This window comes from Colossoma macropomum, unplaced genomic scaffold (genome assembly GCF_904425465.1).
Source record: "Colossoma macropomum unplaced genomic scaffold, Colossoma_macropomum, whole genome shotgun sequence".
In the NCBI taxonomy this organism is placed as follows: domain Eukaryota; kingdom Metazoa; phylum Chordata; class Actinopteri; order Characiformes; family Serrasalmidae; genus Colossoma; species Colossoma macropomum.
Window position 1 is genome coordinate 7,555,023 of NW_023494797.1, and position 72,089 is coordinate 7,627,111.

Consider the following 72,089-nt stretch of genomic DNA (forward strand, 5'->3'; position numbering starts at 1 on the left):
GGACCAGGAGAGGGCCGACTTAATGATGTAAGCAGAAATACTAGGGGTGTAATAATTCTCAAATTCCATAAGGCAGTTGGATGCAATACCATGGTGTCTCAGTTCGATATTTTTTTCGATACAGCAAATGATAAATTTGTTACACCCCTAGTAACAAAAGTTATTGTTAATAATTGACATAAACAAGTATTCCACCAAAAAATGTAGTATGGTATCATTGCCAAGCAACCACTAACTGCTGAATAGTGCCTTATGTAGGAATTTAAATACTGGATCCTGCACCCCAACTGTGCAAAATACAGCTAAGAAATAGTCATTTGGGACACAGCCACAACCATGCTTGACAAATCATGCACTGTTTGGCTGTAGAGGCTAGAATTTCTAAACTATCATAGCTAGCAAAGCATGTAATCCATTCAAGTGACATTTTTCAGACTTTTTATATTGCTGTTTTACAGTGAATCATATCAGAATTCAAGCCAGTGATCTTAATGATGGAGTTGTTTAGACTGTTGGCTATCTTTTAGCCTTTTAGCTAGCTGACCAGCCTAGTTATAGTTAAGAACATAAGACACCAGCCCCTCAGTTTAAACAAAAAATGGGTTCTTACTTCATCAGTATACTCGTGGTCCATGTGAACAACATGAGAGTCAAAGATTATTCCATTAACTGCACAAGGTTTTTTTGTGCTGTGGCACATAATACACAATTCAGCTGTTGTGAGGCAGTCATAGGTGTGGGTATAACGTGGATTTTACAACAGCTTTGAATGCAGCTCAGCCAATCAGATTTTAGGACCAGAACGATCCGTTTCAAAAAAACCTTACTCTACATCTCAGATGTCCAGTTTTGGTGTTCCAGTGCATGTTTCCTTCTTTTTTGTCCATTTCATTTTCTCAATAACCCACCCTTTAAATTTAGCACTGAGTTGTCTTCTCACAGTGGAAGGATGGACAGAAACACCTGTGGATTTTTTCAGATCTGAAGCAAGAGTGGAGCTTGATCTTCTCCTCTCTCTCATAGATGAAAGCTTTAAGTACTGTTTATCTGATGGTGACAGTATTGGTGGTCTACCAGGTCTTGCAGAGCTGTTGGGAGTCCCATATTCTCTAAATCTTGTAATAATTTCATCATTTTTTTTGAAATCCTGTTTTGGTAACTCTTGCTTTTTCGCTTATTGCTCTTTGACATTCCCCTGCCTTATGCAAGTAGATTATCTAATCTTCTCAGAAATATCTCCTTTTAGCCATTTTAGATGAACATGAGAAAAGAATTTGGAAGGCAACTAAGGTGTGTTTGTGTAGTCGCTTGTGTGAATGCTAGCGTCTCTTTGAAGGGGAACTATGTCAGTGAGAGCTTTGGGAACTTTTTGTTGGGGCGACACAGCTGTAACTCGGTTTTAAAATTGGAGGAGTTAAATTGGCAGAAGGTGCACAAAGAGCAGATAAATTAAATACAGATTTGATATTACACTTAGTGTTTGAGGCTTTTGTGTAATTTTTTGTTAAATATATGTTACTTGCTTTTCTCCCTGACAATGAAACATGAATAAGTTGTACTTAACTGTACTTTGACAGTAAATTAATCCTTTAATGGGCAGGAGTTACTAATGGGTCCAGGCTTTCATTCCTCAGAATGAATGGCTCAGCCATGTTATATAACAAACTTATAACAAGGCTTCAAATGTAATAAGCCTGGTATTTAAGGGATTAAATAAACAAAAGGGTCATTACTTACTGTATGAGATAGAAATTAGTAAACACACAGGACACATGCAGTACTTTAAGAAAGCTTTCTTCTCATTTATTAGCTTCACTCCTGAACACTACCCAAAGTTAACATTTGGCACAAAGACTCTTTGTCTAATTTCCATACAACACCCACTGGGCAACAGAGCAGATCCTATGAACGAACATTTAAAATGTGCTAAAAGATCTGCACGTTCTGATCTTACTCATGTGAATAAAAAAGGAAAAAGAAAATCAACTTTCAAGGGTACAAATGATGATGATAAGGATGACAGTCCAGCAAACATGGCAAGGTTAAGTGAGACAGCACAACACTGAACTCCTCTACACTGCCAGGCACGACAGATATTAACAAGGCCCCTCATATGCAGGACAATTCAGGCTCGTTCTAAAGGCACAACATATTCTATACACACAGAACTCCACAACAGAGCGAAATGATAAGTTAGCAGCTTAAACATCATCGAATTTAAGTTTTACATGGCTTTTGATCTTGAGTGCAAATTATAAGCTTTGCATAATACTACTTTACATCAACAGGCCTAAAGGGTTAGTATCTCATATGCAGAGGTTGAACTGTGAATCTATGTTTTTCTCCCATTAGGTCTCTTTGGCAGTCCTTATGCAAAGCACAATGCAGGCAGGTTTGAACTGAAGTTACAATAAAACAAAATATTTTGATCTCTTAGCATTTTGTGCATGTGTACAGTTGGGTACTACACTGAACTTATGAAATTAGATGAATTATAATTTAAGACATTGACTTTGTGCAGCACATTTGATATTTCATTAAGCATGAAATCAGCACAGTGGCTCTCCACTACACCCAAATGTAATACACAGCTTATGAAGAGTCATAAACAGACGTAAAGCAACACAGCCTCAACAGCGTAAGGCAACAAGAGACAGAGCACACGTATAGACATTCATTTTGTTTTCTCCTATAAACTTTGGTCATTGGTCATTAGGACAATTAATTGTGGATTTGACGGTTCAATATAAGGGTCATTCTACCTTTGCAGTGGCAAATGGTGTCCCACAACTTTAAAGCCAAAGGAAAGTGAGATTTAAAATATCAATAAACCACAGAAAGTGTGTGTATTCTTTGTTCTTTTCCTAATTAAACCCAAAAACTATGATATTTCTTGTTTTGGATTTTTTATTTTTGTGAGATTTAGTCTGCATGAAAAACAGCATGTCACAGCAGTAGCTTGTAGCATGTATGTATTGAAAAAATGCATTGAATTATTGCCTGTCCTATGTAAAGTTAGTAAAGTTATATATATGCATATATACAGTGGTGCCTGAAAGTTTGTGAACCCTTTAGAATTTTTATATTTCTGCATCAAGTTTAAATTTGACCTAAAACTTTATTAGATAAACAAATGACCAAGTCTAATATGTTTTGTCTTATTTGTTTAATTTGGTTCTCTTTATCTGTTTTTTAGGAAATCTGAAGTTTTGGGTCAAATTTATGTAGAAATATAGAAAATTCTAAAAGGTTCACAAACCTTCAAGCACCACTGTATTTATAATACATATACATAACATATATACATATATATAAAGCTCAGATTTTAGTGGTGGTGTTACTTTAGTGAAATGATGTCCAAAATAACAGACAATGTTATACTTTGAATTACATATCAACATCTGTACACTGTTTGTGACTGCAAAGGTAGAACGACCCATAAATAAGATGAAAATAAAATTTCACTTCAGCAGGTACAAGGAGATAAAAAGTAAAATAAATAAAACTGAAATTACATAGGACAAGACTACATGTGCTGGCTAAAACAAAGGCAAAAATTAAGCTAAAAGAAAAAAATACAAACAAGACTACATTTGCAAAGGCAAAAACGCCAGCTTAGAGAAAAGTGAGGTATCTCAAAAGAGAAATTCGATCTTGTGCACAGCAAGCCTTTCTGATTAGAAGCACAGATACTGTAACCCCCCATGACTATCATTTTGAATTGTATGTCAGCTCATAACTACTCATGTGTTAAAGAGATCATACTGCCTTAATGATGCGTATCTACGGCCGTGGCGCCTGTGAGCGTGTATGTATATCCAGAGCTGATACATGCAGTGTTGACAGCATTATTGAGCCGGCTGGCATTGTGCCTGATATTAAATGAGACAGCAGAGACTTGGAGACCGGTCACGTGGAGCGCTGGTTCCTTTTGGTCTCCGTGCAGAGCTGGGAGAGAATGGGCTGCTTTTTCAGCCAAGGCTCCCTCAGAAAATGGAATTTGGACTCTAACAGGGAGGCTTGGCCGCACTGAATGCCCCTTAGTCTCTTGCTTTTGTTTTGTTTTTGGATGGACGGACCGAGTCGAAGAATAATGTTAAGCAGTTAAGCCACTGCCATTTAGCAATTGGACATCTTGCCAGATTTTCTTTAAGTATTTTTTTTTCTTTTGTAAGGTTTAGAGGGCAGGCTGGCTGTTAAATGAAAGCCTTGTTTAACAGACACACCCAAAGGGCCCTGGTCATGTGATCTAGACAGATATATTTTAGAAGTGCTAATATCTTGATGTGCATTTACATTGGAGTATATAAAACAGGGCATTTACTTCAAACAAAAAAAGAAAAAAAAAAAATATGAAAAGTGGAATGGTTTTCCCATGTAAGAGGAACTGCCCTGTCCATACAGTTTCCAAGACTGCATCCGCTGCCAGTTTTACTTATTATAGTCCAACCTACTGAGTTTTAACTTTCCTACACACCAATGCTGACCTTTTTTAAGTATGCAATATTGTTAAGGTGTAAAAAAACATAAATTGAGTGGGAAACACCTAAGGCTATCATGTGAGCCTATAGGAACGTGTCATGAAGGCCCTGAAAAAAGAGAGAAAGGAAGAAATACAGAGAAAGAAAGCTAAAAACTTCTACAGCTGTGTTGGTCCTCTGCTATGCGGCTCGCTGCTGGATGGTGGCGTCGTTACCAGGCTCCTCAGATACACACACGGGTTCCTCCTCCTCCCAGGAGGCACTGCACCAGATGGTGGAGGAGGCGGTGGCCTCAAGGATGGCATAAGAGGCTGCATTTCCTGCTGCTGCTGAGAAAGGGCACTCTCCTCCTCTTCTTCTTTGCCCCCAGGGAACTGGAACTGGCCTGGAACAGGAGGGGGTGGCGGTGGAGGCCGCGGAGGTCCGCTCAGCCTGTAGAGGGCGCTGACCCGCGGGTGCTGAGGCTCCTGAGGAACGGGAGGAGAGGCCAGACTCTCCAGGGAGGAGATGCTCTGGTTCCAGGCCTGCTGCAGGTCTATGGGGATAATCTTAGTGGCCTCTACAGACACGCATGGAGGCAGCGTACCAATACCACCCTTCCACGGGAGGTTCTTCTCTCCGCAAGTGGGAGATGGAGGGGCCACAGACGGGCTCTGACACACCTCCAAAGCAGCAGGGACTGTAGAGGAATAAACCATAAGAAACAGTATGGAAATTCTTTGTAGTAAATCAGTTAAAACATGTCTGGTGTCTGGAATTTGATTCTTTAGTTTTGCACTGGAACTACACACCTGCCTCAAACTATGTTGCTAATGAACAATCTAATTTATGCAAATATAGTCAGCTAGAACATTTTGGGTGTCCACATTTTGCTTCTTTAGTTTTAAACCTATGAAGCTAACGTTGCTAACAAACACTAGAAGTCAATAATCACCCAAACGTTTTTTTATAAATAGATTCCCCAAACTTCCCTCAATGCGCTCAAGCTGCATCCAGATCATCATTAAGGTCACACAGACTTGCTGATGTGGTTTCGGTCACAGTATGACTTACTAAGAACTACAAAAGTGAACAAGACTTTGCTACACTGGGGGCAGCCATTCTTCACAAGTCCTGTGAAGAATTCCGCCTCTTCTTCGCATGTACAATGTCACTTAACATGTCTGCCTGATCGTAATAAAGACCTGAATGCAGTCTGAGTGCATTGAGAGAAGTATTGCAAATGTATTTATGAAAAAGATTCAGATGGCTAGTGTTTGTTAGCCTTGTAGCTTCAGTGCTAAACTAAAGAAGCAAAATTCCAACATCAAACATGTCTTGGCTGAATGGCTAAATCTAAAGTGACCTATGGTCATAGAGTATTATGGTAAACTGGGAGTGTTGGTGCTGTCGTCCCGCTGCTCTCACACGTTCACTCAAGTTTGCTGACGGTGGAGTGGAGGGGCACCGACATCTCAGGGAGCCCTCATGTCTCTGTTACCTTCTGGTTTCTCCCTTTTAGTAAAAGGCTGTAATAACTAGACCTACCGGAGTCTCTGCTGCTCTGGTAATACTGTAATCTGTGATCAGTTACTCTTTACAGAACTAACTCTCTGTGTGTTCTCCTTTCTTTGCCGAGTTGAATAGCTGCCCATCCTGATGCTGTTGCTTCTTCTGCCTTGATCGGGTGCCTACTGCTTGCCAGCCTTCTGGACCGGCTTGACCACCATTGAGCTTCTTGCTGTACAACGCTGTGCAAACCTCACCCTCATGAACTGACCCTCCCGATGCTGCTGCTGCTGTTTAAACTAAAACTAATCTAATTAACCATTGCTCCGCCTGTTTTCCCCGCTTTGTACTATAATACTTTATACTAACGCTGTTTGCTATCTGGTGTCTCAAGGTTTCTTCCTCTTGCTCTTAGGGAGTCACTGGCGACGCTCATGGGGGCTTGGACCCGGATTTTTCTGTAAATCTGCTTTGTGACAACACCTGTTGTAAAAAGTGCTATATAAATAAACTTTGCTTGCTTGCTTGATCTCAAATAATCTCAACTGTTTCTTACACTGTACAGCAGGGAAGGGAAGCTCCAGTCCTGGGGGGCCAGATTGGTGTGCTGGAGCAGTGGAAATCACCAAACTATGCTAGACTGTATCTGTATCTCTGTCCATTTTTATAGATAACAGTATGCCATAGAGTCAGTCACGTGGAAGTGTATTTGAGCTTGGTGGGTATAAACTAGCATCAGTAGCTAGCAAACCTGAAGAAGCAAAATCTGGACAACAAACATTTATCCAGGTTTTGACAGAAACCAATCAAAAAAAGAAACAAAAGGCAAAGGTTTCTTGTCAGTAAGGAGAAAAATATCCTATCCATTGTGTCTGTTTCTATGCACTACATATCATCTTTTAAAAAAGATAGAGACGCTATGAGACTATATTGCTGTTTTCAGGCCTTCCTCCTTTACCTGATTTGGGTCTCTCCTTTGGTGTTTCTGAGGCTTTGCGGGCCACGAAGGTGATCCCAACATCCTCATCTTTGTCTGGCTCTGAACGCTCTCCCTTATTCTCCTCAGACACCAGTGGGACTACTACGGGGTCTGCAGACACATACATACAAACTGCATTACCTATAATGCACCCACTTTCTATATAATCTACACTTAGTTCCCCTGATTAAAGTTACATACGTTTGCTATTCCAGAGACTCAAATCCTGAGCTAAATTATACAACAGCAATAGAGCAATGACAAAATATAAAAGTACAAATTTACCACTTTTATCACCCCTATTAGATGTAAAACAATAATAAAGCTTTCCTGTAACTTTCCTATGGCTCACCTTTGTCTTGCCAGCTGACATTCCTCCTGGGTTTGTCATTGGCATCTTGCTCTTTGGCATCGGAGCCTTTGCGCTGTAAAAGTATGAAGTGTTTGTAAATGACACAACTGTGAATAGGCATCACAAAAGAAACAAAGGACAGATCCTTTTCAAAGCTATCAATAAATACACTGCAAGGATTATGGTAGGTTTTAAAATAAGATGTACAAATGGATTGTCTGTAATTTAAATGTAAAATGTTTCACATGCAAACTACTAAACTACTAAAGGTTCCAGCAAACACAGTGTAAAAATGATTTGTATGATACTATTATTGACTATTGTATTAATTATCTAGCAAAGTTTGAAAAAATTGTGATAGTAATATAATAAAAAACTGCTTAAATACTGATCAGACCTTAAAAACAGATCAGACCTTAAACTGTCTGGATGGACATAGTCCTAATGTTACACTGAGCACACTTAATTGACATCTCTCAGTCCAAGACTCCCAGCCTGCTACACCACTCATACAAAACTAAACACAATAGTGCAAGCAGGGAGAAATTCATAAAAGGAGCTCTATGTATACAGGTGGTGTTATAGACTACTCTGCTCTGTCAGTGGCTCGCTAAAAACTTTACCCAGCTTTTATGTGGTGACATCTTAAAGAAGGTAAGGTTCTTATTCACTTTATGTTCATCCAGGGTATGCTGGCATGGCCAGTCGGACAAACTGATGGAAGACACTCAAACATACAGCTCAGTTATGCTTGCTAGGTTAGCTTTCATTTGGTTGTTAGCTTCTGCTCACTAGGTTTATCCAGCTCAAACAGAGAGAACATGGGGGAACACAGTTCTGTGAAAGCTGTGTGGACAGGACAAGCCAAATCAGCCTTCTGACTGGTAAGGATAATGCTTATGCAAGCTTTACTTAAGATTAGGACCATCCAGTTTCTACCAAAAGGGGACAAATTTGACAAAACATACTGGCCATTTAGTGAACAGTAGATAGTTGTTCAAAAGACATACTTTGTACATGCATTTTGTGCACCCACAAGCAGTAGATTAATCTAATTTAGTCAGAAAACATGAATTTAGGTTCCCTGGGACCTAAATTTACCCCAGTGTGACGTGCATATTTTGCCCAGTGATCGACATATCTTCATGTCTTTCTCTCTTTCCTGTTTAGCCTTCACAGAGACATTCCATGTGACAGAGCCACATCAATCACTCTAAATGTGACACAAAGTCATATACAGATTTGTCACACACAAAGTGTCCTTGCTCAGTTGACACACACACACACACACACACACACACACACACCCTTCCCTCTTTAACACCAGCTCAGCCTGTGTCATGCCTGACTGAGGGACCTAAGCCATGTGTTCGTGGATTTGACCCTGGAGGTTAAGGGCAGAAGCAGATGGCTGAGGCGATGCTGAGCTCTTGCCTTTTTCTGGCTGCGGTCCTTCTTGTGCCTTTTGTAGTGAGTGGATTTGAAGGACTCCAGGCGGTTGCGCATGTTTCTCTGGAACACCTCCCGCTCCTGCCTCTCCTGATCCCCCACTGTCATAAAGTGCCGGCTGTAGTGTGACTGATACTGCAAGAGGAGATGGGGGGAGAGTGATTAAACTTGGTCTATGTTGTGCTAAGTACTAGGGAAGTAAATCTGTGGTCTCTGAGCTATTCAATTTGTTTCTTTAGGAAACACAATTATTTACAAAATGCATGAAAGATGATATTTACATTTGCAAATAGGCTAATGATTATTGTATTCACCAACTTAGTATATTGCTGTTGTCAGAACGAAACCTCGCATCTCCAAAATGGTAACATTCTATCAGAAGGAAAAAACACACTTCACTTCTAATGTAAGTCAATGGAACCAGACTTTTTCCAAGCAATTCTGGGCTGTTTCTTTTGGCCCATTCATTGTGAAATTTACAGACAATGTAAAGGGCAACAGGCATATTCAAATTATGTCAAAAACTGAAAAATGTTAAAAATGGAGATATGAGGTTTTGCTCCGACAGCAGCGATATTTGTCATTGAATATTAACTACAGAATCTGTGTAAAGGCCTATGTATGGTCCAATTTTTGCAGACAAAAAGGTTATTTTGAAAACAAGCACACATATATTAAAGCCATCTTTTACATTGAGTTCACAATACAATTTTTAATTGAATGTACAATTTTTAATTGAACCCAGCGCAGCCTACATGTAGTCATAATCATCCTGACCAATCAGAGCTCTATTGTTATGGTTGCAGTCCATGCAAGTGTACCATCAAAATAGTGGCACAACAGCTCATCTTGCTCATCTTGTTTAATATTCGCTACAAGGTGACTATGTGTGAAAATGTGATTAAAGAAAATATATGGTGGACTACATCTGAAAAGCTGGGGAATGATGATGAGTACCTTATTACACCGACCAGCCACACCATTAAGTGGATCTATCTTTCCTTTAGTGTGTTATATAGCTCTTTATGCATGTAAACAGTCTGCAAAGTTACAAAGCTCAAAGTACATGCCAGAGGTAGTAACTCTCTCCCATAGAACCCACAGCTGCCTGGAACACCTCATTGGAATTCCAGCCCTTTTCCTTTGTAACAACTTTGTAACGTAATCTCATAACACAATCCTTAGCCTTAGTTTGTTCAGTTTTGTAGTCATGTTGAGAAGATGCTGACCTGACTTTCAGGATCAGACTCTGGCTCAAACTAATACGGCAGAACTGACGCCATTGGAAAAATAGCTACAACGGTGTGTACAGCCGCTCAGGAGAGAAGGGTCTGTCTGCAGACTGCAGGACGGGCAGAACATGCAGGGGTGGTTGATCAATCAGAACCGAGTGGGTGAGCTGACCTATCAGAGTACACTGGGCTCATCTCTAAGGGAGGTGGGGCTTAAAGACACAGGAGCTCTAACAGAGTGTTTCAGACGGAGGGAGAATAGAGATATACAGTAGAAATGTGCCATCAAATATCAACTCTAAACATCTGTCTGATGCAGACCTTTCAAATATTGATAAGACTCTGACATCACCGGGCTCTAAGTTTTTTCTTAATTAGTTCTTGAGAAAGGTCATAAGAAAAAGTTTACATCAGCTTCCTGATGTGTTGTTAAGCCGCAGAACTGTCTGCGCCTTTGTGCTTTTGAGCGTGTGTAGATTCTGTTCTTACCTAAGAACAAATCCCAAATAAGAAAACATTGGTGAATGTCAGAGTCTTCATGAAAACTGCATAAGTGGGTTTTAAGAAGAAATTTCTCCTGAAGAAGTTGGTGAATGAGGCCCATTGTGTATCCCTATTTGTGTGTGTCTGTGTGTGTACCCGTCTCCTAGGCTTGTAGAGGTTTCCAGCCAGCACGTGATGTGTCTCTGTCTCCTCCTCTACCTTTGCACCAGGGTTTGTGTCAATCACCTGAAGGTCCAGACACACCCCGCTGCCGTTCTCCCTTCTGTAAACACAACAAATCAATGAGGTCATTGCTTATAAACAGACGACAACCTACAGTAAATGTTGCAGACAGTTTATTTACTATCCCATCCTACAAACTCTAAAGCATATGGACACATATAAACACATTGAGTTTGTACTTACAGGTAGTTGGTAACATTGGTCGCCTCAGGGAAGGATGTTCTACTGGCCATAGAGGGCAGCGAGAGTCTAGCAGAAGTCAAAATGTTCCCACCCTGACAGACAGAGAGGAGGTAAGAAGTCACTGGCTATTTTTCATAGTGAGTGAATGCATGTTTGTGTGTGTGTGTGTGTGTGTGTGTGTGTGTGTGTGTACAGACATGCGCTTGCATGTGGCCTCCATTTAGAGTTCAAGGCTCTCAAGCCTATTCATTGTCCTTTGTAGAACTGGACTGATCTCTGTGATAATGGACCTCTCAGGCAGGCAGTAATATGGGACCTGCGTCTGCACCTTACTCATTACGAACATACACACACTCAGTTCTGGCATATGGCTGGGTAATCACTCTCGACATGGCTAATCATGGTGGTTTAAACCACTGCATATGTCTGTACTGTCTCTCGGCACTCTGCGGTCCGCAGAAATGAAACAAATTCAGAAAGCAGAAATGAAAACATCTCAGATAACAATGTCAAACAGACCAAGAACCAGTGATATTGAAGCAGAAGAAAATGCTTGCTGTAAGGCATAAATGAGTCCTACATGAGCAAACATACTAATTACATTAATCCGGTGGAAACATACATAAAGAACACATTCTTTATGATACTTCAACATGCTTTAAGAAACTGCAAGTGTAGACAGAGACTTTCCAAAAAAATGTTCAACAACAATTTTCACCAAAACCCATTAAATCCTTCCTACTTGGTCACAGAAAACATTTTGAATTCTGTTTTCTCTCTCATTCTGTGGGTGGTCAGGGAGAAAGAGGACCATCCATGTTTCTAATATTAAACTGAACAACTCCACTCAGGAAGCTGAGTGCGATGAAACTCAAGGCTAGAGGAAATGACATTCTTCAACCTCTTAAGCGCTGGGCGATAATTTCAGTGGATGCACCCGCAGAATGTTCCAGAAACCTGTTAGCCTGAGTTTGCGGTACTGTGTTTCATTTGATACATACATTATATGGCTAAAAGTATGTAGACACCTGACCATCACACCAATATGAGCTTGTTGGACATCCAAAAACCATGGCCATTAATATGAAGTTGCCCCCCAGTTTGCGACTATAATAGCCTCCACTCTTTTGGGAAGCCTTTCCACAAGATTTTGGAGTGTGTCTGTGGGAATTTGTACCCATTCAGTCAAAAGAGCATTTGTGACGGCAGGCACTGATGCTGGACAAGAAGGCCAGGCTTATAATCAAGGTTCCAGTTCATCCCAAAGGTGTTCAGTGGGGTTGAGGTCAGGCCTCTGTGCGGCCTCTGGAATTCCTACACAGCTATCTTCGAGTCCATCATCCACAACCATCTGGTTTGCTTCCTTCACCTAACAATAATGACCCAAACCCTAGTGCATAATCAGGACAGCGGAGAGGATCACTCGATGTAGTCTGCCAATGCTTCAGGACATCAACAACAGCAAGGTGATGAAGTGTGCTGGCAGCAGACCCTCTCGTCTTGGACGTCAACTCTTTCTGCCACTTCTCTCTGGTAGAAGATTCAGAGCCAGCACAACCAGACATGCTAACAGCTTTTTTTTTTTTCCTTCTTTCTTTTTTCTCTATATACATCTCTTGAACTCAGCTAACATTGGCTGTTTGTTTATTATTATTATTCATTCTATATTCTATTTATTGTATTTTATTTTTAGTTTAATACTTGTTAATAGACTAGTCTGTTTAGTTACATGTTTAATTCCCTGACCGGATGACCATGTGTGTACTCAACAAGACAAATTTCTTATGTGTGTAACATACTTTGCGAAACAGTAAATCACAGAAAAGTGATTCTGATTCAGATTTCTTCTGATTCTGTCCTCTCTGTGTGTTCCTCCCACAGTCCAAAGACATGCAGTCAGATGAATTGGAGACACTAAATTGGCCCTAGGTGTGAGTGTGTGTGACTGTGTACATCTGTGTGTCTGCACTGTGATGGACTGGCGACCTCTCCAGAGTGTTTCCTGCCTTCCACCCAATGAGCACTGGGATGGGCTCCAGCACCCCCCGCCACCCAAGAGGATAAGCGGTTTAGAAAATGTATGTATGTGTGTGACCTGTGGAGATTCAACAAAGGAGATCTCGTGGTGAACAGAGAGGAAAGAGGGAAAAACAGATCACTCACAACCATCAACCTAGCTCAGCAAAAACACAAAGTTCATCAACCGTTCATTAAAACACAGACAGTGCAGTTTACATTAGAGAGATCAAATGTTTATTAAAAAAGGTATCAGGTAAAAGAGATTGTCCAACTGTCTGAATATGAGTCCTGCCTTCTCTCTCTGTCTCATGAGTCTCCTGATGTAATTCAGTCCTCTCAGGGGATTAATACAAATCTGAATACCAGCATTCACACTGATTATCACCCTTCTGGGGCCTCAACCACTCACTCCTTCTCTCTCCCTCTCTCTCTCTCTCTCCCTCTCTCTGATGTCAGTGTGGTTGATCAGTATCTTTGGTGTGGCTGCGTTCAGGTAGCAGAGGCTTGCAGTGAGCCAGAGCTGGCAGAGACACTTCGGCGTCAGTGCGGACAACAAAGAAGGGGATTATCCTCTCTTTTATGAAGCCAGAAAGAGAGAGAGAGAGATCTCAGAGTCTCTGTTCTTCTCTTTAGAGCATGAGAGAGAGAACAGGTTCGCAGAGCCTGCTTTTGCTCCTCAAGAGAGCCAGAAAGACCAAAGAGATCTAAGTACCTGTAATTTCTCCTGTCTATGAAGCCCAAAAGCGAATGCTCAGAAGTTCCTCTACACAGACATAGAGAGAACAGGGCATCCTCTCCAGAACAAGAGCCACTTAGAGCTTCACATTCTCCTTTTTCTTGGCTCAAAGTATTTTTGTTGGAGTTAACATATTAGAAAGACACTAGTCTAGACATTACCAATTCACACAGAACACATGGCAAATGACATTCTGCTCTATTCCTAAAGCCTTCCTGAGTGAGGCAGCCTCTAGGAGAATATTGCACTTGCATATTAATCCAGAGTTTCACAAGCCATGTTAAAAAGGAGAAGGGTGAGACCAGTAACTTGAACAGACACTGGCAGAGCAGAGAGGACTGCACCTGATTTACTGAGGTGCAGCACCACCCAGTGGTCACAACCCAATGTGCAATTTTCCACATCAGTGTGCAAGTCATCATTATGAAGTCAACAGCAGAATTGCTGCCATAAGCTTTAAACAAGCACAAACACAAGTCAACAAACACAAAAAACAAATAAGCAATCACACAAACAAACAAAGTTAACAAATAACAAGTCAAACAAACCCCAAACTATTAACCTTAAACTTCCCCTGGACAGGCTTTGCACCAGAACACTTCACAAGATTCATGCATATAATTTCAGTCATATCTGGGACAAAACAGCATCCTTTTCTAATGAAAAAGACTGATAGAATCTTTACCTGATCAATAACACTAATGGCATCTCTGATGTTGATTTTCTGATAGGCCTCCCAGAGTTCGCTTTTGTGATATACAGATTTTCGCAACAGCAGCTTACTCAGATAGTTTTTGTCAAACTGCTCCCACCTGCAGAAAATACATGACAAACAAATTCAGAACAGCTATGATCACGACTACACAGGTAAACAGCCTTTTTGTGACATGAATGTGTAACATATTCACATACACACACACACACACACACACACACACACACACACACACAGTTGCAAAAGTTTGAATACTCCTTAACACGAAAATAAGCACATACGCAGTTAATTTCCTGGTAGCTAAAGAGCAAAGTTTGGTCCCACAGTTTTCCTTGAAGCGCCCAGTCATCACATGGATTCCATCATTAGCACACCTAATTTAATTTAATGGAGCACTGATTACAGAAAAAACAGCTAGTAGATGACTACAAATAACACTGGCATTCCTCGTGGAGAGGTCTGGAAATGGTTAAATGAACATACTGACACATAAAATCACTACTTGTTGTATTAACGTTATTCGTATGTATTCGAGTATTAATGTTTTTCTGACCAAATACACTCTGACTTTTAACACTACTTTTCTCAGGTACCTAAAACACTTGCCCACATATAATCTGAGGCATGTATTATGTTACAAATTTGGACTGACGAAGAACTTCATCAAGGCTGAACTTGTGTATCTGGTGAATACATTTCCTAAGATAGGTGATGCTGAGATCATATAAGGGATTAATGTACGTTCTCAAATTCAATCTCAAACTAAAACTTAGTTTCAATCTAAAACTTTTTGGTGACTTTTTTTGTTATTCATTCAAGCTCACCTATTCTTCAAGAGAGAAATTTGTTTAAACATAACTGAACACAACCTATTTAAAATACATTCAGAGTATGAAAAGTCTTATTAAAGTGAAACTGACTTGTCCCTCCAGTGATGGTATCCATTCAGACCAGCAATGTCTTCAATTGCAGCCAGAATATGGTCAAAGGCCTGAGTGAGAGAGAGAAAGAGGTAGTCCAGTAATTAAAGCTGTGATGCCTTTGCTTTTGTGTTTGTCCAAGCCTAAACTCTTATAAAAGAAAATGGTTCTATATAGAACCATGAACACTCAAAGAACGCTTTGCATGATTAAAGGGTTCTTTGCATCATAAAAAGGGTTCTTCAGATAGAGAATGTGCTGTAGATTGTTCTGCATAGAATAATTTTGAAAAACAAGCTTGACATTGTAACAATAGAAGAGCCCTTTTGGTACTATATAGAACCCTTTTCAAAAAGGTTCTAGATAGAGCCATATATAACACATTCTCCATCAATCTGAAGAACGCTTTTGAGATGCAAAGAACCCTTCAATCATGCAAAGGGTTCTTTGAGTGTTCATGGTTCTATATAGAACCATTTTCTTTACTAAAGAACCCTTGAAGAACCATCTTTTTTAAGAGTGTTGAGAATCTACAGTCTCTTCTCACTATTGATCTGAAACAGCTTTAGAGCGTCATAGTAACTTAGCGGTTTAGTCAGGTGTGAAGTCTCTATGTCTCTCTAACCACTGAAGCCTCTCTGTTCTCTGTTCATTGGTGCAGTGATGCTGAAGCCCGCTCTATCTTTAGCTGTGGTTCCAGCATGCTCAGCAGGTCTCTCTAAGCTCACACACAGGAGGATGCATGACATTCAGAGTGAGAGTGGAGGACGCAGGGCCAGCAGGGGCTTTGAGACCCCCTCCTCTGTATTTCCTACGGGACTGTCACTAGGGAGAGAAAACGGTGTCTGTCTCTCTCTGGGAATGTGTTTTGTGTGTGTGTGTGTGTGTGTGTGTGTGTGTGTGTGTGTGAGGGATAGCAGGGGGCACTCTGGCCAAAAAGAACTCTGATGATTAATTCATTGGACAGAAAGTCTAACATCAGTCCTGCACAGCTCACCTTTAACTGCAGGTGCTGGTGCTTCCACCACAGATAAGAAACAGATATCAACAACAAGGTCAAACTTACTGAGAGAGAGAGAGATAAAGAAAGAATAAGAGACAGACAGAGAATAAGAGAGAGAGAGAGAGAGAGAGGAGAGAGAGAGAGAGAGAGAGAGAGAGAGAAAGAGAGAGAGAGAGAGAGAGAGAGAGAGACAGAGGCAGAGGCAGAGAGAGAGAAAAAGAGAGAGAAATGGGTATACAGAGACAGGTAGAAAACAGACTGATAGAAAAAGAGAGAGTGAGGGAGAGAGAAAGAGAAACTACGACAGAGGCAGACAGAGAGAGGCAGAAAGAGAGAGAGACAGAAAGATAGACACAGAGAGAAAGAGAGAGAGACAGGCAGTTAGGAAGAGTGACAGTGTCACAGAAATTGATAGAGAGAGAGACAGACATGCAGAGAAACAGAAAGACAGACAGTCAGACAGAGACAGATAGAAAGAGCATAATATAAAAGTAAATAAATAAATAAACTTTGACTTGAAAGAGCAACACAAACAGACAGACTGACAGAGGGAGAAACAGACATACAGAGATGCAGAAAAACAGACAGAGAGAGAGAGAGACAGAGATAGACAGGCAGACAGAAAACACAAGACAGACAGACATCAGTGCTGCATGTATTGACTTACACGCTCGTGGATCTCCTCATTAATGGTGGGTTTTCTGTTGGTGCTGCGAGGAACCTTTAACCATTTCACCAGAGGCTTGATGGTCAGGCCCTGTGAGACAGAGATGGAAAATCACTCACACAATCAATCCTGACATTTTACTGTGGCACAACAAAATCTGTAAAATCCAGACAATTAATCCTCAATTAAATTAAACACGTCCACGTTTACTTTCACTCAGTCTGTTTGCTCATTTTTTTCTCTGAAGGTCAGAAAATTTACAGAAATTACATCTCTTCATGCTCAGATGGCTCTGCTGCATGAAACCTACCAGGCAATCCTTCGCAAGAAAAGCTGCAATGAATGAAAGCTAGCTAGCATTAGCAAACCAAATCATGCTTTTACCAGTTTTCAAGATGGCTAGATGGCTGCACGATCAATCGTCTTTGTATCATAATGGCGATACAAGTAATGGCGATTTCATGGTAAACACATCTTTAAGAGTTGTGATGACAGAACAAATTGCCTCATACACTCAGTATCAGAGAGATGTTTTTACATTGTCGGCACAAACAGTTAGAAGCCTAATGAGTGCATCTCTGCGCTGGGATTGAACCCTGCGCTCCCATGTGGGGAAATGAGCAACCCCTCATCCTGAACTACAAGCTGCAAGAACGCATCAAACATTAGGATCATTCTCACATCTAGTATTGTGTAAGTGTAACAAACATATTTAATAACTAAAAAAATAAATAAACAAAAGTTATTATCTCTTCTTGCATGTCCATATAATATATTTAGCCTTTATAGTAAAAGCTGTTGCAATAACCCTAACCCAGGATTGTCACCGGCTATGCAAGATAACGCTGGGAGTATGCACGGGTACTCGAGTATTCGGTTCAAGATGCCAGTATTCTGATACAAAAATCACTGTTTGGCTGTTCATTTTATCAGGGAAAGACGGAGAAAATATATTCAGACCAACAATTCAGTGAAACACTAACTGATTTTATGTTTTAACGGTGCTCTAAAATATGTGCGCAAGTCTGCTACTACAAAACACGAGTGTCTTAACGTAAGACTGCTGCCAAGGACATGTTGTTACAGACGTGACTAGGAGAGTGAGGCGAGGTATGGCACAGCCTTTAGGCTAAGTAGTATAACTAACTTACTGTAGGTGATGGTAGCTAGGTGCAGAAATAGTGAAAACATTTTCGTCTGACAAACTAACATGTTGGCACATCATCTACCTATAAAAAGACAACAAGTTCTTATCAGCATCCATGTTGTGCCGGTCAGCTCTGGTAGATGAAGCCTCCATCACTCACCCAACACGAAAACCTACTGATTTCCCTCAGCTATTTTAAAATATGTCCAGAGAATTTGTTGAGAGGAGAACTGTTGTGTTCCGGATTTGTCAAATGCTAGAGGGCGCTCCCGAGCGAGTGGAAGATGAGTGGGTTAGCAAAAAGACTGTTGGACTCCTGAACACTATAGCCAACTGTAGCTTTGAGTCCAACAGAGCACAGATGCCTCTCTGGGTGGTTTGGAAAGCCCTTCCTCTCCCCGTCACCCAGCACAATGCTAGCCAGCACAGGTATCTGTTAGCTGACGTGACAGAACTGGAAGTTAGTGTTCTCCTTTGAGTGTGTACAGCTGTCAAATGATGCTGCGTTAGCGGCAGTTTGAAAAGATGCAGCGGCTGGCTTTCAATGACTCAAAGGAAGTTTGTGTTTGTGTCTGCAATATATCTGGTACCATGTGATTGGTGGAGTCCTAAGTAGTGGGTGGTCGCCCGTTGCGTCTGATTACAGCTGGGTGATATGGCCAAAAATTTTATCACGATAAAAAATTTCATATCAATCGATATTGATATTTATCATGATAAATGTCAAATCATTATGAGTTTATAGGCTGATTTTCACTCCTGAGTGCAAGCTAAATAAACCAGAGGGTTAATTGTGGTTTTAAACTATTCTTTATGATCAAAACATAACAAACACTTGCCAAACAGAGGAACATTTGACAAATCTGTCATGGCACAGTTGGAGAAAGCTAGTTTCCAAGCTATTTTTTACCAGATGGTTAAAGCAGCACAGCCGCAATTTTTGTAATATTCATAATTTAAAAGAAAAACAGATTATTTTTAGCTGTCTGGAGACGAGTGCTAAGGTATCTGGATACCCTAAACTATTTAGTTTCTCAACAACATCAGCTTAGTATGAACAACAAACATTAGCTGGCTTGGTGATGGATCACACCACCTTACTCGTATCACTCATAGTATTCAAACACAAGCTAGCAGACATATGGAGTTATGTATCCTGTCATAGTAGTTTGAGGGGTGGAAGAACTGCAATATATCTGACACACTGTGTAAAAAACGGACCTCAGTGGCATTAACTGCAGTGTGATGCTGGCTACCCACATAGGTACTGCCTCTTAAAACTGTAAAACACTGGCCATTGTTTCCCACACATACACTTTATTTATATTTTAATGACCAACGAAGTATATGGCGACCCATTTTAGTCCCCACTCATTCCCTCACTGAATCATGTTGAAAAAGCCCTCTCATGGCGACAACAGAGTAGTGTTGCCTTTCTTGCAGAGGAAAATGCCACCAGGGCTGTCCCTAGAATGTGGAGGTATAAGGAGAGGTCTATTATATAGATATGTTTCTAATATTTATATCGAGGAAAGTTATATCGTAATAATTATTAATTATTGTTTTATTGCCCAGCCATGTCTAACAAACCCGAAAGATTAACGAGAGGCTGGTCTCCTCACTACAAATTCTCTGGTACACATAAGTCACAGTGGTGCACATGCATGGTGCAAATCAGGCAGAGGACACGGATTGGGTAGCGACAAATCAGCATGATTTAACGTGTTTATCTGCACACTCTTACACTGGTTCTATCGCCTAAAAAGGTAAGCCTAAGCTCTACGTTAATGTCGACTGAGGTCCTTTTTTTCTAGTTTTTTCCTTCCGTATGTTAATCGATTATCTGTTCTTTAATCCTTCCAGGTAACTGAACATCAAAATTCAACAAAAAAGTCATACCTAGATAATACTGGAATAATGTTGTTATAGGCAGGTAATTGCTTTAAAAGTAATTATTGGCATCAGACAGATGTTAGGATTTGATGGTGTATTTAGTGTATTCCGGAAGAGCAGAACATCTGGGTAACAATGGGCTGCTGCGCTAAAGTGTCTGCATTTTGATCATTTTTTGCTTTTGTAACCCTATAGAAATAGATGTTAGATTTCTCAGTAATGCAAATCCAAGTAGTCCCAATTTCTACATTTTATAAATGTTCATGTATCAGAATCAGCAGATATATACAGGAATAATATCAGATATATTGATATATCCCTAATTCTCACATTTGGCCTTGTGAACCCTAAACCTCTACATGCAGGGCTACACTTCAATTCTTCACACTAGTAACAAAGTAACTTACACAAAAGTTCACAGTAGTTACCGAATCATTTACAGTAGTTGCTTAATAATATACATCTTAAGAACATAACAATGCGCTGAGTTTAAGGGTTTAAGTTAAATGGCATCACATCATGTTCCTCTCTTGCCACTGAGTTGTGTCTGGCACACAGTGCATCTGAATAGCAGTCCTGAAGTCCTGCTTGATACAGTGATACGAGACAGTGATTGCACTGTTGACTGTCAGATATTTATGTGTCGGTTGTCCAAGGTGGTGAACGGCCTCAGGCGATAATAGGCTGTTGTTGCAGTTTGACAGGTGAGTGTGATGGTGTTTGGTTTGCCGATTCACTTCGCCTACTGGAAAAGCACAGAATGCGTTTCTTACTGACATTCAGTTTTGCTCAGTGAGACGTGGGACCAGAATAAGAAGCTTACTGCCACGGGACTGACAGCTAGTGAGAGACATGAGCATATGTGCGTGTACCGGATAGAGAAATATTTTTGTGTTGAGTGATACAAACACAAATATATATGCATGAATTTCATTAATGAATAATAAATGTACATTCATTATTGTGCAGGCCAGAGCTGCACAATAATGAATGTATATTTATTATATTTATTACACAGATACACTGACATGCAGTACTATGCAAAAGTCAGAGACCACCCTGCGTTTATTTAATATACAGTCAAATCGGTGAATAAGTACAAGTTATTAATTTAACAACATCAGGAAAAAAATGGAAAGCATATTTAACAGAAAACGAAACAGAAGCCTAAACAACTAAATATAATTTCACAATTTCAGTATTAAGTGTGTCAATCTTTTGCCGTTACTACAGCGTCCATTCTATCTAAAGTTCAGTCTTAGAAGTTGGTTGGATTTTCTGCTTCTCACAGTCCAAGTAATCCCAAACTCATATAATGATGTTGAGGTCTGGGCTCTGGGGTGGTCACTTTATCATTCTGAGAACACCAGCAGCTTCTTTGTGTGATTTGCAAAGTTTTTTCTTTTTTGTCTTTCTTTTTCTCAATAAGGGCTTCTTGACAGCTACACATCCTTTCAGACTCATAGTGTTGAGTGGTGTTGTCTTCTCACAACGGAAGGATGGACAGAAACACTTGTGGATTTTTTTCCGATCTGAAGCAAGAGTGGAGCTTGATTTTCTCCTCTCTCTCAAAGATGAAAGCTTTAAGTACTGTTTATCTGATGGGGTCAGTTTTTCTATTGTCTATATTTCTTATATAGTCTTTTCCCTTTATTTTAATTTTTGGAACTTTTGGAAAACTTCTGTTTATTCATTTATTTTCCTTTGACTTTCCTCTGTCTTTTGCTAGCGGATTGTCTAATCTCTCCTCAGAAATATCTCCTGAAAATGAATAACTGTGTGTTTTGATTTGAAATGAAGGTCTATGACTTTTGCACAGTACTGCATGCACACAAAAAAGGATGCAAAAGGACAGAATTAGACTGGGGAATATGGGCACATCAGACACTAGCATTTGCCAGAAGTATCTCTCTCTCTCACACACACACACACAAACACACACACACACAGACATATGCACAAAACATCTCCATAAATCCCTCCATTCATCATAATTATCTCAGAACGACAGTGGATATCATGACAATTTAACACTGCACAGTGGAATTATCAGTGCTACAAGGCAATTACCCACATTCATGCACACTCTCATACATATACACTACTCTGTAAATCAGCTACGTGACTAAGAACAAGACAGGCGCACATGTTTTTTCGGCTTGGTTAAAACAGGCACGTAACAGGTCATGCAAATATGTTGCATACAGATTCCCTGTTCCAAATACCGAATCTATAAAATGTGTGAAATGACTTACCTGAAACATCACTGTGAAGAAAACCACAACTATGGTGGTCGCAACAAAGTAATCCTTTGCCTTAACCTGCTCTCCATCCAGCAAGACTACCAGGGCAAACGCTACTGCCCCTCTCAGGCCACCATACGACATCACCACCTGGTCAATCTTTTCCAGAGGAACCAACCTGAACTTATTCAGAATCCAGGTCTGCCCAACTACACCTGCAAGAGCACAGAAGTAATATTTAGATCAAATACTCAACACTCAAATACTCAAATAACAGCAAAGCCCCAAAACAAGCCATAACTTTAATTTCTGTCACTGACATATTTGATAAAAGAGATGTTTGTATAAATTGTCACTATTGCGCAGAAATCTTGTATCTCCTTTTTTGTCATTTTTGATATTTTGCATAATTTGAAAACTGAAGCTACCCATTTACCCCAGTCGGTTAAATTTTCATGATGGAGAGACCAATAGAAATGGTCTAAAATTACTTGGAAAAAATATTGTTCCACTGACTACCATTATGAGCTAAGAATGTTTTTCTTCTCTTGTAAAGTCTCCATTTTGGAGTCTTTTACCAAAAAGATTTGCATTTTCTTAGCCTTTTGTCAACAATGACAATAAATTCTTCTATATACCAAAGCAGATGTAATACTATAATACTGTAAGTGCCCTGCAAAATCTGTTTAATAACATGTAACGATTCACAAAATTAATTATTTGACTTGATACAATACAGTGGCATTTTGATTTGATATATTTTCAACACAGTAAAAATAAGGAGTGGCTGAAAACGTGCCTTAGATTATACAGTAATGTTTCCGTTTTCAGTTTATTAGAGCATTCAACGCTTTTTAAAAAGATGCTGTGCTTTATACTGTCCCAATCTAATGCTGTAGCCACAAGCTGATATTTTAGCCCCAAGCTAACACATTAGCGCAAGCTAACATGCTAGTCACCATGCAATAATACAATATAATATATTAAGCTGCAATACAATGTGATACAATATGCTGCAGTGTTCCATTCCTACTGTTTTTAAATATAAGGCAACATAAAGTACTGGCTTTCCAGACACTGAACGTTTCTAAGTAAACTGATAAACAAATTGTAATTGATGGTGTACCTTCATCCATAACTAGACTTAACCCAGTCATGGAATATCCAGGAAACAGTATTTGACCCAAAAACCTTAACCCCCACTTTGAACAATAACTCACCTATAGCTCTAAAGACAAAGATGAAGATGAGGGTGCATGCGATGAGGCCAGTATCCCAGGCCCATTTGGACTTATCCACAGCCGAGATGCCAAGGAAAATGAAGATGATGGTTTCAGCGATGCTGGCCAGAGTCTTCATTGTGTACTTCACGGTCGTACGGGACTTCTGAGAAATGTTGGCCTCCACATATTTGTTGCAGCCAATTCCGCAGAAGGTCATTCTGTGGTTGCAGACAGCACATTTAGAGCTAGAAAGATGGCATAGCTCAGCCACGGGCACTTATTCAAGTGCACCAGTTAATGGAGGCATAAAACCAAAGTAATAATCTCAGCAGAGAACCTTAATGTCATCTAGACTGGCCCATATAAAATCATGACAGTTCTCCATTAAACTGGCTGAAGCTCAGTAAGACACAAAAAAAGATGTCTCACTTTCAAAGCAAGAATGCACTTATATTTACTCATATCTTTGGACAGCAACAATATATATGTGTGTGTATATATATATATATATATATATATATATATATATATATATATATATATATATATATATATATATATACAGTGAAGCCCGGAATTATTCATACCCCTGGCAAATTTTGACTTAAAGTTATTTTTATTCAACCAGCAATTTTTTATTTTTGACCAGAAATGACACAGGCATCTCCCAGAAGATAATAAGGCAAAGTACAAGAGGCATCACTGTGGAAAAAAATATTCCTCAGCTTTTACTTACATTTGAACAAAAAGTGGCATGTCCAAAATTATTCATACCCTTCTCAATAATTAATAGAAAAGCCTTTATTGTCTATTACAGCAATCAAACGCTTCCTATAATTGCTGAGCAGCTTTTTGCATGTCTCCACTGGTATTTTTGCCCATTCATCTTTAGCGATGAGCTCCAACTCTTTCAGATTGGAGGGTCTCCTTCCCATCACCCTGATCTTTAGCTCCCTCCACAGATTCTCAATTGGATTCAAGTCAGGACTCTGGCTGGGCCACTGCAAAATGTTAATGTTTTTGTCCGCTAACCATTTCTTCACCACTTTTGCTGTCTGTTTTGGGTCGTTGTCGTGCTGAAATGTCCACTGGTGCCCAAGGCCAAGCTTCTCTGCAGACTGCCTGATGTTATTGTTGAGAATCTTGATGTATTGCTCTTTGACTTATATTAAAAGTAAAGTATGTTTTTTCCTTCTCCTATAAAGATATCATTTTGGAGATATGAGGTTTTCTTCCGTCAATGCCAGGGTCAAGTGATAGAGAAAGGAGTTTAACCCCATTTTAACACCAGCATTACCCCACTGGGATTTAAACCAGCATCTTGCTGGCTCCCAGCAAGGAGCTCTTAGTCACTGATTACAGGATGAGTCAGTGACAACACAGTGCTAAATTGCTCAAACAAGCACACAATTACTGGGCAGGGCAAGGCAGCTGTTTGATGTGACTACATCTGGACTATTTTTAACCACCTCACTTAATGCTGAAGTTTATAACTCCAGGTTATAGGCCTGTTTGGACCTTGTCAATAAAGAGTGCCTATATTGCTATGTCACTCCACAGCAGTAGTGCTGTTTACTTTCCATATTATTGTCCTCCATTTACACAGTCCAGGCGTCCGTTAGTCTGTGTAAGTCTGTGTTTAGCATCTCACTCTAAAGTGCTCAGTGAGTCGGGCATAATTCCACATCGAGAACACAACGCAGCTTAACTCATTGTGGCTAAATCTGATTCCGATATCAGATAACATTTCACATCAACGTCCCACTGAGGACACATATTTAAAATATAAATACTCATTCACAGTTTGAGTGTCACACTGCTGGAAAAATATAAATGTATAAAATAGCCATAAGGGGGCACTCAAGACATTTTTGCAATGTGCTCTTTAAAGGAGTTAACAGAAAAGTGTAACTCTGCTAGATATCTGAGCTTTTAAATCACATGTGGATTAAGCTGGCAATGCTTACTCTGGTGAAATCTTTCACCAAAGCTTTACTTCAGGTCTTGTCTTCAACATGCAGATTTATTTGGGATTAATAATGTCATTCCTTCTCCCATAATCTCATTATGTGATTTATTATTGCCAGAGAAAATATGTTTGATGGGGTTTAAGCCAGAATTGAGGATATGGCCTAGGAGCTACTTGACACAGTATAATTATGTTCCAATTTGAAAGTGCAGGTCATAAATCACAATTAATTCATTTAAAAAAAAATCCCCCACATTTATTTCACTCCACATTTTTAAATCATTTGATACACTTGATTGACACACTGTCCACCAGATGATACGGCATGCTTTCTTTGTATTTCTGTAGAACGCTGTTAACCTTTTGACATTTTTTTGGCAAAAGTTACGAATAATGACAGGTCTCATGCATTTTATCCCCTTGTTGTGATGTCAGAACTCATCAGCACTCAAACATTTTAGCTGTTTGAACAGCTTTGTCCAAAGGATTTTCAATATGTGCTTTTAACAACAGCTTGGAAAAAAGAAAAGAAAACAGTCAAATTATTAATTAAGCTATTAGAGTCTAGAGTCTAACACAATTTACATTAATTTGCATTAATTTACATCATTTTTTAAATGAACAAAGTTAATGAAGACATGCTTCCTCAGTACTGCTACTCTATGTCAAACAAATGTCTTACAAACCAGACATAGCTAGGATTGTTGTGCATTTTTCTTGTATTTTATTTTCCCTGGAGCTGCACCTGTTATATTTTGTTGCATTATGTACCAAAAAGTCTAAAATATTTCATATTTAAATGACTATTTTCCCAACCGTACTTCATCTCTTAGAATTAAACAGGCTGTTTTGTAACTGCGTCTTTAAGACTGATATATTTACCTCTGATTGTCTGTCCTGTATTGTGCCTTTTTCAAAAAACAGTATAAGCTGAAACACTTCTTATAACTTCAGCATGAGTGGGCAGGGCTAAACTGCTGTAAACTGAAAAGGTAGATGAATGTAAACAGTGCGTTATGAAACTTTAAGAGTGTTTACACAGTATATTAAACTTTTTAATTTGAAAACAACACAAGGAAAAATTGTTTTTTCATAATATAGGCTGAAAAGCAATATCACAGTATGTCAATAACATGGTAAACCAGAATAGACTACATATCACTCAGCACTACAGGAACACAAAACTGAACCTTGCCGAAGAAACTCAACGTAAACAGCTGTTTTGTGTCTACAAAACCTTTACAGTGATTTTTTTTCTGACTTAATTGAAAAGTTAGTGTGAGACTCAAACATTGCTCAGAAAATTCAAAGAGAAGGCAAGTTGTACCCAAATGTTTGACAGAAAGTGTACTTGTAACCGGACATCTGTATAAGACCACTCCTTATCTGACATCAGATAAGCAAATATTTATATTTTATTTTGTGCAAATAATCTGTATAGTGCAGGTTATTGGCAAATACTCTCCTTGTGTACGGTACTGCGCTGCAGCGTCTGTGGCTCTGTGGCATCTGTGGGCCATGTGTGTGCTATCAAGGCTAATCGTCTGTCTACAGGAGCATTTCATTAAATTCATGTTTCTTTACTGTGAAATCAGACTGAATTAAAGCAACACTGCCCAGGTGCTCCGTGGCTGCATGAAATGAGGTAGCATTAAATTAGCAATTATACGATGCTGTGACTCTGAGGTAAGACAGTAAATATGGAACATCTGTAAAATCCTGAAGTTGTGGCAAAAGAAAAGAAAGATTAAGGTTAAGAAATGAGCTGACTAATATTATGGCCCACTTTCACCAACTCACTTCTATTCTACCCCTCATTCCTGACCTTGTCTCTTTCACTCCCTTTCCCCCTTCATCTGTTTTCTCCTGCTCGTTCTCTCTGTCTCACTGTCTCATAGAAACACTCTGCATTCCTTCATTCACGTCAGACTTCTCAGTCTTTCAGCTGTCAGTCACCACAAGGTTAGTGCTGAGTGTACGCATACGTTCAGTGTCTCCACAGTTCTAACGCTGTTCCTTCTTTCACAGTGTGTGTGAGGGTGTGTGTGTGTGTTCAGAATGAACTCACGAGAGGATGGCAGAGAGAGAGAAGAGCTCAGCGGTCAGGTAAGCCAGATACACCAGCAGAAAGATGAACAGTGGCTCGATGATCCGGACTTTCTTGGTGAAACGTGTGATAAAGGCCAGGATTACAGCGAAGATCAGCCCCACCATCGTCCCTCCAATACTGACGATGAGGAAGGAGGCTGAAAACACAGCACAGAAGCATAACTGAGATGTACCCTCGATAGCACAGAGGCATTTTAAAAGTTTAGCAAAAAATCTAATTTACACAAGTTTTCACTTACTCAAGATGTAGTCAATCAGCCAAGACATGATTGGTGTCCAAACTTTACTCCTTTAATTTAGAGCTGAAGCGACGAGGCTAATAGCACAACTATTTTGTAAAATCTCCACCAAAATTAGTCTCATCCTGCTCTGACCGCATCCCGTAGCTGGTTGCACCAGCTGAATGTAAGTTCTAATGTGAATGTAATGTCTAATGTTCAAGTTTCCAGCTACTAAAATTTAAATGGTTACACCAAATAACATAGTTTCACCCCCTACCAAACATGGCTGTTTGATTTGAGCAATGGGAAAGCTTAACCCCTTTTCACAGGAGCCATTAAATACAAATAAATGCAATGCATAGTTAAACTATACATGTTTTCTTCAGTAATGTTGATGGAATAAATTTCAGTGAAACTGTATAATTTATAATACGAGATGCGCAGAAACTGGATTTTCAACTGCAGAGGTGACCAAGCAAGTCAACATTTTTAGAAGTGTATTTATGGTGTTTAAATATATTTATCATGTTTAAATGCATTTTTTTATTGTGGCAATCGTATGCAATTTTTTTGATAGGTGCGCTGTTCATTTTATGAATTGTTTTCACAGCAGTTTCACACCCCTCTTATTGCTTACTTGCAGCTCAACACAGAGTCACCCGCAAAAAGCCAACAGTGTCCTAGTTAATTTAAAAATAGGTTTATGGGAAAAATATTGTAATTGATTAAATTAACTAAAAATAGCTTGCAGAAAGAATTTAACAAAAACATGAACATTAGTCACCTTACTGTGTCAAGTTCATGGCTGTAGTGAGTAACACCTCTGTCTGTCATGCTTTAGACTGAGGTTTGATCCCCCACCTGGGGAAGCAACCTATACATCACCTATAAGAGTTCTTGGGCAAGACTCCAAACACTACATTTGCCTACCTGTTTAAAACTGATCAATTTGTAAGTCGCTTTTGATAAGAGCATCTGCTAAATTTTGCAAATGTTTTATACTAAAGAAGCAAAATTTGGACTCTAAGCTTCTCTTGATTAAACAACTACATCAAAGGGAAGTGGAAAATTATGTGATTTTTTGCTGAACTGTTCCTTTAAAGGCACTTAAAATACCAAAAATCAATCTGCAGGTTGGATGTTACACATACAAAAACATCAAGGCTACAAGACCTCCTCCATTAAAACATACAACAATAATGCAGTATTATGGTGGCTGCAACCCTGTTGCTACAATGCCTGATTAGATGTGGACAAGGACTTTTCCACCCACAGCTATTTTTCCATTTATTTGGATCTGGGTGACTTGATCCCCAGGTGTTAGGCGATGAAGTCATTCCAGCTAGTGTTCATGCTTCTCACTTAGTGTCATGCCTGGGCCTTTTTGTCATCTCAAGGCAAGGACAAGTTATTGTGGTAGGACAAACATAAATATTGGCTAGAACTGTACAGTCACCTTCCAAACATGTCACTAATCAACAGAAGATCTGTAGATTAGTGACATATGGATGGAAATATGGCCATGTGGCCAAAAAAAATTGGTCATCCTTGTTAGCGTTTATAAACTATTGCATGCAGTAGTCACATTAAAGATACCATGTAGAAGCACGGCCAATTAAGGTTTATTATCTGTTGCTTTATATACTATTGATTCAGTTTCTTCAAAAAGTATTTAATCTAATTGCTATTCATCCTGATATCTTAACAGCTCATTTGACAATTAGTGCACTATACCAGTCATGATACGAAATCCATTAAGCTGGACTTGCACTTGCAAAGCCCCAGCAGGCTTTGCAGAGGAATTGATTCCGATTGCAGACCCACTCTGTGATTTTAAAACCATTTACTTTAACATGATGATGTCTTTACTTATCTTTAAGGACAATGCGTTTTAGATGCCTAAAGTGGTCAGAGCAATTTTCTTATGCCATGATGAGTCAATAAATGAACAGTTATTAAAAAAAAAAGGTCAGTCTAAAATGACACAGTTCACGTTAGTAAGACTTGACTGTCTTTTCCTGAATATAGGAAAGAAAAGAGCATGCTCTCAACTCACCAACTCCTTTAAAATAGTCTGCTGTTTGGACATTTCCAGGGCCCACCTCCACAAAGGAGATGTAAACTTTATACAGCACCTACAGAACAGAGACAGAGGAAGAAACAACATGGAATGTTAATTTCAAAGTGTTTAACATATAAACCCTCTGATTGATTCTCATCACAACAACAGCACATGAACATTACAGGATTCTTTTATCACTTATTTATGATGAGTAAACCTTTGGAAACTGAAGTCTTCTTTACAGTTGGATCCATCACTAGAAAGCAGATGTCTCTGCTTGTATAACAGCATCTGTGCCCTGAATTACAGATGGACAGAAGACTTGACAAGCCCACACACTGACCCCATTAGAAGCAGCAAGAGGAAGTGTAGGAAAGGTGGGAGGATGGCCGAATGAATGTCAAGTCAAGTCAATGTATGGACGGATACGAAAATAAACTAACAGATGAATGGACGGATTGGATGCATGGATGGGTAAATGCGTGAATGGATGAAAAAATGGATGGATGGATGATGGATAGATGGATAGATGTGTAAATGGATGGATGGATGGGTGGATGGGTGGATGAACATATGTCTGGATGGATGAGTAACTAGATGGATGGATGGATGGATGGATGGATGAAAAAACAGATGGATGATGGATGCATGAATGAGTAAGCGGATGGATGAGCACATGGATGTAATGGATGAATGTTTCTATTTGTTTCACATTGTAGATGGACAGGGAAGGTGGGAGGATGGCCGAGTGGATGTATGGATGGATGAGTAAATGGATAGATGAATGGATGGATGGACACATGGATGAGCAAGTGGATAGATGAATGGATAGAATGGATGCATGCGTGTATTTGTATACATTGTCCGTGGTCAAAGTCTGGATGGACTTGACAAGCCCACATGCCAACCCCACCTGAAGCTCAAATAGTGGGAAGGTGGAAGGATGGCCGAATGGACGTATAGATGCATAAATAAGTGGATGGATGGGTGGATGGATGAATAGATGAACAGGTTTATGGCAAAACAACAGCTTGCACTAAACTCCAGACAGACTTTATTGTCTACAACTTTCATAGGATGGATAGATCATGGAACTGTCAGCAGGTTTGGGTCAAAACAACAGCTTGCACTAAACTCTAGTCAGACTGTATTGTCAGCATGTGCAGGTATTCATACAAATACTCTATTTAATGCAGCTCCACACAGACAAGTGGAGTGTTGTAATCTTGATTAGCATGAGAGACAACTGTATCAGAATGAATGGATCATGGAAGAGTGAGCAGGTTTGAGCCAAAACAAAAGCTAGTATTAAACTCTAGACAGACCTTATTATCTGGATCAGGTGTGCTGGCATTCATACAGAGTCTGCATTCATACAGCAGTGGTCCACAAATTAACCACTTTATCCATATCGTAATGCAAATAATAATAGACAAAGAGAAAATTCCAAATCAGACATTCTACACAGCAGACAGACCTGAATAGGAGACTTAATGGACCTCTGTATGCATACACTGGCCAACTAAAATCACAAGCACCCCAGACTTTCTGAGATTCAGTCACACATTAATACTGTTCTGTAAATGAATGGGCTCTGAAGCCATTCTCCTCCTACTAGTACTTGACTAGAAAGAGCTCTTGACTAGAAAATGCTGTTTTGATGCTAAACCTACTGCTCACAGCCATGAAAGCATGTGTTCTATGCTCATCCAACGTAGTCATACTGTCGACACTGATTTGTGGGTTGTTGTGACCTTGATTACTATGAGAAGCTTTGACAAACGACAATATCTTTTCATTTCATTCTAAAGATATCAAGAGGGACCAGTAAACAGCATCTCTGATTTTGCTACTGGGCAGGGTAATATATCCATAATAATCCGGCACCCACTTAATATTCTGGAGATTCTTGCTCAGCAAAGCTACGTGGGAATCTACTAAAGAGGTCAAAAGGTCCCTGACTGTGACTACATTAACCTCGTAACTAGTCTCACAAGTGAAATAGAGGACTCATGCACAAAAGTTGCTTGTGCAACCATTTAGAAAGAGGACCACTATGGAACTTCACAAGAGTTACTCCTGAGCTGACATTTAAATAGAGATTTTTAAGTACTTGAGAAAAGATAATTTTTTTTCCTTTCAGTCTTCCACAGTCATTTACAGTAACCATGTATCATTGAGTGAGAAATGGGGCAGCCTCTTAGGCTGAGAATCCTAGGAGAATGCATGACCTTGGCTTCACCCTCCAACTTCTGCTGCTTTTGCTAAGTCAAACTATCCAAAAACTGAAACAGAGATTACTCTGTGCAACAGCAGAACAAGAAGACACGTACATATGTCTACAACTACTATTACCTGCGGTGACAAACACTGCTATGAATTAGGATCCCAGGACCGTGTTACTTGTATAACTCATAATGTTCTAAATCAGCTTTCAGTAGGGAACGCTGGCAGCGATCCTTGCCGTGGATTCGGACTGGAGTAGTGAAGTAGAGCTGTAAGAGCAGATTAAGATGGGGTAAGGCGGGCAAAGGTCAAGAATGTCAGAGATGGGTTAGAAGTCATTTAGCGTAACCCTCTGCAAAGCCATTTCATGATATGTATCAATGTTATTTTGTAACTGTAATTGTTGATAGTTTTACAGCAGCTGCATTGGTAAACCTTATTTGAAAGGAACACCAGCGGTAAAAGGTTTAGTCTTGCAAGCCAGACTATCATTAGAGAGTCTGGTAGGTTTCATCTCTCAGTGTTGCTGAAAGGGATTTCTGACTGACCACCAGAGACCACTGTTTTCGCCTGATGTGTAGGGACATGCGGTTCTAAAAACGGGCTATTATAAAAACAGACTAAAGCAAAACAAAGTAGTATGCCCTTGCAAACACAAAAGGATATCTTGGTTATTCGCTAACAAATGCTTCAAAGAAAATTCATGAATAACTTGATATAATGGTGTGAACTCCACAAACATTTTTCAAGCCAGTGACTGTATTGTCACACTGCACAGAACAGGCAACTGCTGGAAAACTGCTGGAAAAAGAGGACATGCTGACACTGAACACATTATAACCGGTGCTTGGAAGTGTATCGTGGTGTCAAGACCCAATAAGTTGTGACCAACTTAGTCTACTCTTTACCTTTGTGTGCTTCGTGTACCTTTGTGGACAGAGTGTCTGAGACTAGAAACTAGATAGAAGTCAAATTTATATTCTCATATACAAAACAGTTTTGCTAAAGCATATAAAGATTATACAGCCAGGAAAGCCCAGGTAAAAACGCAAAAATGTTAATGCTAGCACTAGCAATCATCTATTACCAAGGTATTTCCAATCACACCACTTACTGAACTTATTTACTGATCATATGTTATTATTTACTAATTATTTATGGTCAGTTGTTGTTTGAATGAATTCTGCAACAGCAAATAATATTGTTTCCCTTTTCTTCTTAATTATTGTTACATTTGTTTTTATCAAAGTATTTGGCTAAAATATTTATTGTCATTTTTTCCCCATATTGCCCAAATTTACCACTAAAAGAAGAGTACAGTTATACGGAGCCTTTCCATGCTGGATCCTTTATAAAGGCAGAAATTAAGCAGACACTTCTGCTACTAGAGCTGTAGCAACCTTAATGACTCACCACTGAGGGGCACATTTATCTAAGCAAATTATAAGTATTATCTTAGTACAATGTAAATTAATATCGCAGCAAGACAGATGGCCCTACCGCTAGCCACTTTATTGCTTTTTGTACTAGCAAAACAGGTGCATATGTATATTAACTTTATTCCCACTCTATTAAAGCCATCTAATTGTATCTGACTCATCATGTTAATAACAGACGAGTGGTTACATTCATTAGCTGAGAAGTAACAGTAATAGCTACGAAGTCGATATCAGTTTCTTAAATTACAAGTCTGCCTAATAAAGAAGATTTGTTCAAGTAATTTAACAGCACTCCCAGTGTTACTGGATCATTTGCATGTTACAATTTCAGGATCAAATGCAGAACACACTGCCAGCAGTCTGCCACTCAGCAGTAATTGCCACTGAATTAAGAGATTCTTTCGGTCCTAATTCAAAAAGTAGTCATTAAATTGTAATTTGTAGGGCACTATTGAGCTACTATTACCATACAATGCTACATTTTTACTATGTAAATGCTTGTACTGTATGCTCACTTTAAAGGGAAGATGAAAGGCAAATGAGGGCTGCTAATGTCATGACATAACCATGTCAGCAGCAATATAGCAGATCATTTCAGCATCAGGTTGCCATAACGACCAGAGAGCAGACTGTGAGAGTTGAGGGAATACATGGTCAGAAAAAAGAGCATCTTTTCATTCCATCATTTCTGTGATTTCCAACTCCACAGGGGTCTTTACAACTATGTATTTTTACATGAGCATAAAGCACAGCAGGTTAGTATTATCAGAGAACATTACTAGTCACTTTTACAGTTCTAACTCTACATATTCATGATTATTAATCAGGCCAGCAGTCCTGAAACTGTACATGTCCAAATGCCCAAGGTAGCATGGCACATTGTTTAGCTGAGTTCTTCACATATTTGTACTAACATGTCATCATTACAGGCTTCTAACAGTAGTCATCAGTTTTCACTGGCTCATCTAAACTCTGCACAATGACAGGCTCATTTCTTCTCTTTATTCAATATTCACTACTCTATATTCATTAGTCAACTACTCATTCTTTATTCATATTGCTCTTATTGTGTTATTGTTTTGCTATCTAGTGTCGACCAGAGAAGAATGGGTTCCCCTTTCAAATCTTGGTTACTTTCAAAGTTTCTTCCTCTTGCTCTTAGGGAGCTTCTTCCTTGCTAGTCGCCCTTGGCTTTGCCACTTGGGGCCTAGACTTGGATTTCTGTAAAGTTGCCCATTGTAAAAAAAAACTGAAAACATGAAATGTGCTTGAAATGTCTAGGATCATTTTGTATCTTTTGCTCTGAAGCACAATAAAAAAATCATGTTTTATTTGGAAATGAGTATAAAGCTGCATCTTATATTAAGTTTTACAGGCATGGGAAGATGCATAAAGACCTCTGATCAACTACTCTAGCTCTCAGTACGTATATAGTCATAAATGTCGAAGTGAAAAATGCAGTCTTACAATTAAAGCAAAACTGATGCAATCACATAATGTTAATGTCCGGGAAGGTCCATTTTATATTTCATTCAACAAGGGTGTCTAAAAGAATTCAGTGACAGCGAAGTGGCATTACTTTAAAGTTCCTTGACCTCTGCGCTTTCTTTAATGTGTGTATATATTTTGAATCTGGCATAAAAACACAAATGAGCATCCTCATTTGTGGAGCCTTGTGGGAATCGTGTGACGCCACACAGCCGGGTTTTGAGGAGCCTGGCTCCTTCCTATTTCCTCTGTTATATTAAAAACATGACTGCAAAATGCCAGAGGGTGCCCGCGAGCAAGTCCCTATGAAAGGCGGTGAAAGGAGATAAATGGCTAAAAACGCAAAGTTAAAATTGTTTCACTTGCTGAGAACTTTCCTTTAATTTTGGAAAGTAGAAGGATGTATTTCACTAAAAAAGGAAAAAAACTTAACTGTATGTTTTCTTTTTACTACAGCAAACGGATTTTGGGTAGCAGGATGCTAGCATTACCGCTACCGAGTGCCGATTGTAAGCCGAGAAGCTCATTGGCTTGCATTCAATGACGTAATGGACTTACACACATCGCCGTTTTAAACTCCTATAACTGAAGTTCAAAAGTGCTTAATAATATATCAGCTATGTTAAAATGTTTTCTGTGTTCAGGAAATAAACGTATTATTTTACATTAAAAATGTTTAAGCATTTAAAAACGATTTTGTGCAAATGCTCCATCTTAAGCCATTCATTTTGGACTCGCTCAGGAGCGCCCTCTAGTGTTTAAGAAACCCAGAAGACATTACAAAGTGGTAATTCTCCTCTCTACAAGTTCTCTGGTGACTCACCACAGTGACTGCGTCATTCAGGAGTGACTCGCCAAAGACGATGATGAAGAGCATCTCGTTAACGTGGACTTCCTCAAACACAGCGAGCACCGCCACAGGATCCACCGCTGAGATCAGAGCTCCAAACAGCAGGAACTCCATCAGACCTGCCTGTACCTTATCATCTGCACACACAAACATACACATAATCACAGTAATCACAGAGCCACTTTCCATTTTGTATGCTTGTTCAATGGTGATTTTTCACAGTGACTGAAATACACAATCTATCACTCTTAAAAGTAAAGGTGCCAAGTGGAACCGAAAAGAGTTTTTTAAAGCAATGACACAGAAAAGCCATTTTCGATTTCACAAAGGACTCTAAAAGCTTATTTAAAAGAACTTTTGATGGTTCTTCATTGCACCTTTGAAAAAAGTTTAATTTTAGAACCTCTCCTTAAAAAGGCTCTTACAGATCCCTATTTTAAATGTGGACTTATGGCAATTCACCGTTAATACAGAGCCAAAAATTACATTAGCACAGTTTGATCAGAATGACTAAAACCTACAACTTTCCAATGCAGTCAGAGAAGTCAGAGCTCTTTAGAAGCTCCAACTTTCCCAAGTTTGAGAGACTTTCAAATGGATTTTCCCTCTTGTAAATTTCCCAGTTCCAATGTGGTCATGAATGTAGCATAAAGCTATACAGCTCTTCAGATTCAGATATTTATTTAATACCTTTGTTATGACACCAAAACTAAAGCCTAAATGTAAAGGAAATACATTAGAAACCAGTGGTCATTATGATGATGACCAAATTTCGAACCATGTAAGTCAAATGCCAAAAAGTTTAAGACTATACACGTTGGCTAGCTAGCTAGGTCCTAGTTAGCATTTACATAACGTTAACTAGCTTGGTAGCTAACTAGCCAGCTAACTTTAGCGACGTTAGCTGGTTAGCCTAACTTTTATTTTATTGAGACAAACGTTTGCAGAGTGCCATATAATACGTTGGTGGTTTATGACACACACATTTTTTTTACCCATTTTACTCACAGGGCGTGAAAATTCACAAAAACTGACACATCATCATCATGTGAGGTAAAGTAAGAGGGCAAGAAAACTGGAAGACACAGCAACTAGACAGCGACAGAGGAAAGTTTCCTGCTTTCCTTTTTACTCTCCTATGGAAGCCCATTCCTGCCAGGCAGAGGAAAAAATCACCAATTTTTCCTCTCATTCTCTGTTTCTTATTAAATAATAATTTTCTCAAAATTCCAAATATATTCTCCAAATAAATAAATAAATAAATAAATAAAGACTTATTTATTATTTCTTGAGACTCACAGAAATGTTTTCAAAATAGTATCTCTATTAAATAATAATGACAATAATGATAATAATAATAATAATAACAATAATAATAATAATAATAATTAATATATTTTCCAAATAGTATCTCTGAGTAATGATTTACTTTCACAAAATTGTGATTTAAAATAATGGCCTGTTTTCTAATAATTTTAAGTCGTTAACATGACATTTTGACATACTATATCAAAATATGGGTTATGTCTATTTCAAAATACTAAATCAAAATTTTGAGAAAATAAGTTGCAAAGCTGCAAAAATAGCCTGTGTTGAACTGTTTTTGTGAAGTCGCATTTACATGTATCTGTCTATTCAGTCTACAGCCGTTTGGCCCCACCCATTTACACTGATGTTATCAACAATGTGTTTCATCCCAAACTGATTTAACATAATGTAGAATATGGCCTCTTTAAGCCTTCTACATAATATAAAGATCCTACACAAATTAAAGGTTTCCCCACAAGCCAAGAACCATTTTTTTTAAGATTGTAATTGAGTGACAGCCTTATCCTCCTGTCCCACACCATGGTAACTCACCAATGACCCCAGCCAGTTTAACTCCATAGAGGCAGAAGCCTGTACAGAAGGCGTTCCACAGAGTCCCCACCACCGCATACATCAAGATGGCACCCAAGTTGTCGAAGAAGAGACGGGCAGGCATGAAATACCCAGCATCCCCCACAATGGTAGGAAGAAGGAATAGAAAGAAAAGGCCTGGGTCCAGCTGGTAGAGCTGCTTCTTGTTGGCAATGAGGACCACGGCACCCAGGACCAGACCCAACAAGATCAGCACGCAGCTCTCCGGGACCACCGTGGTGAACCGCTGAGAGAAGTGGAACACTAGGAGGAAAAACAAAGAATTGGTCATCCACAGGCCTAACAATACTATGTAACAGTGGTCCAGATGAAATTTCTACAATGGGCACAATCTCATTCTTAACTGTGAGCAAATGGATTTTATCATTAATTTATACTGTCTTTAATATCCTTTTATTTGCCGGGAATTTTCTATGACAATAATCACTGAAAATAACATACATACATTGCTTATCTTTAGAGGCCTACATTTTGACATTTTTTATTGGATACAAAATAAAACTCTGTTGAGGCGGGTCTAATGTGATGGCTTTTACTGAGCCCTATCGGCAGGACCGTCAGGGGGAAAAGAGGAAAGCTTTCAGGGGTCCTGCCACTAGGGTGGCCTCAACAGGCTGAGTGTGTTTTACTTAAAGTTTAACCCTCCTCCAACAGAAAACATTAGGGATGCCCAAATTGATATCAGAGCCAAAGTAGTATACCCAAGGGTTAAACTGGGCCAGAGCACTCTGGAGTGGGGGCATCTTTGGTCCATACGAAAGACAGCCCCCACCAGGGTCATTCATTTTTTGGTGCTTGTATGTCCTCTACTTTTCATTCTGCCCATTTTCACAATCATGCAAGTACATATTAAATCCTTCCTGCTATTTCATGACGTCTTAACTTATTAAATAAATGTGTTCATTATGCTTAAACGTTTATTTGCGGACATTTACACTGGTTAGTCTGTTTGCCTTGCTAGACACAGTTCACCACTGCAGTAGCTAAATCAAACATTTGCTCATGCAGTAATCTTGGTCCATGTAAATTTTACTAAATTTTACAACCTGGCAATATCTAGATGCATAAATCTACTTAAATGCTTACATTAAAGGGAGTTGGCTAACAGTGTTTGCTAAATAATGTTGCTTATCAGCTCCATCAGTTCAATTGGTTAAACTGGTTAGTTAGGTTTGGTGGCAATGCTGGAGTTTACACTAGTTTGAAAAGCAGAATAATTGTATTTAAAATATTAACCCAATATTTGTCAAATTTGATTTTTTTTCATTTAAATGTTTTGATAATTGTAGATGATAAATGCAAATGTAAATTTACGATAAACTAAATTCTGTGGGTGTGACGAGCATATGTCACCTCCACACGGACTGCCACTTTAGAATCGGCTCACCACTGAAGATGCAAATGACAATCATTCTCAAAATGCAGGGGATGAAAAAGATTTCTTATTCCTATCAATTCTCATATCACATTATGAGAGGCAATTTATCAGTAAAACTGAACTGAATGAAAGGAACCAAATTGTGTTTAGAATAAAGGGAAGTTGCAGAGCTGAGATTAAACCTCTAGGGCACCTGGCTGCTGAGCTGCTTGCAGAGGTAAGACACCTGGGAGAGGGAAGGAAGGAAGAAACAGAGACACATGACCGTGCAACCAGGCTGCATTCAGAAAGTCCCTTCCTTTCATGAAGGATCTCTCTTTCTACTGGCTGCAAGGACACACTTTTGTTTCTTCAAGGTTATATTTTAAGACACAAAAAACATTTTTAAAAGATGGGGCATTAATTTTGTGTGAAATTTGTTGTCTGACTTTTTCATGGTAAGATTATAAGGATTTAGAAAGAAGACATTGCCCAGTTTTCTAGCAAACCCTCAAAGTATTTAGAAAGATCTTTTTAATTGCAATCAGCTTCAATTTACAATCTATATTGGTTGCAAATATGAATGTTTATTTTGATTGATTATTTTTTTTTTAATTTTATAAATGTAACATTTTGGGTTTTATTTTATTCAGTACAGATTCCAGCAAACTAGCTTCAGTCTGAAAACCCAGCCTGCAAGTTAAAGGGGAACACAAGTGATGTTTCAAAATCTCTTCGTAATTCAGTGGTTGAGATGTAGACAAAATTAATCAGAATGGTTTGATATGAAATGATTTATTGTAGAGAAACAAATTTCTTTACAGTGGCGGTGACAGGAACAGGTCATGAAGTCTACAATGCAAATATTGCTATTTTATTTACTATGACAAATGACCAGTGAACCTACATGTATATTTGATTCCTATATGCAATGTTTCTAACATTAAAATCTGAAAAAGTTCTTAAGTACTACTTTGCCTTATAACATATGAATATATGTATATACACTATATGGACAAAAGTAATGGGACACCCCTCCTAATTATTGAGTTCAGATGTTTCAGCCATACCCATTGCTAACAGGTGGATAAAATTAAGCACAAAGCCTTACAGTCTCTATAGACAAACACTGGCAGTAGAATGTATCGTGCTGATGAGCTCATTGACTGTGAACATGGCACTGCCACAGGATGCCACCTCTGCCACAAATCAGTTCGTAAAATTTCTGTCCTGCTAGATCTGCCCCTGTCAACTGTAAGCGCTATTATTGTGAAATGGAAGAACCTAGGAGCAACAAAACACTCAGCCACAAAACGGTAGATTACACAAACTGACAGAGTGGGGCCACCGAGTGCTGAAACGCACAGTGCCTATCCTCTGTTGAATCACTCACTAATGGCTTCTAGAGGTCATTAAACTCTTTGGACGTATGGTTCCTATCAACACCACTGTGAACAACTCTGACTCTGTAAGTTTCTCCGGTATGCAGCATTTCACATCAAACCACTCTGACTAACTTTATTTGCATTCTAATGATATAATTATGTACAATATTTTAAATAACCACAAAATTCCCCTTTAACTGCAACAAAAGGAAAAGAAAAGCTCCCTGAGACAGATTAGGGAAGAAAACTTGATACAGGTGATTGGTTACAGTAATCTGAGCCTGCGTCTGTAGCAGAAAGGGGCAGAGAATTGATGTTGATTTTGATTAACGTTTCCAGTAGACTGTAATGTTTTTACAAGTAATATGAGCATGCAGCCAGAAGAACTGAACACAAATTATAAACCAATTTACATGAGTTCTGTACAGCATGAGTAATTGTGCTTACTGAATAAAAGCCTTTATGGCAGTTGAGGCTGCTGGAGGGACAGCATATGAGGAGCCATAACCAGAACATCAGCAGATAAATAAGGATGAACACGATAGCAGCTCAATATATTGTTGGTTAATCATTAACAACAGCACGATATGGCCACTTATCCATAATGAACACTAATAAATTATAGAACTTGCTGGTGCGTGAGCAACCGACGCATCTCACGTTTCAGATGAGTGTTCGGTGAATGTTCTACCGAATCACACAGGCACATGGTCTGACAAATGTATGCTAATTTTTTTACAAAAATATGCCAGCCACACAGCACGACAATATCAAGCATTGTTTCTGGCATACTGTGGCTGCATTATGTCATAATTTAGGCACAGAATGATCTGTATTCACCTCAATAATCCATAATGAAGATAAGTTCATGCATCTATTTCATTTATCAGTCATCCAGACACACCTTCGACTTTCTAGCCTTTCTAGCATCCATGTGTAATTCTGTTTATGCAGTTTTTATCACTTAATTGCCTTGTAATCACACTTTTAGCATGCTTCTGAATTTCAATATCAATATCAGTGACTAACACCCGCTCCATCCACTGGAACGTGCTTCAAAACCAGCACAAATACAGAGATGGTATCAGACGGCCTGTGTACTGACGGATTGAAGATGAGACTACGCTGAGGTCAACACAGTTTAATCTCCATGTTATTAAATTACTTCCATGGTAAAGGTTCTGCTGCAGTGTCTCAAAGACCTGCACAATCTCACTCGCTCTCCCACAGACATCCTTACACTGCAGATATTTCAGAAGGGAAAAGAGTGTGTAGCATGTGACTCAACAGGTCCATGCATGAGACAGCCAGACTTCATTTAACACAATGTGCAGATTCCATTCAGGCCTGCTTGTCACTCACGTCATTTAAAGTGAGTGTGAATGGTATGGGAAATGCATAACTGCAAGGTGGTCATGTAGCCACACACAGAAGAAAATGTAGTTTATTTTGTTTTATTAACAGGCCACAATCATGGATTTGTTTAGAATAAAAGAGGCTGATATACTCAGGAGGATAAACGGTTTAGATGAAGAGTGAGTGAGTGAGTGAGAGGTTGATATATATGTAAAAGGGTTGGAACAATGCATTGTGATGTGATATGACGTTGTAAAACTGTGACAATGAGCACTGTGTTAAATGAACATTGTATTTATTCTGGATTCTAACACAATTAAATTGTTTGCCCATTTAGCTACTTTAAGCCGCACCCATTGACAATGTGTTCAACTGCACACACAAGGTATAATCTCCATAAAAAGCATGGCTAATAGAATGGAGGAGCAGCTACACATGAGCCAAAGATCACCATGCCCAATGCCAAGCGTCGACTAGAGGTGTTTAAAGCCTTATTTAGGCTGTGGAGCAGTGGAATTACAGGGTGAGAATATTTAGCACCTTAAATGGCCAGAATCAGTTAGAGGGTTCAAACCTTTATTTACACTCCTAGGAATTAAGCATAACTCAGTTTGTACTGTAGCTCACAAAGTTGCTGTTAATAAAATAAGCCCTGGGATGTGATAGACCTCAGAAGTCATAGTCAACATGCCCATATTAGGAACACTGGGTCTAGGCTATTTTTCTCTAAGAGAAAAAATAATGCTATTTTTGAGAAAAACTCTGCTATCGCGCCATCAGGTTAACTAAATATTACAAAGCCGATACTTTTTGCCCTAGGGACATTTTTTCTAAATGTCACAGGATCCTCTGAACATAAGTCATTCAGAAAGTCCCTCGCTTTCATGACAAATCTCTCTTTGTACTGGCTGCAAGGACACACTTCTGTTTATTTAAGGTTATATTTTAGGACACAAAAAAACACTTAAAAAGATATTCCACAAATTTTGTGTGAAACTTGTCAGACTTTTTTACAGTAGGATTAGATGGACTTAAAAATAAGAAACTGCCCAATTTTTGTATCTTAAAGTATCTTGAATTATCTCCATTTGAACAGAAACTGCCTTTGACCCATTAAAATCCCAGACTTATACATATTAAGTCTTATTATTCTGTAAGTATAGGGACTTCAATGCAAACTGGCTGAGCTATTCTTAGGTTATGGAAGTGCGTAATAAAACCTTGGGCCTGTCAGTGAGCCCTGGCCTGTTAAGGGGTTAATGTACAATCCGTATTGGTTGCAAATATGAATGCGCAGTATTAAGTTTAGAATTTTTTATTGTAACATTTTGTGTTTTTTTCATTCAGCACAGATTCCAGCAAAATAACTTCACTTTGAAACCCCATCTTGCAAGTTAAAGGGGAATGCAACTGATTTTTCAATATTTTTTTCATTATTCTGACTTTGAGATGTAAACATAGTCAGCAACTGAACTGACATTATTGACAACCTCAACAAAAAAACACCAGTTCTTTGAAACTTTGCCCAGTGTGGTGGTTAGATTTCTTCGGAAGTGGTAGTCTACAGTTTGAATACCTAACTAATAGAACTATAATAGTACTATTATAGTTCTATTAGTAACTGTGTAGTGACTAATAGTAACCATATAGTACAGTACATAGAGTAACCATATACTATTGTATTGTACCATAGTAATAGTAAAAAACACATTTTTGTTTACTATAGGGTGAGGTAGTTGCGATTTTCTAAAACACCATTTTTCTTACAGACAAAATTTGCTTAGAACCAGAGGTGGGTAATATGGCAAAAATATTATATCATGATACTTCATGACATTTTCATATGCATCACGATTATTAGTTTTTTCTGAGATTTAATAAGCTGGAACAGATAAAATAGAACCCGTAGCGCCACCTATGAAAACACCGTAATAATAATAATAATAATAAACCCACAACTACAATAAATTTAATTCAGTGTTTTATAAACTGCACTGCACTAAATCCAATTAAACATGCTTAATTTTGCTGACTTTTTAATGAAACATGCAGTTAGTCAGTGTTCTTTAAGAACTAAGGATATTGACAATATGCTCAGAAAAGAATACTGCGACAAAATTTATCACAATAACGATCAAATATCATAATATTGATAATATTGAAAGAAATCAGAATTCCTAATATGGCCATAATGCCGACTACAGAGTGACGCACAACTTCAGAGGTCTATAAATACATCTAATTAGTGAATTCTAATTAGTGAATCCAGCTATTTTAAAGTGCACTCATTGCTGTCACAGGTGTTCAGTTGCCCACACACAGCTTGTTTAATCTCCATACGAAAAAGCACTGATTGATAGAAAGGGACACAGTGGAGCAGCTGCACATGAGGCAGGAAGCAGCACTATGCTCCTGGAGGGCTGGCGTCCAGCAGAGTTTGATAGTTCTCCTACTCAAAACACACCCACTAAACCTGGCAATTCACAGATGATTGTAATCAGGTGTGTTTGAGCAGGTAAATCACAAAAGGATTGGAGTTGTGCACCTCTGCGTGCATGTCTACGGACACCATGCCCGGCTAGAGGGGTTTAAAGACCTCCTGCACTGAGCTGTGGTCCATGTCCATGTTCTGTTATTACTAATGTTAGTTTTCTGCAGATTCTCACCTAAAAATCAGCAGCATATGGAATTTTACTGTACGCAACATTTTTTTGTCATTGGGTAAGAACAAATTGTGCTGGAAACTTCATAATAATTCAATAATGATCAAAAAAAGTCATATGTGTACATAAAGTTGTATGCAAAAAAGGTCAAATTTCATGTTCATGTTTTGTTGATGTTTGAAGTGAAAATAAGTTAACACACCCTCTACAAAGAACACAAACAATGCATTTTTCTCCATTTAGTGCACAATTTCTTTAACACATTAGAAAAAATAAAGCATTATATAAACATGTTTTCTGTTTGAATTTTTTCACAATATATTAAATTCAGCAAATAAACAGTAACTGTGCATTAAAATGTGTGTTTTCTGTGGAGTATCTGTGCTCATTATCACTTAAAATCAACAAAACATGTCTGGTCATTTGATCAGAGGCGCCCAAACTTTTTCCATAAAACTGCATGTCTTAGGCACTCAAAAAAATATTGATCTTGGCAAGAAGAATGTTTTGCCTGCAAAAACACTGAACACAATTAACCCCTTAAAAGCAGGCAGGCCCAAAGTTTTATTACACTCTTCTATAACCTAAGAATAGATCAAACAGTTTGCAATGAGGTCCCTGTAGTTACTGAGTAATAAGCTTTAGTATGTAATAAGCATGAATACAGTAAAACGAATTCCTTGTTTTCAGTTAAGTCATTGATATCTTGGTTGGAAGAACATAGTAACAACACATCTTGGCTCCTGACTCTTCTGTGCATTCTAGTCATTCTTTGGATTTCCTAAATTCCATAAGCAGCACACTTGATTTAATTTAATGAAGGATTAATTAATCATATATATATTTTAATTCATATATAATTTTCTCAGATGCCAGATGTATGTGTACATATGCATAGCAGCATGGAGCCCACCCAATTACAGTAATGCTTGGGCAAGTCCAAGTGACAAGAAACAAAGTCAAGTGCCTATAATTTGACATGTTCCATAGCAGTAGAAGTATCAGTGAGTGAATGAGCGTCTCAAATCCACAGTCAACACTGTAGATTAAACTAATTTACAGCCAAAGCAGCGCAGCGTGATGAGTCAGCACAATCAGAGGGAATGTCACGCTTTCCTCCTTACATTAAAGATTATTAACATTCTAACCCAGTGAGGAAGCTGCGATAGGCAGAGGGAGAAGAAGAAAGAAGAGAGGGTCAGAGAGAGAGAGAGAGATAGAGAGAGGGAGAGAGATGAGAGAGGAAGAGAAAGGGAGAGAGGGAGAAAGAGAAGAGAGAGAGAGAAAGAAGCAAACAGGAGGGTAATGAGAGAATCTAATGGCAGTAATTATTCATGTTTTTCATGGACAGAGTGATTAGAGCACGACAAACACACACACACACACACACACACACACACACACACACACACACATACACACACATACACACAAACACACGCCTCTACCAGGGACACATCAATCATCCTCTGTGAGTCATTCATGAGAGCACACAAAAACACTCCTCCCTCTCTCTCTCTTGCTCACACACAACATATTGTACATATACAAATACATACATACACATCTTACTGAACATAATACCCATCTACTACTTCCATTCCCTTTTAATACAGTACTGTGCAACAGTCAGAGACCACCTTCATTTATTTAACTAAAACAAGTTATTAATTTTTCATTATAATATCAGTAACATAAATATAATACCAGTATATATAAATATGAATCTCAGTATTTAGTGTGCACTCTTTGCCATTCTTTTCATGAGAATTGCTTTCGGTTTCAGGGATATTTTTCCACACCTCCAAAGTTCAGTCTTAGAAGTTGGTTGCATTTTCTGCTTCTCATAATCCAAGTATCCCAAACACATTCAATAGTGTTGAGGTCTGGACTCAGGGGCAGCCAGTTCAATGTTCTGAGAACAGCAGCAGCTTCTTTGCTTGTTTTGCAAGTTTTCTTTTATTTTCTCTACTTTTGTTCTTTTTTGTCTAATTCCTTTTCTCAGTAACAGCTTCTTGACAGCTGTGCATCCTTTCAGACTCACTGAAATTGTCAGACTCAGTGAAGTTGTCTTCTCACAGCGGAAGGATGGACAGAAACACCTGTGGATTTTTCAGATCTTATGCAAGAGTGGAGCTGGATTTTCTCCTCTCAAAGATGAAAGATTTAAGTACTGTTCATGTGATTGTGACCGTTTTGGTGGTCTAACTGGTCTTGTACAGTTGTTAGGAGTCCCATTTTTGGAACTCCAGTTTTAGAAACTTCTTATATTCATTTGACTTCCTCCTTCCTTATGCAAGTAAATTATTTTATATCTCCTCAGAAAATAAAAAATGAATAACTTCTACTTTTGACTGGAAAACAAATAAATAAAGGGTGGTCTCTGAATTCTGCACAGTACTGTATGTGGACACTAAATCCCCAAGCACTTACGCACACTCATTCACCAGCAATAAAAAAGACCTTCAAAAGCATTGGTTAAAAAGTAATTGGTCCCTCTTAGGCCTGCTTTCAACCCACAGAGAGAAAAATAGAGATAGAAAAAGGGCAAGAGAAAGAGAAATCTAATCTCCATCCATCACACCCAGCTCCAACCACACACACAGGCTTTCAAACTGCAATTTCTCTGGAACGAGCAATTAAAGCGCCAGGCCCGCTTCCTCGAGTCAGGCAGCAGATAAGACCAATGCTGTGGTAATAAACAGCCACCTCAGAATTAAACACCCTATTAAGTAAACTCTCTCTGCCTTTATCGGCGTTTATGGAGACGCCCTTTTTTGGCGGGTCCGCTGGACGCCAGGCATTTCCAATAATTTATGAACAGCTGTTGCATTAGACTAGATAGGGGTCATATGTATAAAACTTCAGAGAACACCCAGTGATAGGGTTTGTCTTTTATTTTCTAATGGACATGAATTTGTGGAAATGGGGAGACTGACCTGTAAACAGCGCTCTCTTCCAAGATGTTTGAGCACATGAAACCAGGAGCCACTGCACAGCAGATACAGCTAAGGCAAATGCTTTACTGCCTTGATTGAATGTATTTCTAGAACTTAAATAAAAGTATGTATGTAAATGTTAAGGACTTGTATGTAGACCCACACTTTAGTGCCTCAGGGGTGCACGATACACAATGGGCCCAAAATGTATGTGGATATTTGTGCCACACTTAAAATATGTTAAGCTCATTTTGCTGGGAAATAAAATGTCAAACCAAGTGGTAAAATATTCTATTAAAAGGTGGTTATCATTGAAGCAATTTCTTTACAGACTTCTTCAGGTTTAAAGAAGAACAGCTCCAGAATTTCCACCTCTGTGCTTTACAGTATTCTAAGTGCAGTCTGGTTAGAGCTCTTCTCCAGGCTTTCTCCACACAAAGTGTCTACTATCAGTTTGATGTTGTGTTAAAAGTGCTTGTTTTCTGAAACAAATATCACTTTGTTCAACATTTTATGAAGCAACCTAAAAGAAGTTTACCAACAGGTAAAGAGTCCAAATATTTGTGAAGCCTCTCTGTTGGCGGTTGATTTATTATTGCTGGCAAATCGTAAATTTATTTTAAACTGAAAATTTATCTCCCTATTTTTACTCTGCGCTCGTACTGACACACTGTATTTGTCACACATGGAAGGTGTTGAGGCAGGATGTATGTGTGAGTAAGATTTATCTGAATGAAACAAATGACTGAGTTCAATGAAAATCCAACATAAGGAAGCAATGGAGATCCAACAAACAGCAACGCAAGACCCGACAAAGAGACCGAGAAACATGAGAGTGACATATACAACATACAACACTAGAAACACCTGGAAAGAGGGAAACAAACAATATACAGGTCGAAACACAAACGCTAGAAACATACTTAACACAAGTACATGAATGCAAATGACAACACCTGCCAACACATTGCAAATGCATGGTTCTTCTGTACACACTCTCCATGAGTTCTTACATTACTGTGGCGGTTAAAACACTCAGTACTCAGTCAGAATGGGATCTACTGTTATTACAACATCCACAATAATCAAACACAGACATTAGAGGAGCACTATAAATTGCATAAAAGATTTTAACAGTATAATTATTTATTATTTGTATGTGCACTGGCACAACACAAATTGATTATCAGTTATAACTATCAGCCCAGAAATTCCATATCTGTGCATCACCACTCATAACAACATAACTAACATGATGTAACTAGTTTCATATAAGCTTCCAAACAGTAAGCAGTGGTGACTAAACAATAAGCCTTGAAGTCAACGTGAATTGGAAATCACAAAGCATTTTCCATACCACGTATATCATTTACCATTATGTATTTCTAAGTGAAACACATTATCAGAGAGAGTCTCTCAGCTAGCTGAGGGTTTTTGCTAGATGACCAAAACCAGGCCGAGACCAGATAAAATTTGTTTTCAGTGGGACATATATATATATATATATATATATATATATATATATATATATATATATATATATATATAGACAATTAAATAATATACAACAGTTAGTTCTGGCCATGCAAGCTGGTTGGTTGAGAAGCGTTCTAACTGTGCTGTTTTGGTGAAATAACAGCACGGTTAGAACGCTTCTCAACCAACCAGTGTTTTTTCACAAACACTGTATCACTCCGCTGAGATGCCGTTGCTAAGCAACGACTTTGACAGCTGTAGGAGACGTTCAAGCCATTTGAACGTTTTTACTTCTTACTTTGCGCACAAACAGAAAATGAATACTTTTAAGATCACATTTGACCGACAGCCGATTTGGTCAGACTCTGAAGATGAGGCTACACTAAATACGGAAACTGTCATCACCACTGAGCAAGCTTTTCAGTCGGCAGCTGTGACAGAAGAACAGCTAAACAACCAGGAATCAGCCAGAAATGAACCGAATACCATTCGCCAAACAAAATGGGCTGTAAGATGCTTTACGCACTGGCTGGAACAAAACAACATTAATATTAATCTAGCAAAAATTGATATTGCTGCAGTTTTAATGGCTCAGTCAGTACTTTGAAAGACGAGGCTTACAGCAGACTGTGCAGCGAGTGAGCGGAGTTCGTTACTCTGACGTAGCAACAAGCTGCTTGTTAATTAACTAGAATTAGGCGGAAGGAATTGCTAACATTAAAACATATTAAATGCCACGTTCACGGCCCAATTTATTAATTTCTTACTTTACTTATTTAACTGCTGTATAAAAGCAATAGAACACGAGAGGGAGTGTGTTATCGCAAAATAACATATCGCTTTCGGCTCGTGCCTGCGACCAAATCACAGCCGGGATGTTATTTCGCGATAACACACTCCCTTTTGTGTTCTGTTGCTTGATTATATAGCCTTATACATTCAATTAGTCAAACTTTGCATTGTAACTGGAAGCAACGGTAAGGTTGTTCTCTGTTGCTTTGTTCTTTAAAACTTATTTATAATCACCACCTAAAGTCAAATAAACATAAACATAAACTACATCCATTTTTAATATTAAATGAACACAGTAATAAATAGTAATAACATTCTGATCTGCTGTCAGGGGATGTCTGAACTTTGGAACCAATGAACAATGAACCAAATCAACAAACAAACCGCTGTGTCTGATCCACTCATACAAGCACAACACACACTAAGACGCCACCACCACATTAGTGTCACATTAGTGTAGTGGTGAGAATGATCCACCATCCAAATAATACCTGCTCTGTGGTGGTCCTGTGTACATATACATAAACAAAATTCTTGTTTTCTCATAATCTTAATGTGCTCTACAGGGAACACACTTCTGCACAATTACTGTTTTTTTTTGTTTTTGTTTTTTTTTTTCTAAAAACATCAAAAACAGAGATAAAAGATTTTGTTCCGACAGCGACGATAAATAAGTACATGTATAGGCTGTTTTCCATACAGGTAAACAAGTCAATAGATATCACAGTGCAGGTTTTGCTTGATTGGTTGTGCTTTTGAAGTCCATGTGCCCTGAACAGGAAGCTCTAGAGAATGATAAAAAGATGAAAGGATGAGCATGAAAGACAGATATCATTATATCATCCCTCCAGAAGCACGGGCCGGATGGCCGGTCCAGCAGACATCTCTTACACACCTGCTCAAGCTTCAGCTAAGCCACAGCCCTGCCCTCTCACCATGGCAATGGTTCACCTGACCCTCTCACTGAAGAATTATGGGATGTGAAACACTCACATCACACACTGTAAACCTTAAAGGGTCATATCAACACAGCCAAGCACAAGGAAATGCACTTGAACAAGTCATTTTTTCCATTTCCACAACAAGGCTCCTGCTCCTAAATTAGCTGAGAACACCTTATAGCTGCTCGGATTCCCTTCGGAGCAGCCGTTGCTCGGCACAAGCGCCTCGTCAGTGCCACAAGAGGGCAGGGACAGTAAATATTGACCTTGATTTTGTTTTATAATAATTCATATAATGAGCTGAGAATCTTTAGGTGTTCCAGTCAGGTCTAATTACAAGGTCAGTGGATAATTTATGACTTTATTTGTATATTGCACATTTGTAGATCCATGTATGTTAAACTGCAACATGCTTAGTGGTGCTTTTTTTGATGCATAGATTGTCCGTATACTGAGATTGCAGGATGTCACAAAACGTTTAAGGAAATAATTCTATTCTGTTCTATTCTACTCTATTCTATTCTAACAGTGTGATAAACTATGACATTGAATATCGCTATGGTTATTAAACTTTTTTAGCCTATATTTTCCAATTCTTGCAAGAATGCATCTGTGAATCTATCTATCTATCTATCTATCTATCTATCTATCTATCTATCTATCTATCTATCTATCTATCTGTCTGTCTGTCTGTCTGTCTGTCTGTACTGCATGGTGGTGATAGAAACCATATATCTGAAATGTTTATTGCCTCTAAAGCTACCTTACAGAAAGCTATTGTACTAAATGGTTGCAAATACAGTGTCTTATGTCCGAGACATTGCCTTAGTTTTGAGATAAGGTTCTGGCCCAAAATCATTTTTTAACCCAATTATGACAGAGAAGAAAGAGAACATATTTAGTTTACCATTATCAACGTTCCATGTAAAAATGTAGGTAGATAGATAGATAGACAGACAGACAGACAGACACAAACAGACAGACAGACACATAGAAAGACATACATACAGACAGACAAACACACATACATACATATATACATACAGACAGACAGACTGACAGATAGACAGACAGACATATATACATACAGACAGACAGACAGCGGATAGAAGGAGAAAGATAGCAAAAGAGACAGACAGACACAGACAGACTGAGATATATAAATAGAGATAGATAGATAGATAGATAGATAGATAGATAGATAGATAGATAGATGGATAGACAGACATATATACATACAGACAGACAGACAGATAGATAGACAGACAGACAGACGGGAGAGAAGAAGAAAGACAGCGAAAGAGACAGATAGACAGACAGACAGGTAAACAGACAGACAGACAGATAAGACACAGACACAGATAGATAGATAGATAGATAGATAGATAGATAGATAGATAGATAGATAGACAGACAGACAACTGACCATCCAACAGCAGTACCTGACCTCACTAATGCTCTTGTGGCTGAATGCAATCAAATCCTCACAGCAATGTTCCACCATCTAGAATAAAGCCTTCCCAGAAGAGTAGAGTCAGTTACTGCAGCAAAGGAGGAACAAACTCCCTATTAACACGCTTGATGCCAGATCTCACTATCTCTAATAATACTGCTTTAATAACATTAACAAGAATTAGACCATGTCATCCCGTGTGAAAAAATGTATTTAAGTGTACTTTTCAAAAGTATTTTGAATGAAAAGTACATACTTCTAATGTCTACATTTTAAACACACTTTAATGCATACTAAATGTGTATTTACACTGTAATTCAGCTATGATTAATTTTATATTAACTGTGCTTAGTGGTGCTTTAAAATGCTTATTTTCAAACAACTTAAGTTGCACTTAAGTAGATTTTTTTGTATGTAATTTGTGGACATAGCTGTTATACTGCAACTAAAATGCACCTACATGCATTTTAAATTATAGTTCTACATCACTAAACACATTTAAATACATTCAAAACAAAAACATCAATTAACTTTATCAAAATGGGTATGCTCTTAAATATGGTATTAGGAATAACTACACACAACTTATGTAGACAAATTATATTTAAGTAATGTTGACATTTTGTTTAAATAAGGCTGAAAGAATTCTTGACATCTGGGCTTACAAGTGCTTTTCTGTTCTAAATTGGAACAACTTGTGTTGCAATGAAGTTAATTAAAAATTAAATGTGTATGTTAAATGTGTACTATTGGGTGCTAGTTTGAATTATATTGCAACGAAATGTCTAAAGCACACTTTACAAATCCTTCTTTTTAAAATATGTTTTTAAGTAATATACTTAACGACAATTAAATATACTTTTGTTTTAGTGTACTACATACTAAAGTACTGTACAATATATACTTAAGCATACTATTGATGCACTTGAGTATGCTTCTTTTTCGCAAGGGATGACCTGGTCCATCACCTAGTCCAAAGAATTGTTCTAACTATACTATAGTTATAGTATACTATACTATATATCTATATCTGACCTATTATATTACTGAAAGTTTTTAAATAACAGCCCGTTTCACAATATGCAGCCCTACAATCCCCAGCATGCACTGCATCATAATGTATGCTCCCAACCCCTTCCTCAACAACAATCTAAGGGACAACGCTGACACCTCAATTCTACCACACCAGTCATATCACCAAACACACCAGCTACACTTCAGCTGCAGTTCAACCAGTATTACCACTTAGCTCTGCAGCTCAGACACTTAAGAATGAATGAAATTGCAGCAAAGAAAAGAGGCCAAGTGTCCAGTTCAAGCAAACAGGTATGTTTTAAAGACCATTTTTTTAAATATATTTCAAGTCCACTTTAAATGCCTATATTTTGCTGTTGAACTTTTGCCATATTTTGAGTAAACAATGGCCAGTTTAGGTTATAATGTTATCTAAAATAAATATAAATGTTGTTTATGTATTATAAATAAATGTTATTTTAAAAATATAATAAAAAACATAATCGTTCTTTGGTCCACGGATTTGTTGGGATTTTATAACCCCTCAAAATCCGAGGCTTATTACAGACTAAGGCTTATTATTCAGTAACTACAGGGACTTCAGTGTAAACAGGTTGAGTTATTCTTAGGTTATAGAAATGTGTAATTAAAGTTTGAGCCTGCTGGTAGGCCTGTGGCCTGTTAAGGGGTTAATATGGCCCTTTTAGTGGCCGCGTTTGACCCCCTGCTGTAAAGGAACAATACATGGAGAACTGGCTTCTGATAGAGATTCTGTGCATTACCTCGTTCTCAGTATTGAACGGTAGACGCGTGTTCGATGCATTCTGCATTGAAATTCAGGTGAGACCTTTGCAGGTGCTTTGGGTAATACGTTTCTGTGGGCTCCTTCCCCCAGTACAAAATGCAAGGCAAATATTCACAGTGAATTTGGATGGTGTTGCCTGAGGGGAATAGAGACAGTAAAACTGTCTGAAATAGAACACGTCTCTGCCTGGCTTATGAAAAACAGAGTGGGCCAATCGCCTAACGGACGCCCACACGAGCAAAGCAACCCACCAGTAAGCAGGATAGCAAAACAGGAATGGGGTTCAGGTAAAGCAAGAGGCTAAACGCTATCAGGCAGGAGATGGGTGAATGGAGGATGAGACGGATGGAACAGCAGTGTTTTTGTACTCATTTCACACAAGCACATGATCAGAAGCAGGCAGGAGACAGAAGGCATCCATCAGCAGTGGCATCTACAGTAATCCACCAACGTGGTTCTTTCCACTGCCAATGTTCTTCTGTTTCTCTATCACGACAGCAAAGCTGGAGTCAGTCATGGCCAATCTGCCATTGAGTAACTGTTTGCTTGGGTATTTGTAGCAGGGGTCATCTCTCACCTCATGGACAGGACCAAAGCCAAACACAGCGCCTCTGCCGGCTGGAGATGAGTCATACTCAGTCATCAGAGGATACAGCCCTTCCTGTACAGCGGCGTGTTTAAAAAAACAGACCAGAACATTTGGAGAGATGCCACAGTGGCAGGAACACAGTGATCTCACTGTTAAAGTGAGAGAGAGAGAACGAGGCCTGCCTCATGATGGCTCAACCTAGGACTGCTTAAAGCTGGACAGAAAAGACCAAAGGGTTAAACACTACAGTTACTCATATGTATTACTGGATGTTGGAACATAGTTGTGAGGATATGATTGCATTCAGACACAGGAGCATTAGAAAGGTCAGGTACTGATGTTGGATGATTAGTTCTGGATTACGAACGCCACTCCAGCTCATCCCAAAGGTATTGGATTATATCACTCCAGAGATCTTCTCTACTGCTCCACAGCTCAATGCTCCAGGGCTTCACAGCCCTCACACCAATGCTTGGCATATATTTTGTCTACATACAGTGTTCTATATACATTCAAAAGTTCTAAATCAATGTTCAAAACTTCCAAATCAATGTCTTCAATTTCAGAAAAGCAATTTTGTTGAGGTTACAGTAGTAGTTGGTGGTATACCAGCTCATTGAGCCCACCCTTAAAACAGATGGTTCTTTAAGGGATCTTTAGTAAATGCAATGGTTCTGGTTGCATGCTAACGGCTCTATTTGCACGTTAAATGGTTCTTTGCATGGTGAAATGGTTCTTCAGATTGATGGAGAATATATTGTATATGGTTCTATATCTAACCTTTTTGAAAATTGTTCTATACAGCATCAGTGTTCTTCAATTTGAGATACAAGCTTGACATCGTAACAATAGAACCCTTTTTGGTACTACATAGAACCGCTGCTTTTACTAAAGAACATGTGAAGAACCACAAATTTTCTCATAACCGTTATACCACCATTATGCCACAAACAAGCACAGACAACACAACTTTTAAACAATGCAAACCACGTTAGCGTTAGCCCATTTAGCTGAATGGCTAAGTCGGTCACAATTTCAGTCACACTTCAAATGAAGCAGACCCTCAATCACCTCTCGCTGTCTAGTCCATTGCATGTGAAGTAGCCAACATTGTTTTTGAGACAGCAGATGTGAAGAAATGTCCGGCCTTTTGAGATTAGCCTTAGCCTAATATGCTAGCCTTGTCTGTGCAACAAGCTGTGGACCAGCTGGTACTGAGAGGTGAATGGCTATAATATTTTTCCAAATTCCACTAGTGTCTGACGGTCAAAGGTGCGAATATATGAAAATCACATATAAGATAAATGACTTGAGGAACTTGACGGAGCAAAAATTAGCCTCTTATTTGAATCTGCCGTTCCACCTTAAATGGTGCAGCAATTATATTCAAGTGCCTGTGTTTAAAAAATCTGCCAATTAAGAAACCAACTTCAGTTTTGTAGAAATTCAGACATGAATCAACATTCAGCACTGTTTTGCTGGGCCTGTGCTAATGTTACAAAGCAATATTAACAGGTTTTTCCTGTTCAGGCTTGCTTTTACTATTTTTCACGATAAAAGTATTTCAGAAATACACAGGTTGTTAAAATGATTCTCATTAAAAAGTAAAAGGACATCCCAGAATAATGAACAAAAATAGCTTTGCTTACGCATCTGAAGTTTTACTGCATTTCATGATATAAACCAAAACTGTCAGAAAATGTAATTATAACACAATATAAATGTTTGGTCATACTGTCCTCTACTAAGATAAGTGTACTTAATTATTCTAACACACTAGCACTGTGTGACTTCACAGCTTTAAAAAAAAATAAATAAATAGGAGAATGATGAATTTGTCCAGAGTGATGAACAAAAATTTCATGGAGATAATGTGACAAAAAATTGATGTAAGTATATCATTTAAGTGTTTTTTCAAATCAATATCTGTCCACATATCTATTAAAATACTGAATAAAACATTTAATACATCGTGCGAATTGAGTGGAATAGTTAAATCAGACCTGTAGAGCTAATTATTGTGTATAAAATAAGAAAAAATGTAAAAATAGCTAGTGATTCCAAACTTTTGAACGCAAATGGACACAATATTGGTTAGACCTGTCATGTGTTAACTTCCTACAAAACAACTCACCACTTCAAATTATAAATAAAATAAAAAAATAATGTTATTGTTAATAACAAATAACAAAAATATAATAAGTGATTATATGCTCTGTTTTTAAATCACTGTATCACTCGTAGTTAATGAAACAACGGTTATGTGCTGCTATAGTAACGGTCAGCAGCGCTGACCAACCAGAGACTGGAAAGGGAACGCGGAGAGCCGCACGCGCCGCGAACGGTCCGCTTTGCAGCGTTTTTGCCAAAACACGCGAGTACAGAGATCAGAGAGCACAGAGGACCGTTGAGACGGCACTTCCTAACGGTCCTCTCAGCTCTCTGTGGGATCTTTACTTCAGCCACTTCTTCACCTTCAGCCCTCAGTCTCAGCACCGACCGATCTAGAGCCGCGTCCAAATCCACACACTACCATACTACACACTACTCTAATGAATGGACTTCTATTGGTGGAGCACTATTTGACATACGGAGCCTCAGCGCTAACGGCCGATAACGGACACTGTTCCGGTAACTTTCCCTCCGAGACGCTCAGACTGCGCCACTCGCCGCGGTGCTGTTACTCACAGATTTTGGCCACGCTGGCCACCAGGAGCCAGATGGCGATGATGTAGGGGGTCTGGACGTAGCTCCATTCCCACTGCACGATCTTATATCCCCCTCCGTGGTGACTCGCTCCGCCGTCCTCGTGCTCCTCGGCGGATCTGGCCAGCGCGTGCCCGGGCTGACCGGTGGCGGAAAGGTCAGCGGGCGCCTGGCGCGCGGCGCTCAGCAGCAGCAGCGGCAGCAGCAGCCAGGTGAAGCAGAGCATGATCCCCCCCCTACGGCCGCCCCGCCGTCTCCATGCGCCTTTTATGGAGCCCGCGGTGGGACGCCCCGCTCCGGAGCCACAGCACCGACACCTCCGCCGCCGCTCAGGCGCTACGGCGGGGCGGGAGCAGCGCGAGCACGTGACGGAGCGTCCGTTAAAGAGCCGGTACACACGCGCGCGCACACGCACGCACGCACACACACACACACGCGACGAGGTGGAGAAGGAGAAGGAGACTGGAGGAGCTGACAGCAAAGTTTAGCGGGAAAATATTACATTTAAACTGGTCGAGGAAGCTGATGGAGCACAACACTGTACACACATGGTGTTAAATCTGAATCACTGGAAGTGTACAAACTTAAAAAAGAAACTTCTTCAAGGGTTCCTTAGTAAAGGCAATAGTTCTATTTAGAACCATGAGTTCTATATAGAACGATTTCATGTTCTTCAGATTGATGGATGTGTTGTATATGGTTCTATATAAAACCTTTTTAAAAAAATGGTTCTATATATCACCAAAAAAGGGTTCTGCTGTTGTGACAATGTCAAGCTTGTACAAACAGAAGAACGGTTTTTTGTTCTATATAGAACTATTTTCAAAAAGGTCCCATGTGTTGTATATGGTTCTATATAGCACCTTTTTGAAAATTGTTCTATATACCACCAAAAGGGTATATAGGGTGGTCTATTTTTACAAGCTTGACATTGTCACAATAGCAGAACCCTTTTTGGTGCTATATAGAACCATATATAACGCATTCGAAATCAGTCCGAAGAACCATTTCACCATGCACAGAACTATTTAAGCATGAAATGGTTCTAAGTAGAACCATCGCCTTTACTAAAGAACCCTGAAGAACCATAATTGAATTATCATTTAAGTGCACATGCCAATAAATAAATAATTGAATAAATAAATAAACAAATATGAAAAGTTCAATGAACAACTGAGATGATGGATTTGACCCATGCTGTGATCATTTTTAGATTTTTTAATTTTAGCCTATTTATTTAAATATAGTGTCCTCATTTCTGGGAGAAAAGGTCAGTTTTAAGAGGAGTCTAAGGCTACGTTTACACAGCAGGTAATTATTACTAACTTTACTAACAATTCCTGAGGGAGGAGTTAGAAAAAGGTCTGCATTCAGGGCTGTAAAGAGTACTGAAAATCCCTACTTAAGTACAAGTAGTCACTATAGTGATAATTTACTCAAGTACAAGTAAAAGTATTAGTAAATAAAATAACTCAAGTATGAGTAAATAAGTAGTTTGTTGAAAAACCTACTTAAGTACCGAGTTACTTAGTTACTTTTTTGTATTTCCGCTGTCACAACCAGAACATATTTCTGAGCTGACTCGGCTACATCACTGGAAATAATCTGTACAGAAAAACACTAAAGCTAAAGTTCTGAGAGCTGAGACTGACCACAGTCTGCTCTGCTAGAGCACATCTACACACCTTTCTGTGAGCTGCGTAAGGAACAAGGTTTACAGTAAACTGCATGTGTTTCATAGTTAGATGATAATATAAGACCTAGTTTATCTGTTTTCAATAAAGTATTTTAGAATCCCTGACAGACTGTGCAGAGGATGTTTGAGTCGAAACTATGAGTAGATTACTTAATTAATAACGTAATTTTAGTGAGAGTCCTCCCTGGATTCTAGCTTACGTTAATAGGTGTGAACCTACAGACAGCAAACATATTCACAGCCTTCAAACTGTTTATTTTCACTGATATCTTTTCAGAACATTTCTACCAGTAAAACCAGCAGCAACATGTTTTTTGATTGGTGAATCTTTTAAATTTAACCATGCTTCGTTCTTACTGGTTGCTGAGCTGATAAGGTCATAATTTATTTTTACTCTGTAACGTGACTGAAAATGAAAGTAGCGTAAAGTAAAAGTATTTCATTAAAAATTAACTCAAGTAAAAGTACTATGATTTAATTCTACTCCAAAAAGTACCGTTACAGGGCAAACTGTACTCAATTACAACAACGAGAGTAAATGTAATTCGTTACTTATAGCTGCCTTCATTTAAAGCAAAATTACACCTCGACTATACTTCTCCCCACAGTCTACACAATCCGCCTATTCTAAGTATGAAAGGAGGAAAAAATGATTCTGTAAATAGTGTTTAAGAGCCTCCGAGTAGCTTTTGTGCAGGTGAAATGACTACAGGAGTCTGTGCTGTGGGTGCAATGAAACAGCACCCTCTGCAGGACAAAATGAGAATTCACAAACATTTCACCTGACATACCGAGGAATAATGCAGCCAAACACCAAAAACTTTGTTAAAATACTTTACTTCAAAGAAAAAGAACTCCAGAAACCTTTCTGAAGGTCATACATACAAACACGTCGGGATAAAAATACTTTGCATACTGTCTGTTGTTTGCATTAAAACGTATTGTATATGTGCCAACAATGGTAAGAGCAGAAATCTCTTAACAGTGGAGCACACCTTTAGTGATACATTCAGGATGAAAACACATGCGCTATGCGTTGCAGGGTTTAGGAGCACAAAACAATACCACACAAAGAATACTAAAAGAGTGAGTGGGAGTGCAGCCAGCTAAATAACCCCTACAGGCTACAGCTTTATGTGCAAAACATGCAGTAGCCATAAAATCCTTCAAAAAATACTCTAATTGTAAGAATTTCCAATATGATGTGTATTTTATAGTGCTAAAGTTAACTAGTGAACTGAACAGTTGTAAGAAAAATCACAGTGGTTCTTCAGAGAGAAAAGAAAAACAAAGCAAAACCTGTTAAATAAGTCAAAGTAACCACTGGATTCGACCTGTTTTGGTTCAATAGTGGCTCCATTCATGTGCGCAATATAACTATCAAAGCCCAAACATGAGCCTGCGACCCAACCCAATCAATGCTGTAGCATCCACAAACCTGTGTGTTGAGATAAATAATAAAAGCGAAAAAAAAACCCAAAAAAAACAGAACACCACAAATGAACGTGACCTAGTTTACATCCCCTCTAATCAAGATCTCCTTGTGTGTGAGGATGATACAGCTGACCTCTGTTTCAGAGAGTATTGCCCAGACAGTGTTACTGCTTTACACTGACCACATCAGCTTCTATTAGCTGAGATGCTAATATTAAAAGGGATAGTTCACGGAAAAATTAAATTGACACAGTTCTCCCTAAACAGAGTCGATCAATCAAGACATGTTTGGAGTCTGAAGTCTGCGTCTTTAATTCTGCACCAAAGCCGTGAGGATAGTCTAGGCCACCTAAAAAGATTTGCATTGGTGCAAAGACTTTGGGTGACACAGACTTCCATTATGTTTACCTACACTAGCCTTGAAGCTCCGCTGCAAAGCTAACGAAGCCAACTCTGAAAAAATGGTTTTTTTTTTTTTTTTTTTATAAAGATTTTTCTGTCAAACATTCATTTAAGAAGCTGAACTGACCCTAGATCAGAGTAAAACAGTAACTTTAACAAACATCTGTGTCCATATTGAACATTCCCCTCTACTCAAAATCTATACAAAGCTGAAGTTTGACCATTTGAGTTTCGTTCCTTTTTGAATATGCAGATGTGCTACATAAGAAAATGCTCTTAATTTACAAAAAAAAAAAGAACTTGCACCTGTACAAACTGTTTCTGCTAAAACTTACATCATTGTTGGATCATATATATTACATTAATAGAGCTTGTCTGGTGTTTAATACTTTAATACTTAAATGTACCAATTAAAACACTAAATCATATGTGCTTGCCTGTCAGGAGTCTCTTACAGTATCTGATAATAGAAAAGTTTAGCGTTTTGCATTCAGTTCTGGTGGATAAAAGTTCCATTACTCAGACAGGAAGCTGAAGTGCGTCTGCAGCAGATGAGTGAGAAACAGTCTTCACTGGGAGATCAGCTGTCCATCAGGTCTCCGCTCAGTTCGTTTCTCAGGGTTGTCTAAATTTCGTCTCAGGATCTAGGATTAGCCTCTTCCATCGACGCAGCTGATTCAGTTGACCATAGATCTGTTACTCCAGTCTCAGACTTTCTCCGTAGCCTTGTTCAGACCCAGTGCCTGCACCACGTCCACACTCAGTCCACTCTTAAGTGTCCTTCTCACTGCAACACAACACATACATCTCTGCGTTAATACTCTGTAAAGATGGCACAGTATCACTTATTACATTCCTATGCGAAAGGCTTTCTGTATGCTATCTGTAAACACAATGGAGGAATGTGTGGTGTGTGTGTGTGTATATATATCTTTAAATGTGCCAATGTCCATGTCTATGAGGTAAAATCCAATAATTAGGTGTCAACGATATGACAATATGTATTGTTACGGTGGTGAATTATGCCACAATATGCTATTCTGAACATACTATTAATATCATGAGTACTAAAGAATGCTGTTAAATTTGTGCTTTATTACAATTTGCATAGTCTAGTTAAATTGGATTTAGTTCAGCGCAATATGAAATGCTTAATAAAAATCATTGGTCAGACCCAACACACCAGGCTGTAATATTCAATGCCTCTGAAGGCCTTAATTACCTGAATCAGGTGTTTTGATTGAGGTTTGAGCTAAACTCAGTATAGTGGTAAGTCTCCCTGACCAGGACTGGGCTCCTGGTCTAGATGGAGCATGTTATAACAGTCCATAACAGTCTAAAGGCATCAAAAACATTTATTCAGGATTGAAGGTATGTGTGCTCTCCTTTTGTCAAAGATAACCTATGAGAGAGTGACCTAGAATTAGGATGCTTTTTCCTGTTCTAGCCTATTTCTCAACTGTCAGGTGGTTTAACACAGCAAACAAAGGGAAGAAGAGAGAAAAGCTGCACACAAGCCTGATCTGATAGAGAGATTTAGGATTCTCTGCAAACAGAGGAAAGGAACCAGTCAGATTATGGCCTGTTTTGGACACAGACAAATCGCAGCATCTAAATACCAAAATAAAATCCCTTGTTTTCTCCTTTGGACTGAGAACATACCCAAACTTAACTTTCACACTACACTGAAGGCCAGCAGTCCCTGGGGCCAGCTTACTTATTTAAAGATGAATATGTGGGATGTACAATATGAGACAAACAAACGGACTGATTCTAATTTTCTTTTCATGTTCTTTTATGATGTTCACATTACAACTCATAGGTCAAAAGCAATTCTTTGCCCAGATCTGATCTTCCTGCCTTTATGATTCATGTTCATCTGTGCAAGTGATTCATATCAACATATGGTCATATATAGTATCTGATCTATGACCACATATGAAAGTGGCTCAGATCTGATTTGTGTCTACATTAATGTTAGACAAAAACATTCAAATCATCAAATAAGTATCCAATCCAGGACAACACATGAAAATGCATCAGGCCAGATATGATTTGAAGGGGGGGAAAAAGGAAAAGATTTGTGTGTCCACACAGTTCTAGAAATAAAATCTGATCTGAGTCACATTAAAGGAAAATAATGGATTTGTGCCACTTCAGCCTTGTAATGTAAATGTAGCTTTCAAAATCCTGATGTGATTTCAAGAAGTATCACTTGTAACCTTTGTGTGGTGTTGGGGTCTGTGGCACCTATTTTCAATGTTTACCAAAAGAAAAAATGATGCGATTTATTATTATTTCAACCTCTGATTCTTTGGCCTTTGCTCATTTTCTGTGAGCATATAAAATAACACATTTTCAATGACTTCACACTGTACAGCCCCTACACATTATATCACACGTGGTGTTGGGGTGAACCTGTGGGGAATAAAAGTGTGGAGGTGCTGTGTCCCTTCACTCTGTTCTCCTCCTACATGGCCTGCTGTTAGTGTGTGTGTGTGTCTGTGTGTATGTGTTTGTATATGTGTGTGCGAGGGTGGACAACATGGACAGGCTGCTGAATGGCTACATCTGCTAAAGGAGAACCCTACGCTGGCCACTTAACATTTTATACATCTGATATTCTTACATAAATTATTATGGCGGTATTGATTTAAAAAAACAATAATGCTGTGGGTCCACCAGACCACTGAGTAAGAAACACATGAACACCACACGAGGGTTAAGTAGTGCGTGTGGAACAGCTGATCAGCTGATCTCTAGTTAAATGGTGAAAGCCATATCCTGTTAATAAACACACCAATTAATTTGTAAATCTGGCTCTGATATGTTTTTTTACATAAGCCAGAATACCACCATTGAACATAAGGCTGATTTTAATCATGAATATTTAGTAGTTCGCACATTACTCACATGATTTCCGGTTTAGCCGTGATCTTTTCCTCTCTTTAGGGCTAGACGCCCTCTCTGAGGGATTCTGGGTAACAGACTTGACCAGCCGATCCATGATCTCATCTGTGGCGTCATCTTGCAAATTTGCACTGTCCTCTTTGCCTGTAGACGGTGATGGACTAACTCTTCCTAAACCTGCACAGCACCATTGTGAAAATGCATTAGTAAATCATTCAAAAACAGGAGGACTGAGGTAAAATATCTTTGTTTCCAGTCAAAGCGCAAGAGTATTCAGACGACTGATAAATCACAAAATCCACATTCAAATTCAGGCAATTTGACTTGTTAAGGATCCACTTCAGGTTAATCCACAACAACCCATAAGTACAAATGCATATAATAAAGACTTTGCATCTCGCATTGTTCCGTGTTATTGTGTGATTTGTTACATGCTTTCTTATTTCACATGCTAGGGCCATGCAGTCAGCACGGTACCTTCATCACTTAAGCCCTGTGTTTCTGAGCTCTCTAATGGTGAAGTAGGCAAACTCTCAGAATAATTAGACCCCTCTGGAAGACCAAATAGTCCAGTTTTAATACTGGCATCTGTTAATGCTGCTCAGTTGAGCTTTGTCCAATAAGCAGTGCTAGTCAGCACATAGAAAACGAGTTCTCGTGATGACATCTATAAATTTGTCCCTCCACAATGCCTCTTCTCAAATGGACAAAAGGCCTCAGTTGAGCAGCTATAAAATCAGCTTCATTGTAAATAGAAAAATCTTCTGTCTGCACACCAGCAACATGCAGTATGTGCTCTACCTTCATCATTAGAATCCTGGATGGGTGAAGTGGGAGTAGTATCAGAGTCAGCTGACACCAGCTCTGTTAGAGAACATGACTCAATTACAACCCCAAAACTCTCTTGCTGATGGACAGGATTTTGTTATTGGTTCTGTTCCTACAAATTTTTGCCATTTCACTTATTTATATAAAATAAGTTTGTCATTTAAACTAGACTTTGCCTTTATCAAGTGTTAAATACACTGTACTTTCTGTCTATGTTGCTGTTTCATGACAGCAACACAGGTAAAGTAGGGACTAGTTATGTTATTTTCTAAGGGACTAGCTCATAAGGTGATGTCCTTACTTCGTACAGCACGGGACCTGCGCAGTTTGCTTCGGTCGTCATTAGCGATAAGAAGGTTCTTCATGTTCTCGTGTTCCTCTTGGGCTGGCTCCGCTTCTGTTGTCATGGAGACAGGGGAGGGGCTTTCCTGGGAGATGGACGGGACAGCTCCAGAGAATTTCTCAGTCTGCAAGAGTATAAGTGATATTAGCTAGTTAGAGACCGGGAGTATAGACTCACATTTAAGGCAAAAGCAGCTCGCTGTCTTAAAAAGAAGGATATAAATAGAGGTGGTATAGGTTTCAATAGGATATATGATCACTGTCACATGATATACCGTAAACAAATCAGCTTCCTGGCTGAATGCATGCCCTGATCTGTGTCTAATGTTCCTCAGCCTGAAAACGTATACAACTTTTACCTCAGTGATCATTTTGCCACGGGTCTTGGTGCGTTCTCGGTGGGCCGCACGCTTGCGTTTCTGGGTGAGGACCCTCTCTCTGGTGGTACGGTACTCCAGAGAGAATTCACTGATGATCTTACAGAACTGGGTGATTTTAGTGTCCCGGACTGAGTATGAGGGCTGACCCAAGTACAAAAGGAACGAGTGAAATCTGAGAGAGAAAGACGAGTAGAGGGAACTGAAGCAATAGTTGGGTGAAACATTATATTGACATATACTGACTGGACAACAGCAAAATGTTTTTTTAAACAAGCATGCAGTTTACACAATCCTAACTGGAACCTCTTCCTAACCTCCATTACTTCTTAGCTACATTAGCCTTGTAGCTCCGGTGCAAAAATAAAGAAGCATACCAAATGCATCTAGTGTGATTAACTGGATTTGGAGTAAAGCCAATATTACTAGGAGTGAATTGATTATGATTTTTTATGGCCAATTCTGATTTCTTTACAGAAAAAATGGCTGATTGGTGACTTTTTTGGCCATTTTTATCAGCCTTGTTTAAAACCAGAAGCACACATTGTGTAGGTGACACACATGAAATACTAGCACATTTCCAGTACTTTCTTTTACCCTTTGTTGCATTATAAATAGCATTATTTTGTCACAGTCATGACAAAACCTTTTATTTCCATTTTGTATGGTTGGTTATTTATTTATTAATTCATTCTACAAAATCTAATTATGATTAGACTGATAGTCAGCTAGAATTAAATATTTCAGATAACATACACTAAAAGTTAAAGTTTTTACTCTCCTGAAAAGTAACCATTTTGGAGATACAAGGTTTTGTTCTGACAGCAGTGATTTGTTTTTTTAATGCGGCAAACTTAAACGAAAAGTCTGCTGTCTATTTAAATAAAATGAATCAAATAAAATGTTAAAGTGCTACAAGAGGCAACTGGCTGTTTGGCACAATGAGTCAATTATGCTACAACATTTAGGTTTGTGTGTACATTTACATCATAAAATTTAAACATACTTGGCAAAATAAGAATACTAAATTGGCCAATTGCATGTTTGGAGCAAAAAAAACATCCAATTCCAATCTTGCATCCCTGAAGACTACAATGATACAGCTACAGCACAGAGGCTGTTTCTCTAAGCATAAAACTATATAGAAATAACTTAAACTGCAAATTAAATCAATAACGTTCTTTTTCTGTGCAGCAGGACAATCACAGCATGACCTTTCACCTGTTTATGATGCGCCTGTGCACCACTTTCAGAATGATGATTCTCTCTGTGCAGTCTTTGAGGAACTCTGTCATTTTGTTCTTCAGCTGAGGTTTGGTCTCATGCTTGGCCATCACCTTGAGGTTGTCCCATGAGGTCTTACACTTCCTCTCCAGCTGAACCAGGTTGTCAGACAACTGCTCAAAGTCTACCTAAAAGAAACACAAAAAAAGAGCCAAACATAAAAGCAAGAAAAAAGAAGAATCAAAAGATTGTAACAAGGACATAAACAAATACACAGACACATTCCTAAAAACAGGAATGCATTATTGATTCTTAAAGACTTTTCAGATGAAAGTGTTGACATAGGACTTTTACAATAACTTATTTTAAAGGGCAAGACTTACAAAATGTAAGACCAATATAGGCTTCACAGATAAATAATCTGCTGACAGTTTATGAGACCTACTTTGGCAGATCTGGTGATGGCGGAGATTTCTGAGTACACATCTGTTGTGTCTGGGAAATTGTCCACCACAAAGTTACAGCAGTGATGCAGCAGAGACTGCCTGTGTACTGTATCCTTCACCTCAGTTACCTTCTCCAGGTAAGTCAGCTCAAACCCCTTCGCCTGCCAAAGAGACAGAAGACAAAGAGTCAGTGCCTCAAGCAGAAGAAACATTCTTGCTTTGTGAATTAACCTGAGGAAAAACACCTTGTTCAAAAGTGGATTTAATTCACAAAAGAAGATTCATTTACACTGAAAACAGTTGATAAAACAACAGTTTATTTGTTTCTACTTTAAGCTGATAGTTTAAACATCAAGATATTTTAATTAATACTTCACAACTCAAATCAATGTAAGTGGATGTGAAGTTTGTTGGAAATATATTTTGTCTCTACATGCAGTTACCATCCTTGCATTGCTGAAATATTGCTTGAAAAGGACACTCCAGCCAATATGAAAAATGTCCATCACTATCACTACACCAGTTGTAAACATGTTTATCTGCCACCTACAGCAGTGTTGCAACAGTCTATGCAATACTGCTCTACAGAATATTGCATAACACAAAAAAAACAAAAAAACAAAAAAAACACAACGCTAGTTTTTGGCTAGAATGCTCTTTATCATGTCCATGCCAATAAATTCGCCCTTAACACATGCTAGTAATACTGTTTAATTTGAGTGTTAATCTTTTTTTTTTTCTTTTTTGGACCATTCTAAAGGATTTTTATCCTGTTGAGTTTTGTCAGATTGAGCCATTATTGTCACTGGCATTCCACGGTATTAAAGAAAACTTTTTAAAAAGCTTTCCTTGAAAACACTGACACAAGATGGACACACAAGTGCTTGATATCTGAGCTAGAAATAACTCCTAAAGCCATATTTCTTGCCCACCTTATAGTGGACTCTTTTCGGAATGTTATGGTCACTGGGCCTTACTCACCAACCATTCTTAAGAAGAAATTTCTTCGTATAACCCATTTATGCACTTTTCACAAAGATTCTGACATTCAGCAACGTTTTCCTATTTGGCATTTGTTCTTAGGTAAGAACAGATTCTACACACACACTCGAGAGCACAATGTGTACAATTCTGCAGTTTAAGAACACGTTATGAATCTGATTTAGACCTTTCCATAGGACCCTTCTAAGGAACAAATTTAAGAAAAACTTGGGAAGATATTGATGAGCGAGGCCATTGAGGGATTAAGTGATTTCAGTACTTTGATAAATAAATCATTGTTTAGAAATTAGATACGAAAAGTCACATGGAGAGAAAAAGCATGGTACCAATACTGACTACTTATAGCAACCCTATAGCAAAATTAAGTCCCATAGTAAATAAGATGGCCAGAATAAACCACATTTACATTCCACACAGGCCTTAAAGTAGCCATTATCTTCAGTCCTATCAGCCAGCCTGTCTCTCTGAAGGTCATCACACCTGGCTTGTTAAACTTTAGAGCTTAGCATCCAACCATAGCAAACGTGCAGAGTCCTAATCGTCTTTCCCTGTCACAGTTCAGCAGACGGACAACAGCAAAGGATTACTGTAGCCACACCGTGCTGCTTATGTGTAAAGTGCACCAGGCTTTAGACCTGCACACCTGGCCTTATAGCACGCATCAGATTTCTCATATGGCTCGTTAGCTGCATTAAGGTAAACGAGACGCTCTACTCACGCTGGAGCTGTTGAGAAAGTTGCCAATGGCCAGCAGAGTTGCTAGGATACGCTTGAAGGTTTTGTTCTTGGCAAGCTGCTCCATACCGAGCTTCAGGTCGAAAAGGGGCTCAGCTATCTCCTACAGGATGAACCGGAGAGGAGACAGGGGAGTTATGAATGACAACAGGGTATCAAAACAGGGAGAGCTGAACAAAGAATTAATGCCTAAGCAGCATAAATGATCTTCAGTCCACATTATAGACAATTCCTGTTTCAAACCATAGAGAACCATGCAAAAAAGGCACCTTTTGCCTCGTATCTGTAATCTTTCTAAATGCTTGAGTACTCATCACAAAACTATATTTTAACTTCCCCATGCTATCTTTACCCATGGTAAAAGTTACACTATGCAAGTTTTAGAGACCTCTCTGGTGGAAACATGTAATCGCACGCCACATGCAGAAAAATATTTTGTAATGTCAGTTGTGATTTGGGCCCATTCTCTGAACGGATGAATCTGTTGACTGCACTGAAATTCAAATGAGTATTCGAAGCAAACTCAGTCAAAACATTAAGGATGTGTCTTCTGAGGATGTAAGTGAATAATCTACTATTGTCATCATACCTTCATCACTATAATGTTGATTTTGTATTTGAGACTATTGAACAGGTCCGTCCTGAGCCTGTGCATGTGACGTTAATACGTAAAGACACATAATGTGGTCTGAAAAACTCACACGAAATCTGATCTGATGCCTCTGACTTAAATTATTATTTCAGGCTTTACAGGGTGACTCACAGCAGCACACACATATTTCATATTTTATGCTGTTTTTTCCCTCTTGACTCAGTAATGCTACTTCTTCCACTTTAAATAAAAATCTAATAAAAAGTAACTACAAAACATACACATTGCAGCTTTAAATAAAGTTATTAAATATTCATATATACTCATTGATAAAGTTGATTAGTCATCAATTATGGAAAAAAAGTGAAGTTATAATTCTTAATTGCAACTCTATTATTATTATTATTATTATTATTATTATTATTATTATTATTATTATTATTGGTAATAGTGATCTTCCTAAATGATATATTCTGTGCACATGCAAAGCTACAAAAAAAAAAGAAGAAAAAAAAAAGAAAAAAAAGAAGAGATAGGTGACCTTCTCCAGGCTCTCGTAGTTGAGTTTAAAGGCCCAGAGCTGCAGGCGTGCTGTGAGGCCACTGATAGAAGACAGAGTGAGCAGGAACTGCTCTGCTGTACCCAGTGGCATGTCCGGATTAGCCAGCTGTGCCTCCTGGATCTTCTGCTTCTCCTCTTCCGTAGGAGTCATAGTCAAGATTTTCTACAGAGTGAGTAAGTGGAGTGAGTGAGAGAAGAAAAAGACAATGTTGCTAAAGCTTTACATAAAGAATGTCTCATCAGCACTCTTTCAAGAGTATCTGAGAAAAGTATAAAGCTGCTGCTCTCTTGTGGATGAAATGAGTAGTGCAGTACCTCAATCCCCTCTTTACTGATGGCAAATTCATCAAAGTTGAGGATTGCAGTTTTGATGACATGCACAGCAGGTAAAACAGTCATGCCGATGTTGATGGCATTGCTCCTCTTAGGATCGAGAACAACAATTTCCGGCCTCTTCACCTCCGGACCTTTCTGAAGAACCAAGAGAAGGAGCAATTCACATTTGGAACAGGATCGCTACCCTTAATAGCACACCATGAACGTCTATGTCCTTTCATTATGAGACAAGTGAGCTCAGGCGAAGGGGAAACAAATCCTTTTTGAAAGCAACACAACTGATGGATTTCAAAATCAACCATTGTTCTTTTACATATGAACTTACATTTATTTAAAATGAACTTGTAATAAAGTATTTAACTTGGCTATTTTAATTCTTAATAATCATTACAGACAAAAAAAATAAACAAACAATAATTCACAACTCAACTTCCAAGCTGAGGAAACAATTAGCTGTCAGGTTAATAGATCTAAGCTTCATGGTAGGGGTGGTTGATATGGCAAAAATACCGTATAACATCGCAATACTTGAAGAGATGGATGCAAGATATGCCTCACAATGTTTCGTTTCTCTGACGTTTGGTAAGTTGGAACAGACAAAAAAGCCCCAGAAGTGCCATGTTTACAGACAACACTACCAAAACTACAAGAACAATGATTTCTGTATTCCATACTGAGCTACAGTTAATCCAGTTAAACAGGACTGATTTTGCTCTCTTTGTAATGATGCTCAGAGTTGGTCAGTGTTGTTTAGGTATGGATGACATTAACAAAATACACACAGAAAAGCAAACTGTGGCATAACTTCTTATAATAATGGCTACTGCATTTTTGAAATTTTCTATTTATTTTGCTGATCTCATTTTAACAAGCTCAACAGCACAACCTAAAGTTGCTGCTACAATTGTTTGAATTTGAATTTCTTTATTAATACCTTCACTTGAATTCAAATGAATTGTCACTGATTTTCAGTGCTTTTTCCTTCCCTGACAACTTATTAAAATAAAGTCAGTTTGACAGAGTTACACTTCATCAGTGGGGCCCATATCCTACATCTTCCTTATATTTCCTTGTTTTTCCTGAGATCAACTTATAACCTTTGCGTGAGTTTACTAACAAAAAACAGGACATCATTTTTACAGAACAACTTTCCCACCTCGGTTTATCCCTTAGAATCAAACAAGCTGTTGTTGTTACTGTGCCTTTCAGACTGATGTATGTAAATGAGCCCTGTTCTGATTGGTTGTGCTGTATTGTGCTTTTTTCACAATGTTTTGAGACATCACAAAAAAATGAATTTAAAACAGGACGTTTTTGCAGCTTAGTTATATGGACTAGAGAATGAAAAGTTTTGAAAATTTAGCAATGTTTATATATTACATCAAACTGTGTTACTTCAAATAAAGAGAAGAAAATTTGGTTGTCCAAGATACGAGCCCTATAAATTTAACCATACTTTGCCTGCTGACTGTTTCATTGTTTGTCAGATATGTCTGTATGTTACCTTTGCCACAGGAAGATCCTTCGCCTTGGACTCAAACAAGTGCTCCAGTTTGTCCGTATCCACGGTAACCTTGTCCAGCGACGCCCACACTGTGCCCCGCCCAAACTTGCACTTCCTGGGGCTGTCCGGCTGTTTGAGCTCCTTCCAGAACAGCTTGACCGTTTTACATTTCTTGACGAAGGCTGGGTCTGGGGCCTGAGGAGGAGGTGGAGGGGGCACACCTGGGGGAGGAGGAGGGGGTGGTCCACCAAGACCTCCAGGAACAGGAGGAGGTGGAGGAGGAGGTGGGGGAGGAGACAGTCCCGCTGGCACAGGAGGAGGAGGTGGGGGAGGAGGAAGGGATCCTAGTCGTCCTCCTGGTGGTGGAGGTGGTGGGATGCCATTGACCATTCCTGTGTCGAATGCGTCTACGTCCAGCACGTCTATGTCCTCTTCCTCCAGCAGGTCGGAGAAGTCCAGGTCTTTGATGCGCAGGGCTCTGGAC

The 72,089-nt window shown here is 38.8% G+C and overlaps 2 protein-coding genes across 9 annotated transcripts in view; both read right to left on the bottom strand.

Annotated features, from left to right (window-relative positions):
- Positions 1–1,778: 1,778 nt before the first annotated feature.
- On the bottom strand, positions 1,779–57,442 carry slc9a5 (solute carrier family 9 member A5). Its single transcript, XM_036583879.1, has 16 exons — positions 57,199–57,442; positions 37,681–37,983; positions 35,794–35,957; positions 29,812–29,890; positions 27,494–27,671; positions 23,454–23,674; positions 22,246–22,448; positions 16,951–17,040; positions 15,281–15,351; positions 14,331–14,457; positions 10,891–10,982; positions 10,621–10,747; positions 8,735–8,884; positions 7,301–7,373; positions 6,928–7,059; positions 1,779–5,160 (listed from the first exon to the last, which is right to left on the bottom strand). Exons 1-16 carry the CDS (start codon positions 57,440–57,442, stop codon positions 4,640–4,642), a joined length of 2,775 nt encoding a protein of 924 aa, XP_036439772.1. The 3' UTR covers positions 1,779–4,639.
- A 3,378-nt stretch (positions 57,443–60,820) lies between these two features.
- The window catches only part of fhod1 (formin homology 2 domain containing 1), a 79,363-nt gene continuing 68,094 nt past the window's right edge, over positions 60,821–72,089 (bottom strand). For 6 of the 8 annotated variants that reach the window (XM_036584176.1, XM_036584173.1, XM_036584172.1 and 3 more), the window contains 12 exons: positions 71,606–72,089; positions 70,081–70,236; positions 69,746–69,928; positions 68,596–68,715; positions 66,875–67,036; positions 66,427–66,617; positions 65,188–65,380; positions 64,788–64,953; positions 64,460–64,522; positions 64,136–64,210; positions 63,662–63,835; positions 60,821–61,535 (listed from right to left, as the gene is read on the bottom strand). The exon at positions 71,606–72,089 is cut by the window's right edge and continues 442 nt beyond it. In XM_036584176.1, the coding sequence (XP_036440069.1) occupies positions 61,456–61,535; positions 63,662–63,835; positions 64,136–64,210; positions 64,460–64,522; positions 64,788–64,953; positions 65,188–65,380; positions 66,427–66,617; positions 66,875–67,036; positions 68,596–68,715; positions 69,746–69,928; positions 70,081–70,236; positions 71,606–72,089 (2,047 nt within the window). In that variant the 3' untranslated portion in view covers positions 60,821–61,455. The remainder of the gene's footprint in view (positions 61,536–63,661; positions 63,836–64,135; positions 64,211–64,459; positions 64,523–64,787; positions 64,954–65,187; positions 65,381–66,426; positions 66,618–66,874; positions 67,037–68,595; positions 68,716–69,745; positions 69,929–70,080; positions 70,237–71,605) is intronic. The other 2 variants (XM_036584175.1, XM_036584174.1) reach the window with 1 other exon arrangement.

What these genes read in the sequence shown, in the direction of transcription:
- slc9a5 (XM_036583879.1), bottom strand. Translation starts at nt 57,442, where the DNA reads ATGCTCTGCTTCACCTGGCTGCTGCTGCCGCTGCTGCTGCTGAGCGCC. An exon ending in GGCCAGCGTGGCCAAAATCT is followed by an intron (nt 37,984 to 57,198) that starts GTGAGTAACAGC and finishes TTTTCCTCCTAG; the next exon opens with TGTTCCACTTCTCTCAGCGG. An exon ending in ACCAATGTTACCAACTACCT is followed by an intron (nt 10,748 to 10,890) that starts GTAAGTACAAAC and finishes TTGTGTTTACAG; the next exon opens with AAGGGAGAACGGCAGCGGGG.